Genomic DNA, 72089 nt, shown 5'->3' with positions numbered 1-72089 from the left:
ATGTATAACAGCTTCTTAGGTCAGGAAGAGAGCTTCAACAGCTCTTTATATTTTTAGCAGGAAAGTCTTGACGTGAGGATGCTTCAGCATATAAATCTTTGTGCAGTAAAGCCTTAATGTCCTGAATCAGGCATAAAGACTTAGGAAAGTAACTCTGCATGCATGTAGGCAGTGAAGCCTGACCAGTGCCTGAAGATATATGGGATGGAGTGAAACCTCTGGGGATATGTTAGATCTCTGAACAACCAAGTATTTCCATTACTCAAATTGTGGTTAATCAAGGTATGATTTCCTTGAAATATGCAAATTTTTCAGCCAAAAGGTCAAAATTTGATAGAGTCCCAAAGAGAAGTTAGCATCGGGTATGTAGATTTAAACTCTTGCCTGAATCCCAAAGTCAACAGCAAATTTGAAGGAGCCAAATTTCACGCTCTGTCTTCTCAAACACAATCAAGTGTCACACTGAGCATTGCATCAGCTTGATATTGATTTTTCTCTTTTAATCTGCTTAGCTGATGAAATTAGGGCTGTGTCACTTATGTAGAACAAATGACAAACAGTAGCCTGCTGGAAGCTGGTTGTACCTTTTCCACAGATAGATGAAGAGAGAGGTTTTTGTAATACTGGAATAGCATCAAAATAAACCCAGTATTTTATTTACTAATAGAATAAGTAGTGCTGCAGGCATCACTGAATGTTTTATGAGGAAACTAAATCTGAAGGTTATGTGCATTTTAATATTCTGCATAGACTGAAGATCATAAACTGCTAAATGTTGTGGGTTTTTTGTGTTTGTTTTTTTTCTGTTCTCTAGTTGTATTATGCAGATTCTAACAAAAATATGAATACCCTTACAGGCAAACATTATATGTGCTGCCAGATCCTAGATATTTTCTTTTAAATTTTTTGTTTTCTTTTGATTGGTGTAAGGGTGAGTTGGAGAATTGCTTCTGTTCCGTAACATTGTCTTCCAAACATAATCTCGGGATACTAAATGGCTGTTTTCACTCATTCTAATATTCTCGGTATACTAAACAGTTACTGATGCTTTCTAGAAACACTCTGTGCATCTCAGAGATATTCTGGATCATAAAGTAAATTGCTCTGTAAAGGTATAGTGTTATTTGCAACTACTCTAATTCAGTTTTAAATTTATTCTGAAATTTCTCTAAAGGCTCACATCAGTGCCACCCATATCAATAAAAACTTTCTGACTGAGACAAGTGGATATAGACTATTAAGTATACATTGACTATACCAAATTAAAATAACTGTAGTGCCCCATTATTGTTATTTAATGATGAGCCTATCAAATACGTTTTTCCTTTGTCTCCTGCTTCTCTTAACCTGCACATGTTTTAAAACAAAGAATCTCAGGTACAGTAAATATCAAGCATACATACATATTTCTGTTATTGCATTGTATATTCTTCTTTCTATGCTAAAAAAATATGACTATTGCATTTGCCCTACATAGAATTATTTATTGCTAATGAAAATAGACGGTTGTAAATACTGTGTCCTTTGAATCACTAGTAAGCTTGGTATTAGTGCTTGTCAGGCAATCTTGTTAAAAGACTAAAGCCAAATTGTCCTTTTTGTGCTAGGCTTGTTTTCCATAAATTGCCAGAAAACAATTTATTCAGTCTGTCTTTTTTTTTTTTTTTTTTTTTTTTTTTCCCAGTAATTGATTATGCAGATATTATTTATCATACTGCTGCAAGCACATCTTTGCATAAATTGGATGTGCTTTATCATTCTATGCTACACTGTATTTACAAATGCTCTGTTTTCTGCTCATCATTGACGACTTTATTCCATGGTAAACTTGTCTTCATTAGAAGGGCTTAAGCATTAGTGTTCATTTATCAGCAAGGGAATTTGGAGAAAAGCCCCACCATGTTGTCTATCTTCAGCACATTCTTTTCCCCAACAAAACTGCTTTCAAATCCAATAGCTGTTTTCCTCAATATCAGAAATTCAATAAGAAGGAAGAGTGATTTCTCTCTTAGCACCACCACCTTGTCGGTATTTCTTTTAACTGGTATTAAAGTATACAAGTCATTTTAGTTTTACAGTTTAAATAAAAGAGCCAATACAACAGCAAACCCACAGCATACCTGGGAATTAATCTTGAATCTTAACGATTGTGTTCATCAGGTTCACTCTGGTAAAGGAGAAATAAGTTCTCAGACTAGGAATTTATTCAGTTAAAGGATAGAACTGACTGGATATCTGCACTGTTGATTGTCTTTCTCCTAGTCGTGAATAAGGACTGTAAATGACATTCCACAATTTAACTGAGTTCAGGGAATACATTCATTTTCAGCCATGGAAAAAACATTCCTCTTTAAAGCCTTTATAGCTAAGATAGTAGTATTTTGTCATTGCTTTATTGAGGTGTAATTACTGTAATTAATCTGCAGTCAAAAATTTCCAGGTTTGAAAATCTCACTTCTGTTTGCACACGCATAAATACTATGTTAAAACATAAGACCTGACATTAGTGAAAGGACTGAACTTCCTGTTGAGTGCTAAGTACTTCCTACTTCCACTAAATTTAGCAGCATGTGGAAGTGTTCATAAACTCACAAATTCAAGCTTCAAAATCTTAAATCATAGTCCTCTACTGCTTCTTTCTACATGATAATGGAAAATGCAGATGCAGTCTCTTTTGGTTCAGAGAAAGAAAGTGCAATGCTAGAACAATCCTACTTCTTTACCCAGTACCAAGTCTGAGGAAAAGTAACAGGAGAATCGACGTGTCGTATGTTATGTTGAAATATTACTGCTATTTTTTGCTGTATGACATCTCCTGTTTGAAAGCAGTGAGGATGAAATAGATTGTCCTAGCCTGACCATTGAAGCCTGATGTGCACACATTCGTATGAGATAGCGATGCCTTGATTTTAGAAGTGTAGCATCAGAAGACAATAGCATGCCTATCCAGCATCCCATCCGATTGTAGCAAGCAGCTGTATAGCTATGTCTCTTTGAATAATAAGACTTGGACAGTTGTCTTCTCTGACATGTTGTACATTCAAATGAGACATTACTTGTTCAGCTGGTTTGTGAAGTTGTCTTTGGGGGTATTATTTCACCATGTGCATTGTATGTGGAACTATTTTAAAATTCTTTATTACAGACTTCTCCAATCATCTTGTCAGTCTTGTTCATATATGTGTAAATTTGACTGTCAATTGGCATTTATTTGCAGAGGGCCTAGGGTAATTCACAATCATCTTGAACTTCTCTTTATGAGGAGAACAGACTTCAAGACATAAACAATGAGACATTTATAAGTTACCTTTAAAATAACTATCACAGTTGCAGAATGAATATAGTTTATACAGATTTGGATAAGTATAGATATTTGTGATATCCATAGGAAATATCTGTATCTATAGCTATATATATATTGTGTTCTTTGGTTTCTTCTGTGCTCAGTAGGATGTCTACACATGCTTCTCTTTATATGAATGACATTTTCTTTATTTTTGTTGTTGTGTGCACAGTTGCTCTTGTTGCAGGGCTCTGATGATGTTTCTATTAATTTTCCATTCCAAGATATACTTTGTCTCCTATGAATATGGAATGTGGGCTGCTAAACTCTAGTTTCTACAGGCACTGATTTCTTGTTTGAATGTTCATAGAAACTAAAAGGGACCCAAGCAGCTCTGAAACTAATTAAGAATGGAATTTCAGCAGGCATTCACTGATTTTTTTAAATTTTAAATTTTTTAATTTTTTCTTTCAAGGTTTTCAGTTCTTCCAACTGTAAACCTAACTCACAATTTGTGAAGTACTATCTGGACATTATTGCTAATTTTAAGTCACCGTACAGACTCATCAGAAGCCTCCAGCCGGACATCATCTATTTACATTCCCTTCCTCAGTGCTTGCTTTGTTACCAAAACCAGAACAAACAAACAGAGACTGCTCAGTAATAATCACCTGAGGCACTTTCAGCCTCAGCCAGCTGGCAGAAGACATTCCACACTCTTATCTTATGAGATTTTCTTTTGCACCAATATGCTCATTCTTTTTACATCATCACAGACACCATTATCAGTCCAATCACTCTTTGCATGTCAAGTTAGCTTTAGCTTATGACACACAGTTATACTTAGCAAGCCATTTGTGCCATTTTACCGTTTGTTCATAATTGTAACCTAGACATCTGAAAAAAAAATGAGATCACTAAAAGAATCAATACTTGAGAATAGGGCCTTTCAGAACATGAAACTCCAAGAACTACTGTTGAGTAAGAATGTGGGAATGCAGGAATCTGCTGGGAAATAGTGACAATTGGAGTTAAGTTTGCTTAGATTCATTGACATATCACTAATTGCAATGATTCTGAATTGCAAGAGTCTTTGCTTGCATTTTTGAAGATAACAAGTATGTAATTATAATATCATTTGTGTTCATCATAGCACAATAGAAGTAAGTGAAGTTTGAATAATTTCTGGATAATATCCAACTGGAGAAAAAAATATTATGAATGTTTACATGTTTCCTTATAATTATGAAAGGCTTGAGGTATGCAGAATACTAAATATGGAATGTAATTTTTTTTCCTGCGTGCGTGTGAATTTTTTTGAATACTTATAAACTAAAACAAAAGGAATGTTTAAACTCTGGTTTGCATACTTCTACCAGCCTCTCCTTCTCATCACAAAGTAGTGTTTGGAAGAGCCAGATCCAGTGTGTAGGAGAGAGAAGAGTTTCTTTGGTATATGTATACTTGGTGTGAGATTAAGAAACAATGGCTCAAATGTTGGTCTGACCAGTTTATTACAAATCTTAATCAGGGAAATGGGGAATGGACGGATGATTTAGGGTGATGGGGAAGGGAAGGCAGGTGATAGAAAAGATAGAAAAAGGCAAGAATTGCTTAAAGCAGGGATAGTCACCACCAGGATCCAGCAGCGGTTCCATTGCAAGACATTCTGATGGTCTGAGACAAAAGCACAGTGGGGGAGAGCAGCAGCACTGTGGACAGCCTTGGGCAGCATGTGGGTAGAAGGAAGGAGCCGCAGGGTAAGTCCAGGAGCAGGCAGCAGGATTCGGGTAGTGGGTCCAGGAGAGTCCATCAGTGAGCAGGACTTCCCTAGTGAGGAATCTGATGGCAGGCACCTTCTTCAACATGCAGGCATCATGTTGTGAGGAATCTGATATCAGAAAACTTAGATTCATGGTTGCTGATTCCTCTTTCATCCTCTTTTTTTCCCGCCTATGTGACATCCTTGGGTGCAGCCCTAGAGATGGCCATCTTCCTTGATATAAGCCCACACAAAAGGCTGCTTCCCGGCCATTAAGCTGCAGCATATATCTCTCTCCTTGCCCCAGGCCTAGCCTATCTGGGTCCATCAGACAAAGGATTTCTCAAGCCTTGACCAGAACTTGCTTGGACTTGTTCATCTGTGTCCTTCAGCAAGCTTTGAGTCAATGGTATAAAAGAATAATCTCTTACAAGCGTCCAGAAATGTATTTTCTCTGAATAGAAGACTTAAGATGTTCAAAGTATATAAAATGGTTGGAAAAGATTTTACAATTAACAACCAAATCTCCTACCACAGGCAGCTGAAACTGAACATTATTTCTCCAACCTAAGAGGGGGAGGTGGAGTTTCAGGAGAGGGCATTCATGTCTATATGAAGTGTTTACTGTTCTTCCATTCCTAGATGATCACAAGCCTCTCCAAGAGGCTTATGGACTGAAACCAACTTACAAACCTATATTTCCCTAAATGCTTAATTTCTTCTTGAGAAGAAGTAACTCGTTGCAGTATTTTGGAAGTAGTTGATGGACCATGCAAGTGGCTCTAAACCAGAGCAACACTGTTGGTCAGTTAGACAGCAATATACATCCTACACGAATCAAATTATCTTGCAGTTTTATGTGCCTCTGTACCAGCTGAGCAAACATTAGAGAGATTGAACTTGTGGTTTAATTTTTTTCCATCAAACTATTTTCACTGGGCTGGAAGGTCAGTGCTGAACAGGCTTATGACAGTGTGCTATGAGTGTGCTGTAAATAAAAGCCAATAGCTTTCGAGAGAGGCAAACTGCAGTGGATGGTTTTGTGATAATCTACTGCCAGTACAACATGTAAAATCTGACACCATTGTACATATCATCAACAGTTTACTTGTTTCTGTAAGAGCGAAAAATCCACGAACAAAAATCCCCTAATTTTAAATAAAGCCTCTGAATCTGAAAATCTCAGAAAATATTAATGTTAGGTAGAAAATTTATGCCTGAATAAAAGATTAAGACAATGAAAAAATTAACCTGAAAAAATCTTGCTAACTAGCAAAAAAAAATAATAGAATCATTGAATGGCCTGGGTTGAAAAGGACCTCAAAGATCATCTACTTTCAACCCCCCTGCTGTGGCCAACTACTAGACCATGCTGCCCAGAGCCACATCCAGCCTTGCTGTGAAGGGTATTACATAGCTCTTACTGCCATAAACCATTTAAGTCATACCTTCAGGGCCCAACTCTGTTGAAGACATTAAGAAAACTCTCACAGACTAAATCAGCTTTTTCATATCAATCTGCAAGCTGGAAGTCCTCCTGCCCTTTTTGTCTTTACCTGTTCAGCTTCCCACCCCCCCCCCCCAACACACACACACACACACATCCTTTTAAGAAATGCTTTCAGCAATTTTATCACTAGATAAAATGGAAACTATGCTACTCACATGTGCCTCCTGAAGTGAAGGTGGAAGGGGGAAGACCCTGGGACTGACGCAGCTTAATACAACTTTTGAGTTTCTTGGTTGAACCATTCTGTCAGTAAGATGGTTCTGTGACCTGAGAACTGCCAAAGAGTAATGGTTGTCTGGCTTTGCCATTCCCACCATCCCTGCTCAGGGAAAGGGAAAGTTTGGAGGAGGATTCAAAAGATCAGTTGGTATGTAATTACGCTGTAGTGCTAATTCTAACATTTTCTATAACAAGGCCTCCTAGGCATTGAGTTCATCTGATAGTTATAATTCTTTTGTTTATGGTATTATCTACAGTACAGCATATGCCTGAGATGGTGGCTTAGCAGGATCTGAGTTGCCAATATGTTCACTGCCACTGAATCTAACCTCTGTTAGAAATCTTGTCAAAACATAGCACCTGGATTAAATGTTTTGAAAATGAGACTGAGATCACATAAGAGTAGTTGGCCTATTGATTTAAACAGGAGACCAGTCGAGTGCTGTGATGGCAGATTAAGGACATTTTGACAAGGCAAGGAGAAAAGCAGATGAAGACAATAATAAAATATAGAAAATACGCTGTAAAGCATATGTCCTCTTGATGTACTATGTCAATAATAGCATGGAGTCTACATGTAAATTTTTACACAGTGTTCCTAGCAAACATGGAGCCCTTAATGGATAGACGCTCAAAGCATAGGTTTCAAAATATTGCAGGAGACCATTACATCATATTGGAGAGCCTGGCCCCCTTTGCACCACTCTAGAGTTTCTGACAGGTTTTGGAACTCAACAGAGTCAGGTACAAGACAAAAGGCTACAGTTTTCTGTAGACTTCTGAGACCAACATCAAGCAACAAGGAGTCCTCACAAGGGACTGTGTGGCACAGACTGAATCTCTGGTGAACACCATCCTGCAGTTACAGTTTTAATGAAAACTGAAAGCTTAAGTGCCACCATTTTCAGTATCACTTTTCCCTAAAATGATTTATTGACCACTTATACATGATACATTCTCCTGTCATGAATAACACACTATATATTTATTTTCCTGAATAATGGCTCCCATTTTAATTGATAGCTTCAGACAGAGTAGATTTATTTCTACAATGAGTAAAACTGCTCTCAAAATACAGCTTGTATAAATTATTTCAGTTTTTCTTTTGTAATCCAATATGATCCTAATCTTAACAGAAATCAATCAAATAAGATCTAATACATTACTAAACAACAGCCTCTATAAAGTACACTGAGAAACTTTTCTATGTTTTTAAAATTCGTGTTAAATGGTGTTGCCAGGAGCTTTCACTGAACCAAGAAGCTTTTGACTTGGCTGATATATCTGTCTGTAAGATGTCTGTTTTGTTCCCTGTTAGCTTATTTGTCTTTTATTGACACCATACCTGTATAAATCCACACCTCACTATTACTCTTATTACTCTACTCCTTTTTTTTTTTTTTCCTAAGATAAGAATTTAAAATTTAACTATGTTAATAATTCAGACTCCTGCAATGCTTGAGTTTGCATGGGCAGATTACATACTTTGTATGCATTCCTGAGTGTGACACCAAACAGTGTCAAGCCTATGAAGGATTCTCTTAGTGAAGAAGGTGATCACAGTTCAGAACTGAAAACTCCGTTACTTGCAAATGATCTCATTCTGATATTAATGCTCAAGCCAATACGTGATATGCAGTCGCAATTAATCCATACCTGTATGCTGCTGAATTACAGACTTGTTAAAGGAATAAAACAGTATACATTCCTGTGTATGATCAAATGACCTAAAGCTTGCTGTGAATTATTTCCAAATGGAATTAAAATGTTACAGAGTATGCACTAGCTCGCTTCATTAAAAGGAAAAACAAATAAACAAACAAACAACAACAACAACAAAAAACACACAGAAACCCAAACAAAAGGAAATTCCTGAACAAACTGCATTGGAAAGCACTGACCTACTTACATTTGTAATATATTCACCTAACAGTAATTTTAGAGAACTTCTATTTATTCTTCAAAGTTGGAAATGATGCAGTTTTCTTTTCCTCCTTAACAAGGATTTTCTTGTTCTATCCTGACTTGAATTTTACAGGGCATTACTCCAACTCCTATGTAAATATTCTTATATAAGGGATTTTATATCCATTCAGAAAATCCAGAATAATGCACTAATAACAGATTGTAATATCTGAATATTTTTTAGTATGCTAAGAGACTTGTGATATGGACGTGGTCAGATATAATTGGTAAGGGACAGAGGAAAGTTTGTGAATGCACTCTAAGTGAAATGAGCCAAATGTGAGTTCCTAAGAATGAACTTCAAAGGTAAGTTTTGACAAAGATTGGCAGAATATACATAAGAGGGAAATATTCCTCTATCTTGAGTAAGACACTTCGCCATCTACAATGTCAGTTATTTAAATTCTGAATAGCAACACTATTTGGTGCTTATTATATTTTACTTTTATATTCATAAACACTCCTGAGTCTTTTAGTTGAAAGACGCTGCTGTGGAATAGGATATTAGCTATGGAATGTATCAAGATGTTTTAATCACAAGAGATTCTGCTTACAAATCTGGCATTCATGCCAGATGTGTTGTATGACAATTTAGCATTTACTCTACATTACTTACAGTGCTGTCTTTGTTTTCATATATTTTTTTCATATCTATTTTCTTTGCTAAAGCTACATTATTTGAAAGAAAATGGAAATACTAAATGCTGTATGAGTTTGAATAAATATTAACTATGTTTGCCTTAACATGCAATTTCTTTTCCTATTATAAAACAAATAAGCCATTTTCTTAAGAAAACAGAGACTTGATTGCTACAAACTGTAGCTTGCTATTTTGCTATTTAAGCTATGAAGTCAAGATCTGTTTTAATAAAATACTGCAGTTAATTAAATTCAGATGTTTAGCAAAAGCAAAGACTGAGGAAAGTTGATCAAAAGACACCACTCGCTGCATAAAGGTAAGTAAAGCCATAAAAAAAGAGCCGTAAAGCTACATAGCTCTTTTTGTTAGGTAGCAGGAAAGTCATTTGCATTATTCATCTCACCCTCAGAAAAACAAACAAACAAACAACAACATCAACAAAAAACCAAAACCACCAAACTCCCCCGAACCAACATATGAATAGATTGAAAGGACTACACTGAATCTAGCAAGCAAACAAAGCAAGTGTAAATTAAGGGAAGCAAAGAAAGTAAAATCAAATATAACAACACTGCCTAGGCAAATAAAAGAAATATAAAAGTGTTCTACAAGTTAATATAGAGAGAATAGAAAGAAACCATCAAGTAGTAACAAAGGGATTGCAGAAGAGAAGTCTTCAGGATGGATGAAAAGTGTTGAAAAGACACTTTTTTCTTAGATTAAAATATAAAGGAAGATGAAGATGATAAAGAAGTGAAGAATATTATGTATGAAGACAGAAAACTATTAAAAGCATGGGACAGAATTTTGTTTAACTTATACACAAGGGCCCTATTTTCTGCCTTATTTTTCATGTAAAATGATCCTTATATTGCAAGTAGGCCCATGGTTACTTAACAAAATGGAAAAGAGGAAGTGCCAGATAGTGTAAGGATGACATGTGGAGTTATACAGTGTAATGCAAGTACATTACTCTGAGAGCATTTTACTGAATCTCACTAAAATATTCTTCAGTGGAAATCTGGATAATGTTAACTGAAACAAGTATCTGTGCAAACTGAATTAAGCTTTTCCTTAATTCAAGTCCATTCTATTTGAAATAGAACATATCTCTTTTAGTGCATGATGGTTTTTTGTAATGCATTTTGTGACTCTTGCACCATGATAAAAAAACAAAGACTATTCTGAGTTCCTTTCAGTATGTCAGTACTCCTTCTAAGCAGATGATAAAGACTTGAAATTTAAGCAATATGATTGGCTTCCAAAGGAAACAGACTAAGAAGTTAGCACAAGTGAATAAATGAGGGAATGTGTATTTTAGGAATGTCAATCACATGGCTTCCAGAGAGGAGGTTGCAATTAGATACTGTCAAAATAAAAAGAAATTTAGTATGATCTGTATGCTGAAGGCATCAGAGAGTTTGGTGGGTAAACTATGGCAGCAAATGGAACTCCTTCAGCTGACTTGAGGAGTTTTGGATTAGACCTTAAGTGGATCAGGATTTTGTATATAGTTTGGTAAACAAGTGAGGACTCTGCTAGACTCTGGTAGAACCAGAAATTTACATGTTGTTTTTTCACTTCTTACGAAAGCTCTGAAGATAGGCAACAACAACAACAGCAACAAAGCTAAAAAGATTAAAATATTTATATACGTGGAAAATCTGAAATATCTAGTTGCATGTGGTTTAAAAAGGATGAGGCTTAAGAGAGATGTGACTACTCAGTAAATTCCTTCCAGGAACTAATATACCTTCCTATAGTTCCTCTGGAAATAAATTCCCCTCAAGTTATTAAAACAAACTACAGATACAAGGGAAATAATGTGACGTGCTGTAATGCACACCACTGCTCTGTTGTAGTTTTTTTTAAGAAAATTCCTCCCCTTCCTTATTGTAATCTATTTCTCAGTTGAGTTACTTTCCTGTTTCATTTTTGTTTGTTTGCTTGTTTGTTTGTTTTTTCAACTCAGCTCACAATCTAGTTTGACCTGAGAGATGTATTTGCAAGTTATAAGGATTAATTTCTTTAAGCTCTGGGAGCCAGTATTCATGTGGTACAGAAGGAAAAGAAGAAATTGGAGACAGAAAAACCAAACTGGAGAATAACAGTGAATCTTTTCTTGTTCCTGTATCTGACCTCGGTAAAGAGTAAAGCAGGAGTTTTGGTCCCAGTGAAGAGTATGACAGAAGTCCCACTGAATTTAGTAGTGTCTATTTAGATTATTGAATTTTTCATTAACATTTATCATTTTCCCTCTCAGCAGTTCAACAATGGTACAATAGTCTGGGTAATTCATTGCACATACAAAATATGCATATAGAGCTCTTGGGAGAACAAGCTCTTGCATAACATAAAAGCCACATAATTCATTTATATAATGCAATAAGGGATGGGCAGCATATGTGCATAAATACACACTCACATACATCCCTCATGGGTATCTAAACCTAAAGGATGTTCATGGGGAAGAAAGAGCCTAGAGCCACAAATTTAACATCTCATATGTTGATTCATTATTATTTATTTACATGGCATATGTATATATCTACAAAAGTTCAGTATATTTATTCATGATAAAATATGCCTTTTTTGCCCTTCTATTTATTTTCCTTGATATTCTGGTTAAGACAGTGGGTTCTCTACGTAACTGAAAGTTACACTGAACACAAATAAAATTTACACTCATCTGTTCATCTCATGTACCATGTCTATTTATGTTTGCCTACAAGTACATACAGATATACATATGGAATACATGCACAGATTGAAGAATTTAGCAATCTATACATTTTGTGATTGTCTTGTATTGTCTGCATAAATTCACATGAAAGAGCCACTTTTTACATTATACATTAGTTAAGTTTCAGTCTATCAGCAAAAATATTGCCGATTTACATTTTTGGGGGGCTTGGGGAGTAACAAGATAAACTAGCTAGAGTTCTCTTGAAACCCAGTAGATCCCACTTTCAAAGTGGAGTTCCACTGCATTTTTCCCTACTTTGTTTTCTCTCAAGTGAGTATGAAGTGGTGAATACACTCAAATGTTCTACTATCGCTGCAAAGCCTTTTGTCTTTTCTGTCTACATAAGTATAAAAATATCCACTTAATTGCAAAATCTAATATTTTTTTTTTTTTTGGCTTTGATTTTAATGATGACAGTTAATGAATTCATTATGCTGACAGTCAAATCTCTGTTGATGACATAGTTAAGTTTCAGAACAAAATTATAGCAAATCCAAGAGGAATAAGAAAATAAAAATAGTTCTTTTATTACATTCATAATACCTAGCAGAAACAAGTGTTTTAACATTTATTAATTATAAGTCAATCATACATAGGAAAGACCTTATACATTCTTCAGAATAACCACTGAAAATTGGTGTCAGATTTCTGTAACCAATTTAACCTTGATGCAGGTTGCACAAATGGCAGGTTGTTGTGGCTTTGTGATTTCTGTTGTCGGTATTCTACATCAGTACATCATGCAGAACAGTGGCAGTTAAAGAGTTAATCTTCTGGTTCCATGTTGCCACCAGCTTTGGGCATTTTGGGTTCCCGGAAGGGAAGGGCGGCATCCCCAGACTTGGTGTGAGGAGGAAGCGATGTGGGACACCGGAACGGACCGCAGCGGCTCTCTGCCTCGGGCCCTCTCAGCTCGTCACGGAGTAAAGCACGTGCTTCCCTCAGCTGTCGTGGTTTGACATCTTTTTCAGTCCTCTCGTCTCTCTCTCGTTTTGTTTGATTTGGTTACATTTAGTAAATTCCCGTTCCTCTTCAGATCGTTGCCACTGTGTTTTCTCTTTATTAGAACCATCTGCTGGCTCTCCGCCCTTCCCCCCTCTCCGGGGGAGGGCTGGGTAAGCACCTTCTTTTTTTTGTTGTTTTTCTTTTCCAAGGTCCTGTGCCTCCCTGTCGTGGACTTAAAGGTGTTTAAATTTCTGTAGCCATGAGCAGTTGCTAGGGAGTTGTGCAGAAAATATGAGTCATTCTGAGAAAGTCTCAGATTTTCAAAGCTGCAATTTGTTAATTTCTGTCTGGCACAATTTTCCTTAGGAAAAGTCATGTTGGCCCATTGGGAGCAAGCTATTCCATTTGTACTCGCCTTGATTCTTCAGAAGCTTTTGAAAAAGATGCTGAATTCTTCATGAATTTTCTCTCTTGCAAAGATAAAGCAACCCACAAATAGTTTGCTGAGAAATAAGCAGTGGAAAGTTGCCTTACGACCCAGCTGTGAACATGTTTCTGAGCTTCCATGCTTCAGGAAAAGTCTGACTTGGTCAAGGGGGGTACTAGTGAGTAGCGTACCAGAATGTCATGGTTTTATGATGTTTGGTTATCAGTATTCCACATCATTACATCATGTATTGCACTGGCAGTTAAAGAGTTAATGCTCCAGTTCCAGGTACCTGTTGCAGAAGAGAACTACATAACCCAGAGGACTTTGCATTCAGAGAGGAGATAAAATACCTGGCAGAGTCACAAGACCTCACTCTCTGCCCTTCTGCTCACCCCAACAGCAAATCTTGCCTCAGCATTAGAGTAAGGCCTTTGTTTTTTGGACACACTCTCTTGTTATATTTGATTAATTAGCTTTGTTTCTAATTATATTGTAGTATATTGTATTATAGTGTGTTGTCTTACATTCCAATATCTTATTTAGTAAAATTGTTTCTCCTAGATCATTGCTGTTTTGGTTTTGGGCCCATCTCTCTACTCTTTTCCATGTTTCCATTTTTCAGGTTGTGGATCCCACTACCCCTCTAGTCACAGAAGTGGGCCAAACCAGCCCATAAACCACTAACACAGAGACATCAGCATGAGTCACTGTGAACTACAAGGCTTCAACAGGAGTTTGAGAGTGAGTACTTCTGATGCTCACATTAACTCTTTCAGTATTGACTCAAATATCTTCACATCATGATATACAGTGATATCTCTTGATCTACTCCACCTGAATATGTGTTTTAGGAACTATCCCCAGCATCCAGGTACTACTGCCTTTGGCCAGGGCTTGGGCAGTGAATGGTTGAATAAGGAGGTTTAGTCATTTCCCATATACTTTTTTTTTCCAAGTGATATTAGCTGAGGATATACTCCAGACCTATTCACAAACTGGACTGTAGTGCTTGGTCCTTCAGAGAAGTATGGAAACATGTCCTCAGTAGAGTGTTAAGAAAAGGTAGACATATTCATAATTAAAACTTGAATAAAACTGCCTACAGAAGCTGAAACAAATTTTAGGTCAAATTTCTTAGCTCTACTTTAATTCCTTCTTCCAATGAAACATCTCCCAGCAGCCCTAGATGAAGTAAAATGACATGGACAAACACACCCTTATTTTTCCTTATTGTCAATAACACAAGTTATTCCCAGATCCTTCTGGTTTCCTGTTTCATCATCTTTCCTTCTTTCCTGCAAGAAATTAAAACCTGTTTTCTTAATCCTCCACAGTGCTGAGCAGTTACAGTAGAAGAGTTTTACAGAAGAGAACAATGGAGTTATTTTTAATGTACAATGCTGCTTCCACATAAGTAGCATAAAATTTATATAGTCCTACCAGTAGTAAATTCCTTAGCACATATTTAATTTTAGTTTTCTTCATATATTTTCTCATTCGTAGATTTTAGCACTTCCCTAGATCTCAAGAGTCATTTCCAGCATTGAGATCATGACTTATTTTTTCTTTAATTTATGCTATTGAGTACAAAACATTTTGCTGTTTCTGAACAGGTGAGCTGGAAAAACAGTAGTCATACCCTAAGCTCATATGTTACTTTCTGTTTTGTAGAACAAAGGACAACTGAGAAGGATATTGACTGAGTGACTTTACATAGAGGTTCAATAAAGTTAAGCACAAATATTTTAGACAGAGGAAGAAGAATTTGGTATATATATTTAAAGGAAGTGAAGAACTTTGGTATTTCCATGAAGAAAAGAGAATAGAGATGGATATACAGATGTCAATTGGTACACAGTAATTATTTGGTTTAATAGCCTGAAGGTGAGAAATAGCCCTCTCAGTGAGAATTATTTTGAAGGACATTCCATTATAAATACACCATACTATTACTGAGGAAAGCTTCAGTCTTGTAAATAATGTTTTTCTTTATCCAGAAAATAGATTAGTGGTTTCATTCATGAGGCTTTAGAATATGTTGAATGTTGAATATTTTAGGCACATTCATCTTATACCTTTCTGAACAGAAATAGGTCTTTATAGAAGTCGTACTGTGGAAGGTCTGTTCGGATATTCTTTTGCTGGATTTTTTTTTTTTTTTTTTTTCTCCACAATAGTGGCTCAAATGAAATGGCCCAAGTGTGCTGTAAAAAACTTACAGCTAGAAAACAAGTACCAGAGAGTGCGGAATGGTGATCAAAGAGGCAGAGAGGCAGCAGAGATGAAGGTCAAATAACACCATCTCAGAATCAGTGTGATGCTGTGAGCATAGGAAGCAGTGGGCATTTGCCTATGGCCTCATGAACTTCTCTATGGTTTTTCTTTCAGAAGAAAAATGATTGCAGAAGTCAATCATGCTCTTTTGTCTCTGTATCTGTGTCCTCATCACTGTCCTCCATTACCTGATCGCTGCCTTCCAGACAGTGTGTGACATGGAGAAGTAGCTGTGTTTCTCATTCTCACCTGGGGCCTGTGCTGTTTATTCAATACAAAGCTGGTGGCGGCACCATATTGGCTGCCCTGGCAGGACTGAGCATGACAACTTCTCACAGCAAGCCTTCCCTCATCCAGCTGCAGCTTCTCATAGCCCTTAAGCAGAGTACTGGTGTTGGAGGGATCCTTGTGCTGCCCCTTAATATCACCTTAAAATACAGTTGTTGTTAGATTGTTTATCTTCAACAGAATTTATACAGATGCATGGTGTTAGTCTTTTCCCATCTACCTAGAAGCATGGATGCCAAGAACACTTCAGAGCATAGAATTTATTGATCCTAGTTTGGCTGCCATATTCAATCAGGTTAGTCTGAAGGAAGGAAACTGGCATATGCAGATTGATTGCTCTTTCTTTAAGTTTAATTTCCAGTAGCATACACCGGTAACCATTACTTAATAATTACTTTCCAAATTACTGCTGATTAAGACTGACATTCTTTACTGGTAATTCTTTCTTTAGTAACACTCACTACTAAGCCCTGCAAGTGACATGACTAAAGCCAGTGCAGACTTATACATATTTAACTGTTCTGTTGAAAGGTCAACATTTATTTTGGAAAATGAATGGCCTGAATAAGCATTACACTCTTGAATTCCACTACCAGAAGTGAAACACACCAGAATACTGTTAATATTTCTTTCTTCTAAAAGGAAATTCTTGTTAAAAAGCATTATATTCCATCCTGAAGTATGTCTTCATAGCTATTTAGAACTGTGAGGCTATATGAAAAGTAATCCTACAGTGAGCTCCAATAAGGCTTTCTATAATATCTCCTCTCCCTGAAAAAGAAAGGAGCACACATAGGTTATACAACACTTGAGAAATAAAAAGCTTGTAAGGAACCATCTGTAGAATTCATTTATTTTGGAAGTTTGAAAAGGTATGAATGATACCACATATTATTATTTATTGATTGCTAGCATTACTTTTGAGCAAATAACACAGGATGCATTGTAATTATATGTTTATATTTCTCTTCACAGAAAAGATCTGTAGAAGTTTTAAGTTTTAGGATTAGCAAATCTGAATTGAGGTATGCTAGGAATGACCCTTCTCCTGCCAACTCACTGGCTGTGTTTCCTGTCTTACTCTTTCACAGTTTGAACAGCAGTGACTGTTAACAGCTCTACCAGTCTAAGCATAGATGTGTGCTTTGGTAAGAAATGATATTCCTAAGAACAGATGCCTTGTTGCACTTCTTTTATAGTTTAATGAAAAGGTCTTCCACTGTAAATGACGATGTCATTTTTGCATAGATTCTGTAAAGATTTTACATAGGTCTGCATTGGATAAATGGTAAACACTCTCTGCACTCATTAAAGGACTGAATATCTTTTTCTCTGGTGGAAAAGAACAAAAAGGTGACATTATGAAAAAGGAGGTATCACAAAGAAAAAGATATATAGGATATTTGATTGAATGTGTTACATTAAATATTGATTACTAGTAATGTGCCATGGTGGCTTTAGGAGATGGGAAAATCAGTTGTATATATGAAAATCCATGTCAGCACAAAACTTTCTCTAAGATGGCAGGGATCTCCATCTCATTGTGGTACCCTGCTGAAGTGAGAGTATACAGAGCCAAAGAAACTTTTGCTATTGCTTCAGAGGAAATTTAATCTGCAGATTTTTTGTTTTTATATGGTTCTCTGTTGCCTCTGAAATGGTGTTTTTATGTTTTACTTAAAACAAAAATTCATGTCAAAGCATTATTTTCATTGCAGAAATTTGAGAAGTGCCATCTGTGTAATAACAAATCATAACATTTCATCTCTGGGGAATACTTATTTGATTAAATGAGCCCAGTGTTGCTATGAGACAGGTTTTGAATGGAGAGAGTAGAACTTGAGAAAGAAGTGATGAAACAGGTGGAGTTACTGCATCAAATGAACCTCAGAGCCTTTCACAAAACAGTCAATAATGGGCCTAAAACATGGCATGTGACCCTAACCCAGCTGCAAGCCCCTGCTGTTGGGCAAGTAGTTATAGGTGAGTAGCACATGTGCCTCTGGAGAGCTTCATTGTAATGGGCATGTGCAGAAAGAGCCTAAAAGGGCAGTAGCTCCCTACTCTGCAAGAGCTCATTAGTGCTGGCAGTGAATTGAGCCAAAGCTGCTGAGTCCTGAAAGCAATGCTCAAGCCCTACTGCATCTTCTTGTAAAGGCAGTGTGCTGTGCAAGGTGAGAATGCTTCACAGTAGTTGGTATGTTGCCCAGGGTCTCTCAGTTTGTGTTCTGCTTCTTTCTGTTAAATCTACTCATTTTGTTCTGTTAAAAATTAATGCTCAGGTGAAATGCATAATTTTATTGCTGGTAATAGAAATGCGGGCAGAAGTACTAAAACCACTGTTTTCATGTGACACTTAATTGTTACTTTGTTGCTTCTTTCCTTCCTTCCAGCTCTCATCTGTGAAACTATTGTAACAGTTATAATAGTACATAAAATCAAGAAGGAAAAAAAGAAATAGGAAAAATACATAAACCAAACCTTTTCCTGTGATAGAAATAGTCTTAGGTATTATAGAATATGCAAAAATAGTGTTTCATAGAAGGGGATGTTACTAGATGAGTGCTTCAATAGCTGACCAAAGTGCATCTTGACTAAAAAGCTGTTTGAAGGTATCAGGCTAGATGGAAGCAGTTGTCCTTAAGATGGTCTAAATACCTCATACTGTGTTCATTAAGGACATCAGTTGCAGAGCTGTGTGAGGATTCATGGGGTTCTCTGCTCAATTTGATCATCTTTAGATACTCAGAAGATCACAGACCAGATTCATCAAAGCCAAGGATAAAAGAGATTTTCCTTTGTACAGAGCAGTTGCGGAGCCTTTTCAAATTAAACTGCATTTTCTTCAATTTGGTTTCATTTCATTAATATTTTTGCATTTTGTAGTGGCTAGATGGATGACTGCTAAAGCAAGTGCAAATCTGAATACTGTGGACTTGTTTATAGTGCATAATTTTTAAATTTATACTGGAACTTTTTTGCAATTATATGGTTGAAAATGCTGTTCATTTGTGATAGTTTAAATTTAATAATAATAGGGTCTGATAATATAGAGGGTTGGTTTTTTTTTTCAGTATTTGATGCAATTTGCATAAGATGATAGACTGCTGTTTGGGCTTTTAAATTAGAAGGACAAGATTACTCTAATTAGAGCTGGTTTTAGGATCCTGTCATTTCAGTTTATGAGGATCTATGATTGTTTAGATGGAGGGTACTAAAAATGTGAAGGAAAACTGTGACTGTCAACATTTTAATAGGGGCACGATACAAATAATGAGATTTGGAGTTAGAGCATACTTGAAAATGTCAGGACCCAATAAATCTGGGAGTGTCTGCATGGAAAAATAATCACTTCTTTGGAACCTATTATCTGAGTGATATCCAGAGTTCATTGTAAAAATTGGTTTACTTTAGGAGAAACAGCTTTGCAGTGAAAGTAAATTATAACTGTTTATTTATTTATTCATTTATTTATTATTTTTAATTTGACATTGATAGTCTATTTTTATGTATGGAAGAACTACAGCAGTTTCCTTTGGGATTCAGGTGTGTCCTGCCATTCTCTCCAGAGACTGCTTTGCCAGCTAAGCTATTTTTCTCTGTAATACTTTTTCTTTGATGACAGTATGTGTTATGGTACCTTAACAACAGTTCATTATTAGAAGTATTAACTTGTACAATGTGGTCTATAGCAGAGATTGAGGCATAACATCTGAAATCTGCCATACATTTAGGAAATATGCTAGTCTTACCCACATGATTGGAAATACCCAAAGCTGAAAATTATACACAGAAAGTCTTCTTATACTCCTCTCCAAAAATAATTTTTTCTTGAAGAAATGTCAGAGATAAGATAATTTTGATCACTGGAGGTGACTAGGATTGAATCTTGAAAACCAGAGCTGGAGAACCAAGTCATACAATTTCTGCTGTAGGCACAGAAGATTAAAAAATAAACATGAGAATAACAAGGAAACAATTCAAAACTTCGTACTGCTTCTTGCCACTGTATAATTAGGCATGTATTTATTAATTGCTGACTATTCCCAAGTTTACTGGTGCTTAAATTACTGTCCAACATGTCAGTAATTTTGATGCCACATTAAAACTTGCCCTGAATGCTCAATTAGCAGACATCTAATCTAGAAACTTTTCAGACAAGTGCGATGAGTATCAGGAGGAAGCAATTAATAGTAAAATGCTTTCAGACAATTTGTTTCTCTTGAAGATATTTGTTTATTACTTGATGTGATCTTTGAGACAAATGCTCACCCACATGCATCACTGCTTCTGAACACCCACAAGTTATTCTATTACAATTGCTGTTTAAGGACACTTGTGCACAAAGGTGTCTCTTAGAATAAATGTCTTTTAACATCTTAAAGAGGCAGCGACAGGTTTCCTGTCCATCAGAGGAAAACATTCCTAATTGTTTATCTAAATGAGACAGAACATTGTTGTGGAAGAAAGATGAGAGAACAAGAAACAACTTTGCTTAAGATATCTCAGCAACTATCACTTTCTGCTTCTTCCATAAAGAAAGGCTCAATGCACAACAGGATCTAGAAATGTATATATGTGGTGTTAGTGCCTTCATTCAGTGTTCACATGCTCATAAGAATATATGAAAGACCAAATTAGTAAAAAGCAAAGAGCAATCTACTCTGTTAGCCTTTCTTTGATGGAGATCACAGGCAAGTGCATAGGGAAGAGTATATGAAACATTATATTGAATTATTTCTTCACATTCTGTAGGCATGGGAACAGTAACTTCTAGACTGCTTTGTTCACATGGTGCTGAAACTCTCGTTGGTGAGGTACTCTGCCCTAGTAAATCAGTGAGTTTGTGGTGATAACTGAAATTATGAATAAGAGTGCTGGTTGAGAAGGTTGGACACAGAAAAGAAAGGGAGAAAGAGAGCTTCAGTAAATGAAGTAAGAGAGAATGAGGTCATCTAGTGCAATATTGGACCCTAATGAAATGCTTTAATGAACATTGTACTTTGCAAGGAGAAGCTGCTTTGAGCAAAAAGATTCACAAACTATTCTTAAGCATGGGGGGGGGGGGGGGGAGGGGGAAGGGGGAGGGAGGGTAGTAAATGTGCAATAATTGTAATCTGTCTTGTCTTATAGTGAACTAAAAACAGGTAAACATGACAATTGCTACAAACATCCTATTTTTAAACTACTTAGACAGATAATGGTCTGAAGTCAGAATTTTCATGTGAGCATGCTATTTTGAAGCTTAGAAAAGCTTAAGCAATTCAAAATACAAATTTATAGAAAGTGACTTTATAATATAATGTTTTTAATAGGAAGTCTGTTTCTTCAGTCATGCTATTTTCCTCAGAGAGTCCTTTGCTGACAATCTTGAAACAGAATTGGTTTAGAAACAATAGGCTGCATCATAAAACCTGTGTTTTAGTATCCTCAGATCGTTAATTCTAGTCTATCTAGGGCATTTTCTTGCTTTTCTGTCTGAATCATACCTTGAACATTAGTTTAACTGAAAGGTGTTTGGCTTAATATGTGTATACAAGGCACACGGTTCACTGCACTCTTAAAGTTCATCATTTTACTACCAAATAAACTTTATTTTAATATTCTGCTTATTGCACTTAGTATCTAGCTTCTTGAATTAAGCACTGGTTTTATGACTGCAACCTTTTAAAGGAGTAAGTGTGCACTCCTATTCCCTTCCTCACAATTTCTGTCATTTTTCTTTTTTGCATTAAGCAGAATTGCCTTCTATAAAGAGTTTTGCTAGCATAACTTCCTTAGTATCTGTAGTACTGCATAGCACAATAAGTATTCATTTACATAGAGAAAATAAATTTCCCTTCTTTATTTGCTTTTGAAGCCAGTGGGAGTTATGTCCATATACCTGATGACATTATTTAGTTATAAAACATTAAAGCAAAGAGTTGTGGGAAAAGCAATAAACACACTATGAAATACATAGTAAGACTTAGAGAATTCTCAGCAGCCATTTTCAGCAATTGAGAGATACTGGGAAGATTATACTTCAGTGCCACTGGTGATTAACAGAAGGAGAAGAAACAAAAAAAAAAAAAAAAAAAAAAAAAGGAATAGGTAAAAACAACTTCATTCATCTTGACCTCTGTCTCATTAGGAATTCCCATATTTTCTTTCAATATCTATGAATCATAGAATTACCCAGGTTGGAAAAGACCTTGAAGATCATCAAGTCCAACCGCAGCCTAACCAGTACCCTAACTCTAAAAACCCTCCACTAAATCATATCCCTGAGTACCACATCCAAACGACTCTTAAACACATCCAGGGATGGTGACTCAACCACCTCTCTGGGGACCCTATTCCAGTACTTAACTACCCTTTCTGTAAAGAAGTTCTTTCTAATATTCAACCTAAACTTGCCCTGGTGCAACTTGAGGCCATTTCCCCTCATCCTGTCACTTGTCACTAGTGAGAAGAGACCTGCCCCACTCTCACTGTCAGAAACTTTCAGGTACTGGAAGAGGGCGATAAGGTCTCCCCTCATCCTCCTTTTCCCCAGACTAAACAGCCCCAGCTTCCTTAGCCTCTCCTTGTAGGGCTGATTCTCCAAGCCCTTCACAAGCCTCATTGCCCTTCTCTGGACCTTCTCTAGTACCTCCGTGTCTTTCTTGTGCTGAGGTGCCCAAAACTGAACACAGTACTCAAGGTGAGGCCTCACCAATGCCGAGTACAGGGGCAGGATGACTTCTTTAGTCCTGCTCACCACACCATTCTTGATACAAGCCAGGATGCCGTTGGCCCTCTTGACTTGAAGAAAACACTTGAGGAAAAAAAAACCAACATGGTAAATAGGTCTACTGAAACAAAACTTTACCGACATTTGCTGCATACACCTACAACACTATGTCAATAAAATTATAACTTAGAAGGAGCTGTCTCCCATTTACAAGAAATACACAGACAATGTTCCAAAGAGACTTGTGTTTATAATAAAATAGAATGTGTGATGGTACACAATACAGCAAACAGAAAGGCTGAAAATAAATCCTGGTGCTTTTATTTAACTTTTCAGCATATATTTACAGATTTCTGAGTATTATCAAAATTATATGTCAAATTGTACATCTTTCTCTAAAAGCCAAATGGACTAGTGAAAAAGTCATGTCTGCTTTTTTTTTTTTCCCAAGTGGTACTACAAACAGCATGAGATGATGTGTTTACATTCTTTGCACTGAGGTGTATTGGGCTTCACCAATATTCACCATAGAAATAGGAAAGCCCAGCAGATGCTCAGGAGCAGAGTTATTTCTGTTTTGCTTTTTGTCAGCTCTGATAATGTGGCCTACCAGTTGAGGCACTGCTGATATGGCTGCAACTCTTCTTCACATTTCTGTTCACAAGGCAGGATTTTTGAATGAGGTTCTGCATGTAGCTCTTGGTTTTACTATCTTGAGGTTAAAATTCACATCTGTCATTTCTATATCAGGTAGGAACTATTGAAATTTCCATGCCTGTTTCATAGATCAAGAGGGACGGGTTGCTATTCTAGGGAAATCTGCACAGCAGAATCGTTTGTTGCGTTGTGGGGGTCCATTCTAAGTTCTCAGTGAGACTGGTATTTTTACATTACATGAACAGTCAGGATCTCTGAGAGATAATTTATTTTCAAAAGTGTGAGGTCTCTTTCTTATCTAAATATTTGCTTGGGCATAGCAGTTGTGTGATATATAAGAACACTGTCTTTATTGAAGTAAGCTTATTAATAAGCATGGATTCCCTCTCCTATCTTCCTTGTTAAATTGCTTCCATACATCTATCCTGTACTTTTACAAGAGGGGTATGTAACAGCTGATCTAAAATAAAAATGAAAATTAAAAAAATGAGAGCCCAAATTACAAAGAGGTAGTGTGATTATTATTTTTTCTTTTAAATGCATCCTGCAGATCAGGGACAGCAAGTACCCTCTGTCCTATCCAGCAAGTTTGCCCTTCTTTAAGTCTGCACAGTTTAGTATTTCTGACATTGTGTATTTGCTCCCTCACCTGCAATAATCATCTTCTGGTGCTGATTTCCCTTGTGCTGGACAATAAGATACTAAATTCTCAAGATCAAAACTTAGAAAGGAAAGCTTCTCACAGCATTAATGTGCTGTCAAGAACTTTGTGTGATAGAACCAAAACCAGAAAAAAATAGAACCACAGTTAAAAATAAAATCAGCTTATGGTATTTTTGTGGCTTTACTGCAGTTTCTTCCATCCTGGGGAGCTGATCAGTCTGTTTTTTCTAATCCCAGGAGATCAGCATGTGTGAACCTTGCTCCGGTGCAGGAAACCACTGTACTTCCAGCAAAGCATAGCACTGCTCTTGCTCAATTGTACAGGGAGTCACTGGGAAGGGAAAGCCACCCAGCCCTCCAAGGTGTTCCCATTATCTGTTATAAGAGATTGGTCAGTCAACAAATTAAAAACAGTATGATACAACCTTAAAAAAACTCATTCTGTTTCTGGAGGCACGAATCAAATATCTGGATATGGATATATCACAATGACTCTCATTTTGAAGCCTGGGCTATTCTGTGTCATTGTCCCACTGAATTTAAGGGGAACAGCATGAGAGAAGGAAATTCTTCAAGTGACACATACAGCTTTCTGTATGAAGGGGGCAATGGTTAGTGTTTTGGGCACTCTTCTCTAAAAGCTGGAAGTATCCCATAACAGTGAGATGATGGTTGGTTGAATATCTCTTGGTCAGGCTTCAAAAATGTACTAGTATGCTATGCCAACATGTGTGCATTTGTCATGGTTTTTTGCTATTGGTATTCCACATCATAACATCATGTGGAGCACAGAGTAGAGCTACACATCCCAGAGGACCTCATGATCAAAGAGGGGAATACATCACGGAAGCGACACTCGCTCTCTCTCTTACTGCCTGGCAGCAGGGATGGGTGTGCTTCCAAGCAATGAGCCTTCAATTTCAAAGTAGGCTTCTTGGTCTTTGGTAAACTCTCTCTCTCTCTTATTTTACTTGATTTATTAGCCTCAATTTCAATTAGATTCTGTTATATTGTGTTATCTTGCATTTCGATATCATAGTTAGTAAAATAAGTTTTCCTCCTTAGATCGTTGCTGCTGCTCTGTTTGTTTCCTTGAGCCCAGCTCCCATTTCCCTACCTCCTCCCCTTTTCCATTCCCATTTTTGGGGCTGGGGGGGTTGCCCACGGGCCTACTGCCCCCTGTCATGGGCATAGATCAATCTAGATTACTCTGTGACAGCATTTGAAATCATTATGGTGATCTAGGTGACCTATTTTCCATCCCTAAATTTTGTTGTTGTTTTTTATTATTGTTTTCATTTTGTTTTGTTTTTCAAATGCCACAATAGTAATTAATAACAAAGTTCTTGAGGCAGAAAACACGCGTGGAAAATCTTTATGAGATATATTTAGGAAATTATTAGCATGGTGAGATGAGATTATCACTGAAATATTTTCAGTCTTAACTGTAATTAGTGCTATTGAATATATCCTGCTACTGTATCTATCTTTTTATGTTTTCATACCCACAGGCTTATAAGACAACAGTTTTTTAGATATACAAATATGTAAATATACATTCTGTAGATACTGCACTTTAAATATTACCTGCTCTTCTGTGGATTAATATACTTCACTACGTGCCAAAATAACACTCTTTTTATCATACTTTTTTCACGAGTGAGCATTTATTAAAGGAAAAGTAGGTGGAAATATAAATGTTAAGCAACCACTCAAGAAATGTTTATCTGTTTTTGCCATTAAGCTTCACCCTAAACTGACATATAAACACTGTTATTTACAATAACATTAAAGAGAAATAGCAGAGAACCCTCTGTAATGCCTTTTGATGATACAGTATATATTTTAACAACAACCATCTGGAACTGAAAAGTTTATTACTGGACATAAAGCTTTTGATTCCTCATTCTTCCAAGGCTGCTGTTAATGTATGTAAAGCATAACAAAAAGAAAAAAAAAAAAAAAAAAGAAAAAAGAAAAAAAAAAAAAGAAAGCCCTTCTGAAAAAATAGAACATTGTTCAGGAAGCACCAAAAATATTTATATTAAGTATATAATTAAATATTTCCATTTCCCATGTCAGTAAATGTTTCCATTTCAAAACAAACTGTTCTTCTACCTACAGTCAAAAATGTTGCATTCTGATTCTGCTGTCACTTTTGATCTCATCTCACATATATAAAAATATATTTATAGTATATAGATTATTATAATACATAATATTTTTTGTATATAAATATATATACAAAAAACTTTCTATTACTGAAGATGTCACTTCACAACATTTATAATAATCCTAAAAAACTGTTGAAATTTCACTCTAAAAGATATGGATGTTTTTCTCTAGCATCCTCATCAGGAATCAATACTGTATGTAGGCTAAACAGCCAGGTTTCAGTCTTTCTAACTTGTAAAGAAGTTATTCCTAGCTACTTAGGGAGGTGCAACTCATTGGTCATTACTGAGAATGGTACATACAATATCTTTATTGTAAGCTTAGAAAATACTTTGGAAAGTTAGAAGTAGTTAGTCTGTGTTTTAGCACAACCAGTGCATTGAGACAAACAGCTGACGTTAGACCCAGCAGTTTGAAAGTACAGTGTTGGCAGTTATGAAGATCTTGTTTTGACTTTTAAAGTGAAAAACTTGCTCTGGATGTTGCTGGGAGAAGATATATATATTACACCAAGATGTCATTTATATACTGTGACATTTCTGACCGTAGCCACAAATTAAAAATGAGACTTCAGGAAAGAACATCTAAAATATTACATGAAGTAAAATATCTACAAAAGATTACAAGGAAAAAATGACTTTATTAGAAAGATATGTGCTTTGATCAGTGTTAATGAACTGTACATGAAAGGTACGGATTTCAAAGAAATGATGAAAACCACAATGCCAGGGGAATGTAATAGTATGTCAGACTTTTACCACACATGCTCCTTACTTACTTAGTTCTATGGCTGGAAACTGTTACTGTAAAATTATTATTTCTGAAGTGTTTTTAATTATTCCTAATAACATTATTTTATTGTGGGCATAAGCAAACAAACTCCTTCACTTCCCTGTTTAGTTAATCTATTGCTCCTTGAGCTCTGAAACCTGCAGTAAAGGATCCCCAGAGTGTCAAGTGTAATGAGTCTTTCCATAAACATGTACCAATTGATTAATCAGTTTTCTTAATAATCACTTGCTTTCCCTATGTGCACAGTGTTAAAAAACAAGCTGCCTCAGAACACTGGATTAAATTTGCCTCTCTGAGTGCACAGAAATTATGGTTCAGTTTGCTGACAAAGCATTCATACTGGAAGAGGTGGTTACTGGTTTTGCTTTGATTTTCCTTATGTGTTTTCCAGTAAGTGACATGATTTAAATATGTCTACACACCTTGTGAAAGGAGACTGCATGTGATAAACATTACTGTGCCTCAGAAGTCTATCTCCATTTTCAGTTTATGTATCAGATGCACCAGTGAACAATTAAATCCATTTTATTCAAAGCCCTTGACTCACTACCTTCAAATTTGTTGACCTTTTCTCCTCTTGCACAAACTTTCTCCAACACAGCTCTCCTTAGATATCCACGGATAGCCTTGCTGCCATCATAGATGCAATTCTGAAGGGTTAATGTGAGTCTCAGTTCTTCCATCTTTTCTGTGATGGACACTAACAAACACCCTTGTGCTGACACTAACTCCTTTGGCCAGCACATCATGTTACCGACCTCTAGCCTTGCCTCTACAGCTTCATCAAGATCATTTGGGAACATTCTTAGGGGCTTAAGGCTTAATTCTGCCAATTGTAGAATTCAGTATCATCAGTTTGAGCAACATAAAAGCCTTCCTTTAAGTCACTGCTAAGGTGTCTCTTAGCTCCAACTCTTATAGCAAAGGCAAAAAATGTCTTCAACAGTGAATTGCAAAGCTTAAGGAAAATAGCTTTTGTCTCTGAAGATAGAGACTGACGAATGAATGAAACATACTGTAGTTATCTTTCATTTGGCTTCAAGGTGAATTCTTCAGGTAATAAATTTTCTTGATTTTAATCTGATGAGAGAACTGATCTGATCTCTCAGAACAATTCCAGTAAAAGGGAAAATGCTATTGTCTCCTTCCACTTCTCCTGCTTTTGCAGCTATCATTCTCTCTGCTTCTTTAAACTGTCTGGATTGCACAGCTGAGACTCCAAGTCAGCACACCAAAAAATCAGAAAACTAATCCAGCATCGAACTGAATCATTTCCAAAAGAAGCTGGTAAAAGAAAGTAAGACCTCACTGTATCAGCTTGTGAGATCTGTTGTTATTCTTGATAAGCACATCCAAGCATACATGGTTTATTCTTTTAAATATGAATACAATTTATATAATATTAAAATGGTTCCTCTGTCCAATTAATTGTTGTTATCTCAGGTTATAACTTCTCTGTTTCTTCCAGTAGTAGTCTTGTGCACAACTGTTTAACATTTTACAGTCATGCTCCTCTATGGAAAGCTAACAGCTGCAGGATTTAGTCAAACCAGAGGACCAGAGAAAGTTTGAAAGAGGATAGCAAAAGCAATTAAGAAAGGCCTGTTACAGCAAAAAAAGTTCTCTTCCTTTCGTTCTTATCATCTGCTTTGTGAAGATCTCTGCAGTTATCAGGTAACCTAGCTGAATTACAGTGTTTCTGCTGTTAAGCATATCATATTTAAAACCTTGAATTCATGTCACCATTTTCAGTGGAGAAGTAACCAAAGCAAGGCTGTTGTAATATCCCACTAGTCTAGTGTTGAAGTAAGAAGGCACTTCATCATGCAGTTTTGAATACTGGGTTGTGGTGACGAAATCAAATACCAGCATGCAATTGAAATAAACGAGCAGGTCTTTATACGCAGAAGGATGAGTTCCTGTTAATTGTGTTTACTGCTTGTATACTATTTATTTGTATAAATGAATTTTTTGGAAGGCATCAGGTGTATAGGAAATTCGGACACAGATTTCCAACCTGTTTTTTTCCCCCATCACTTCCAGTATTATTAATATGGCTGTTGCATTTAATTGCTTGGGGGTGGCCACTCAGTTGCACTGTGGGTAATAAGAAAAAATCCTACCCGTACAAATCATAAGAAATGTTAGGTAGAGCAATCCATATTGCTGATGTTTCCTCCTATTTACTCATATAATGATTTGCTTGTTTGCTTAATTATTGCTTTTATGATGGAAATTGTATGGGAGATTGGTAATCACAGCCTGAACCTCTGATTAATCAGCTGAGGCAAGTATGGGGTCAGCTGTGGGAGCACAGGTGAGAGTGATGTAGCTGTGCTCCCGGAAGGGGTGGAGCTTGACTCCATCCCCTCTGAGACCTCATTTAAGGGCTGACTCCCACTGGAGCAGTATCTCTTGGAGATCGCTCACCAGGGAGGACTGCCTCAGCTGCTTCAGTCAAGGCACCACCGTTGGTGAGTTTTCCCTTTACTCATTCACTTGTATACCTTCTGTACATTTTGTTTCCATCTGTACATTTAAAACCAATACAGAAATTTTGTTGTTTATAAAGAAGTCAGAAAACCCAAGGTGTAATTTGGCATCTAGGTACTGTACAGCAAACTCTTAAAACAAGAGTATAACTGAAGGGTGTTTTTACTTCTGGTATGGGATATGACTGCTGTTGGGTGGACTATGTTCTGGAGATGCCACAGTGGAAAAGATTTTAGTACATAAAATGGGTGCAGTTCTGAATGCAGTCATATGCACTCCCTTTAAATTTGAAGAAAATAACTAAAGACTGATTTTCTGCTAGGAATTAGACATAAACCATTAGGATGTGAATAGTCCTTTGATGGAATTGTCATTTGATTTCTGAGGTTTCAGTGGTTTTTTGTCATTTCCTCCCAGTGGTTCAAAACCAGTATATATATATATATATATTTATTAAATAAAACCAGTTTGTTAAGTATAGCTGCAATTAGAAAAAAAAAACAAAACAAAAAAAAAAAACAACAAATCTTTGAAAATGCCAGAATTAAGATTTCCTTTGCCTACCTTTACTGACCTACAAGCAGATTTTCATAGGCTTTTGCTTCATTTTTTTTCATAGCCCAACTTGTATTAGTTTCAGTTGAAGAAGGGAATATTCTGTCTTTTTGCAAATCAAAACTTTGCTGTCAGAAGACACACAGCCAACAAGGAGGAATATCTTTCCTCTCAAAAGTCTAGTTTAAGTGATTTGCTTTGAATCATAAAGTAATTGTGTGAGGCATGATTATAAAAAATGTATTTTCCAGGGTAATTTTACCTTACCTTAACTGTAAGAAAAAAGCCCATTGGAAAACATTGCTTTTCCAGACTCGATATAAAATTGAAATCATAAACTTGCATGATGAATTGCTAGGCAGCCCAGAATGAAAGATTTCAGCTACATGAGAAGGAAGAATTACTCTCTGAATTTATTACCCAAGTCTTCTGTAAAGTTAATGACCTTCTAAGAAACATTTTGATTTTGTCAAATAAACAGTTTTTTGTGCAAAGCAATTCTACCCAACAATTTTAACTTGTTCTGTAAATTAATGTCCTTTTAGCTCTCTCCAATTCTGTACTGATTAATGCTATAGCTTCCAGTATCTGAAAAATTAAGGTGAAGTTATAAAGATTAAATAACTAAGTTGATATCCACAAATATTTTCTAGGCACCAGCCATCTTGTTCATAGTCTGAAATAAAAATTCATTGACAGAAAAATTCAGGTTAAAATCAGACAAATACTTTATCATAAAGCCTGCAGAAATGAACTCTAAATTAAGATATTATAGACAGGTTTGTTGATTATATTTCCTGAATATGAGCTGCATTTTTTCAAATTTATCTTAGTGAAGTTTTTCATTACTATGAAAAAGTAAAATAAATAACCATCGGTTTAATGCTTCCTTCTCTATTTAAATTTCATCCTTAAAATAGGGGGTTATTTCTCCCTTTTCTTTGATTATAAATTACATATTAGTGAGGAATCATCATTAATATGGCAGTGTGTATAATTTTGTAACAGAAAGAAATGATAGGATCTTATAATGATGCTTTTAGTTTTGTACCATTGATCACAGGAAACAACTAACATTTATGGAACAAGATAAACTTGATTAAGATATTGACAGGTCATAATGGCTTAAAAATATTTAGAATAAATGTATGGCAATTTGCTCATTTTTTCTCACTGATATATTAATATAGCATCACAAATGTTCTCCCTGATACTCATTTGGATTTGATAATAAGCAGAGTGGTAGATAGTAAGGAATTCTGATTAGTCACTGAGTCTGAGTCAGTCAAATGTGTAGAGAATATTTGACTGACTCAGACTCAGTGGCTAACGCTTATCTTCAGCCACTACTATACTACTCCAGACTAGAAAGTGTGGAGGACTGGAAATAACTCTAATTCCAGCAATATATGTAAAAGCAGCTTCAAGGACAAATTTAAGTTTAAATTTGAAACAAAATTCATTATTTAGGAAACAGTCATACCGATTTGAACAGAAGATCTGCCTGAGTCATTTGTTTCTTTTATTTTTATTTTTTATTTATTTATAAAATAAATAGGTCAGCTCCAGTTCTATCCCCAGAACTCCATAGATCTATTAAAGGATAATGTATACAATCTAAACCAGCTATGTCATCGGTCTTGTTTATGGCATCAAAAACATAGAGATACAGAAATAATTAATCAGGCTAAAAGTAGATGAGACTAAAGCTATCTTATTAAAATAATAATAATTAACTACCAGTAAAGAGAGAATAATTCATAGGAAAGTACAGGGTTGCTATTCTGGCTTATTTCTCCAGACTATGAGTTGCATTACCCTAAAAAGTTTATTAGTGTTAGCTATATGCAAAGACTATGGTTAAATCAACTTACTTTGATGGGCTTTAAGCATGTTCAGAAGATCTGAATCAGGATTTCCTGAGTAAGCTCAGGGACTTAGGGGTTTTGCTACTTGAAAGCTCAGCAGGACTTAATTCTCCTAGCCTTTCATTGACACCTTATTTCTGTTAGGAATCCCAGCACTTCAGTGTAATTAATTGTGGAAATGAATGCTATCAGTATAGAGATAGCAGTATTGGACCAAAAGCAATGATGGTATTCCAGGCACACCCCAGAAGTGGCTATTCACCAGTGGAAGAACAAAGAGAATGAGGTCAGCAAAATCCCTCATTTTCAATTCAATTGAAAGCTAGCTATAAAGAACAATTTCAGATTTCTGTTTAATTCCTGCTTTTAAAATTGATCAAGAAGAGTTCTGTTAAAATACCATACAGTTACAAAAGCAATATCAATAAGAAAAAAATTATAAAGAGAAATAATTTCTTAAATAGGTCTGGGTATGAAGTACCAATACTACTAATGAAAAAGATTAGTCCTCTTGATATTCAGTGTTATATTAAAATAATTTTTATTAATTAATGCAAGAAAGAAATATGTCAAATATGTCACCTTCCAAGTTCTATCCCTAGATTTCATTACAGAAGTATTTAGTAATAGAAATTGCTTCTGGCCAAACTTATCTGCATATAATGCATGAAATGTTTAAGATACGAAAAGGTCTGTATGGAGGACAGCTACTTGATCCATACCAAGAACATCATAACATTTTCTGCTTCAGTTTAAACTAAATGTAACAGTACTTGTTTATTTATTTATTTATTTATCTTATAATCAGGAACTCATAATATATGGAAAAAATTCTCAGCAAAAGAAATATTTATAGCTTTATTGACTTCAACAATTTATATAATCTGCAAGTCTGACCCTGTATCTTTAACCCATCATTACAGTCTCAGAAATTTGCCTCACAGACTTCTTTTTGTCATCTTTGAATTCTTCTTAAAATTAGATGCAAAATAAACAATTTAACTTATTTGAAATTCTTTATGTACCTGAAAACCCCAAATCTGTTGACCTTCCAAATGATCTTCCAATTTCTTGAACATTTTAGCAACACACATTACAATAGTTTGCTAGTAATATAAATGTGTTTTTTCCTATTACTAACTACTTTTCAGGCTGTAAGTTTTCTCCAGCCCTAGTCAGTGTCAGTACTCTCTTGACCTAGGTAACAGTCACACACTCTTGATGCAAAGAGCATACTGTTTAAAAAAATGCAGTGGGGAAAATATTTTTTATATGAATTACTAATTGCAGCATTAGCCATCTGCAGCTTGGTAACAAATAACTAGGAAATACATTGTGGCATAGACTTAATTATTTCCAATGTTAAACAGAAAATTTGGGAGCTAGGCAGGGTTGAGGCAGCATCAAAGAACAGATGTGCTCTGGTAGCTGTCTATGGATCTGATTCAGGAATATATTTAAACATAGAGCTATGCTTAAAGTTTTTGCTGCATAGGGATAGATGTAAGGCTGTTCTTAGAACTAAATGTTGGCTGAGACATCCTGCTAAATAGCATTTCTAAGAGCAGGATCTCTTCTATGGTCACGTTTCTTACTCTAGTGACTTGTACTGGTATATCTCCCATCAGGATGTGAAGCACCATTGGATAGGAAGGATTATTTAATTTTCTTTTGTTTTTCAATCCAGTGATTTTATTATTATATTTGTTTAAGGTAGACCAATTCTGATTCTGTCAGTAAATCAGAGGAGAATTCAGCTTAGACTTGCAAGGGATCTGTTTCTCCTTTCAAACCACCTGAGGGTATGTGAAGGTGAGCCACTGCTATTGCAGTAGTTTTCGCTGAAATTAAGTTTCATGAATTTAAACTATAAATATCGGTCAGTTTCTTCTGTTTTTCTCATCAGTTCTTGTTACTGACATAAAGAGAAATCATATTTTAGAAGATAAATAACTGAGTTACTGCTATATATTCCAGTAAAATTATATGTCATTCTCAACTACATTTATTGAGATACTTTTCTCACATATGTTTGCAGTAATAATTGGATATCATCCAGAGACAACAGAATAGCAGAATACATACAAAGCCATAGGAATGTTAAAAAGCACAAAATGTTGAAAAACATATGTTCTTTTGAGAGATATTTTTGTATCTGCTTAAGGGAAATCATTATGAATCCCACCATTCAAAGTGGATTTCTACATGAAAGTGTGAAATGTTCTTACAAAAGCATTTTAAAGCATATATTTGATGAGATAGTGCACATATACACAACTTCAGCCTCTCCCCACTAATCATGACTTGGCTAATAAGGATGGTTACATGTAGACTGTCTAACGAGCTCACCTTTTTCCATGAACATTTCTATTATTGTCAGTTATAGCAACTGCTCAAAAACTCTTAGTTCTCCAGTTCTCCTCTCCTCTCCAAACCTGAAGCCTTTGAACATTTTAAGATGTCTGGTAGAAAAGAGTTAATTGTTAGAGCCAGACAGATAACTGGAATTCATCAAGGAGATCCAGATGCTTCCTATACAAGGAGGAAAAAGGAGCTAGTGAGTAGTAAAGGGAAAAAGATGCCTTTATCTCGGAGATGCAGCTGTCATTTAAACATCAAGTGTGTAATGCCATATGCTTAATGCCTGAAGTTGCATTTGTATCATAGATTGCAAGAACTTTAATTTGAGGTCTGTGTTTGCTCTCTGAATAAAAAATAAAGAAGGGAGAGCAGTCTTCATTCTTCTAATCTGTGCTGCATATTGAACCATCTAATTTTTAAATTAGAAGGAAAAACAAACAAACAAACACCAACATTCAGAAAGAGATACGGTTTCTTTGAGAGATAAGGAAACTCAGGAGAGCAGTACAGTAAAAATGAAAAACAACCCTGGAGAAAAAATATTAGTGGCAACTCTCTGTGTTCAACTGCCTTTTCCAAATCTGTCTGGAAAGCCCTGGTGGGTAAAGTTGGAAAGCAAAAGGCAGTGTTGTGGACTCTACTTGATGCAACAGCCCTTTTCTGACCCTAGTGTGTTTGTTGTGTTTTATTATTATTTATTTATTTTCACTTATTCAAAGGATTTGTGAATCATTTCTTTGGTAAGTTAATTGTGCATTCAAGTATGGTGGAAATTTAAAATTCATCAGCTATTCTAAACAAGTTGTATTTGTTTGCTTTGGTGTTTTTGCTTTGTTTTGATTTCTTTCCTTTAAATTAACAATATTCTCACAAGCAGTTATAAAGAGCAGTTAGAGGTCTGTTGTAAAGCCCTACTAACATGGACTGTGTGCCAGCCTTCCTGAGTAGAAAAGCCTGGAGAGGTGATCGCTCTTGTCAAATGCCAAAGAACAAAATATCTTTAAGGGCCACACCAGAGAGAATAATAAATCACCTCTGAAAAAAATATTAGAAGCAAATATGTATACTGCTGCGCATTAAAGCACAGTAAAACTTTAATATTGAGTTGGAACCCAATGCAGAAAAATGCACTCTCCTCATTTTGTATCTAGTATGTGAGAAAACCCTGCTATATTTATTATCTGTAAGGTTATACTTGAAAGCAAATTTAAGAAAGTTTCCAAATACCATGCTAAATCTTTATTGATACAAATTGTATGGCATTGTCTCTGAACCTCACTGGAAACTGCTCCTAATCCTCACGTTCAAGATACAGCATATGACAGCCCTGAAATTTAAAGCCGGACAGTAATTTTCAGAAGGATAATTCTCTGTCTTGCACCGGAGCAGAGAACTGAGAAAAGGTGAAGGGGATGGGTATAACAGAATTATACAGATATAGCAACCAAAAGCTGTGGTGGAACAGAGACTTTCAGTAGCTAAGGCATAACATTAATATGTTTCTTTATTAGAAAGGATGGTTTAGTGATTTAGATTATTTTTGTGGTTTAGAGCCTTCATGCAGAACCATCAGGCATTCCTGCAGCAAAAAAGTGCTTATTTTTCCTGGAAAAGTGGCAGGAGAGAGGTGGGCATGTACTGAAAATGTGTTTGTACTGTAAACAACCTACAAACTTTCACAACATAAAGGGAAAAGCTATTAAAAAAATGTCTGTTTAGAAAATTCTAGCATTTGAGCAAACAGGTGCTAATCAGTGGATCTTGACTTTAAAAAGAAATTTAAAATGAAATGGTGGCACAGCTCTAGACTACGTTCTATCATGCTCATCTTATTGGTCTATTTAATGACCACTTTCTCTAATATGTATAATTTTCTCAGTATATGATACTAAGTATTTCAGACTTTCTCAGTCTCCACTCATAATTTAGGGCCCTCATTCATACTAGTAGTATTCTTCAACACTATAGTAGTACTTCTTAGGCACTGCACTTTGCATTTTTTAATCTGGCCTGGCACTCCTCAGGCACCATTATCCTCTTTTATTTTATTATCCACCAGGTTTCTTCTCTATTGACAGTTTTGAATCATCAAGTCATGTTGTTGCCATTTTCCTGTTGTTTGTGGTTGAGTTTCAAAAACCAACAAAAATTTCACATCGGATTGGTTCTCCACTGTTAACCTCCTTTCAGCAAAACACTTTGCCTTTCAATACAACACAATCATCTATTTACTTCTTATGGAGCCTTCCTCTGTTATATGTTCTTTCTTGTCTTCTATCTCCGATTAGACTAAGACTTAAGAATCCTCACCTCCCATTGCATTTATATCACAAGACTTAGTGAAGGACAAATATATTTAATACACTGGCATTATTCTGAAGCCAAACAAAGTTTTTGTTTTCAGTATAAAAATTTCTGTTGAGACCAGTGAGATAAACCTACAGAATATGTGTGAAAATGACTATAATAATCAGAGTTGAGGTAATCCAGTGCTCTCTCAGTTCTGCTTTGTTTTCTTTGATAGCATATTAAAATTATCTACTGTTACAATTAGAGACACCTGGAAAGAAACCTTACTCTGCCCTATACTCATGCATTAGTTTTTATGGGTGGGGCTTAATTAATAAGTACTCCTGCCTGACAGTTTGCAGTTAGCCTCCTGGTAAACACAACTGCCTCTTCAGAGTGAAGCCAACTCCAGGTAGGATTGAACAACAAAAGAAAAGATGGTTGTTGAGAGAAGAAAGTGTTTAAGATTGAAAGTTATTAGTATGCAGCCTACTGTGTCTTCCCGTTTTGTGGTTTCTTACTTCTTGTCTGCACACACGCATTTAAATCTACTTCTAAGAACCCTTTGCTTTTTTTTTCTTTTTTGTTTGTTTGTTTGTTTCTCTTTAGTATAACTTTGGAGTAATTTGCATTTTTTGCTGTAGTTTATGTTCCTGTTAAAACTATGCAGTTCCATAACATGTGTTTGATAGCAAATGTTGTTGAAAAGAATATCCTCATTTTTTGTTCTCAGTTATGGTCAGAATTTTGGTTTCTCTCACCTTAAGCACTTGATTTTTCATAAGGCAGTCTAATGATTTTCCTTTGAAGAGTTGTGATCTATTATTTTAATGTAGTCAGATTTATATTTTATTACTGAACTGGGTTTGTTGACAGATTTACTCAGATGTTCTCAGCATACCTTTGATGAGTTGAATGGGATAAAAGAGTTTGCAGTCTTCTTTGTAGAGGGTAAAGGGCAGAGACTGAGCTTCATTTTTATTCATAAAATTTCAGTTACAAGAACAAGGTTCTAATCCCAGAACTGGAGTGAGTGGAGGGAACCAATTTGCTTGTAGAGTTTCTCACTGAAATAAGTGACTGGTTCACAGCAAGAGTTTCTTTCCCTCTCCCCTTTCCCTTCTTTTTCCCTTTCCCACTTCCATTCTTTTTGCTGTAGGCAAACACCTGATGTTTCTCTTAATATAGTAACAGCTGACTTTGAGATTAAAAAAAAAAAAAAAAAGAGAGAGAGAGAGAGAAAACAGAAATTTTTGAGTAATCTGGAAAATTTGAGAAGTGCGCTGTAATGTAACCGCAAGACTTATTTGATTCAAGCTTGTACATATAGAATTGGTATCTTGAAGTTTTTCTCTAAGGAAGACTAAATGGAATCTCAAAAGAAGTAACTGCACAGGTCTTACAGTGTGTAGCTGAATTCTGTCTGGAGTAAAAACTGGATACTGAAGTCCAAAAATGTAAAATTTAGTATACAAATTGTATCTTAATATCAGGATTTCCTGTGGATACCTGTAGACTTCAACTGCAATCAGAATACAAATGTTGTGTATTGATTCTGAGTGAAAAAAAATATATATATATATAATGTCATTCATGAATTAATAATAGCATTGATTTACAGTCTGTGGCCCAGAGAAAATGTTCTCACAGACAGTGATCATTTTTGAAGCTTTTTGAGATCTAAACTTATGATCTACCCTGTTATTCATTTTTAAATGCATATTAGGCTGCAATTTTTTGAGTACTGCATCAAAGTTTCTCTATTTTATTTATTTATTTATTTATTTATTTTAGAAAGCTCTGCTAAGAATGCTTTGGGTTTTATTTATTTATTTATTTCCTTGTATCTGTATGTTTGTATTGTGTTTCAATGACAAGATTTTGGAAGAGATTTTGGGGAGCAGCATGGGTGATTTCTATGAGATATTAGGCAATGCCTGTGGTGATTACAATTGGTTTCAGCCTGCTCTATGTGGGACCTATTCCAGGACCTAGATGATTTCATTAGTAGAGCTGTTGGTGAAGAGGAATTTACGAAAGAAAGAACTGGACAGGGGAACAAAGAGAGGGGGAAGGAGTAAAGGGGAAGTGAAGGTCAACGTAGGAAGCATTCCATGGTGGAGCAGGCAACACATGCATGGCTAACTTATCCAAGATGAGTTACTTCACCAAAGGGAGTGTTGCTGGAGGACGAGCCCCCAGTGAATCAAGTACACCCTGAAGGGACAGCAGCACAGCAGCCTACTGCTAGGGACCCATGTTGGAGCAGAGGAAAACAGTGAGAGGGAAGGAAGGGTGGAGAGAAACCACAGTGTAATCATTCACTGTCTACTCCATCACAGAAAACTCTGAGAGTAATTTGCAATTATAACTGTGAGGTCCTTAGACAGATGTTAAGCCAGAGAAACTGGGAGAAGAAAAGCATTTCCCCAAGGAATATTCTTATTATTTTTTATTATTATTTCCTACTGCCCAAATAAGTAATTATTTATTTTTATTGACAGTCAATTAATTTTTCTGAGCCAAGTCTATTTTTCTCATGACAGAATTCGCAGGTGATCTTGTTCTTTTGTTGCCTGGAGATTTCTAGCTTTAGTTTCCAATGAGGATGGGCACTGAGAGAATGGCTGGGTGGGAGTATCTGTAAGCTGTGACCAACTCAATGCAGTATCAGAAACCATTTTCAGATGCTGTCACTTAACTTGAAAGAAATAGAGCAATCAAATATAGCTTTGAGGTTTGTTCTACTTGTGACTGAAGCCAGTACATTTGCAGGTATTGCTGGAAAAAAACAGAAATACACTTCTCGTCATCCATCTCTGCTAGAGTAAGAAATAGGTAGCAGTCTCTTAATTCTTTTTAGTTTAGAATAATATTTTGAGTTTGACTGAAGTTGTACAGAAAATACAGCCTGCAAATAAGAAACTGTTTCCCATCACTGAGAGAATCAATTTGCATAAGGGAATACATCAAGAAGACAGTAAATTTTCAGTAGCTGTGAATAATTATTCGCTTCCAATTAACACTGAAATTATTTCAAGATGAAGCCAGAGAATATGACTTCCATAATAACTGATAAGTTTCTGTTGTGAATTGGCGGGTGGGAGTGTTAGCGTTAATGTTGAAACATACGTGACATTATATATACTATCTAGACTTACCTTGACAATACAGAAGATGATTTATTTTTTATGTTTGTTCATGCGTTTTTGTTTTTTGGGTTTTTTGTTTGTTTGTTTGCTTGTTTTTTTGAGTACCTACATAGTCTTTCTATCAATTGTGTTATTGTATTTCAAGAAAAGTTTGTGGTCTGTATTTTTTATTGTTAGAAGATTAGATAGAAAGTTAGTAATTGGTACATGAATTCTGCAATGCGCTCACTGACTAACTTGAACACTTAGCCTTGCTGGGGACTTGAAAATTGCTGGAGATACTGATGCATGACATGTACAAAGAATACTTTTCCAAAACTGAATAAAATTTTGTCAAAAGCAAACCTGATAAAAAAAAAAAAAAAAAATTAGTGCTCTGCTCTTAACTTAGGAATGGCTTATGATGTTGTATGCAATCATATATTGTGAACATAAAAGAAAAAAAAACAAAGGCTCAGACTTGGTCAATCCATGTCTATCACATGTCAGTCATAGACTTGGCTTGACAATGACGTTTTTTCTTCTTCCAAATGATCATTTCTACTTAAATTCTTCTCATCTTACAAGCTAAAATTTCACTTTGTTCCTGTAAGGCAATAAATGCTGCCTGAAGGATGTGGTAATTACTTCATAGTGTAAATAACTCTTATAGGGTGACGATAGCATGATGATGTTGCTAAAAGCTTATCTGAGCACACAGTTATTCACAGTTTCATGGGAGAAGTTTAACTATAAGCAAATTGATCTGAAAGGAAAAATCTTGAAGATGAAAACTCCTGAAATTCTCATCTGCTTCTGCAGGTGGGCCTTCTTAATGGTATGAATCTTTTATGGGGTAAATAAAACTAAGACTTCTCCAAGCAGAGAGTGTATGGTGGTGATAATGATTTGGGCAGCCAAAAAGGATTTTTTCCTACATATTCTTTTAGAAAAATGAGTGGAAAATAAGGAATAATTTCTCTCTGAGTTGGAGGCAGAAAAGAAAACTGCTACTGCAGACTTAGATCTGGAAATCAGATTTGTTGGAAACCATTTAGTTCCTAAGGATATGGCAATTAAATTTCTCTGAAGAGGCAGATAATTGCCCTGTCTTGGAATCAAGCAAATTCTTCCTGCAGCTTTTCTAAGTAAAACCTCAGATTTGACCTCCTATGTCACCATAAATAATTGAGAAAAGGGTTCAGTGAGTCAGACAATGACTTTATGAATGTGCTTTTCTGTTTGATTGTCTTATTTTATCAGACTATGGTTAAAAAGAAAACAATAAAAAAGGCTGTCAGCCTGACTGTCTCCACAGCCTTATGATTTATCATAAAAACTTAAAGAGAAAGTAAATACTTTCTTCTATTCACTGATGGAGGAATACTCTTATATAGCCTGGGTCTCCAGCTAAAGGGACAGTCAAGAAAGTGTGGCAAGAGGGCTCTGAGCTCACTTGCGCTTTTGGCGAGAGAAGCAGACTCCCTTGCTGGTGCAGAATGAAGGATGAAGGACCTTTATTGCAGCTGCTTACAGCCTTTTATACCTGCACAACAACAACTGGTTATATGTAGGAGCCAGGCGCCTTGGCTTTGATTATGTCTGGCTGAGCTTTTTTACTCATTAGTAAGATAATGACTTCTTTATCCCACAAGAGAGTTTATACTTCTGTTTATAAAGATACATTATACGGACTGATGTGTCAGAAGCTCTCTTCTGCATGTGCATACCCAGGAAATATGTTACTATTCAATGGAAGGGTTTTTTTTGTTTTGTTTTGTTTTTTGTGATTTTAGGCTCTATAGCTGCAAACTGTACTTCCTGCTCAGCCATTCTGGTTTTAATAGCAGAATACCTAGTAATGATGTTACTATGCAGAAATGTAAAATGACTTGGACTGTGGCAGTTAAAAATATCCAGCTTTGGGCAGGAGAAAATTTTACTTGTTAGCTATAAATTTATTACTGATTAAAGACTGGTCTTGTTATGTTTCAGTATTAGGGGGATGTGTTCGTTAACTTCAACTAATACATTCTAATTCAACAACTGCTATATCTTCTGTTTTTTAACTGTGAGATTATTGCTGCTCAGCGATATCCAGGCATCTATGAGAATGCCTGAATTACAAAATCTAGATGTTTTCACCTGTGGTCTGGTTCAAAGCATGTATTATCCATATGTAAGGAAAATCCTCGTCAGGCAAGCGGATCCAAAAACTAAATCCTGTGTCAGAACATGATCCTCCCTAATTGTATATTTTAAAACAAAACACTAAACAGTTATTCAGTCCCATAAAAAGAGGCTCAAAACATTGGAATAAATGAGTTTGCAAGAGGCTGGCGGACAGTCACTAGTCAAATTCCACGGGGCTTCATTTCAGGGCTATTCTCTTCAGTATTTCTATAGATCTGGGTATGGGACTTGAATGTGTATTAAGTATGTATACTGATGATGCTAAATTAAGAGAAGCTGTTGACTCCTCAGGGGTAGAAGGGCTTTACAGAGATATCTTAATGCATTATTAGGCTATGCAGTCACCAACTATATGAAGTCTGACAAGAGAGTGCATCTGGATTCTGTGCCTGGGATAGGTCAGCCCTGGCTTTACGTACAGACTGGGGGTTGAGGCTGTAGTGCAGCCCTGTGGAAAGGAATCTGGGGGCTGCAGGTGATGGTAAGTTAAACTCAAGTCAGATGCATGCCCTGGCAGCCAAGAGAGCCAACTAACTGTACCCTGGGATGCATCGGGCCCAGCCCTACCAGCTGAGTGAGGGAAGGGATCATCCCACTCTGCTCTGCAGTGATACAGTCTCACTTTGAGCGCTGTGTGCAGGTTTGGACATTGCACTATGAAAAAGAGAAATAAAACTCTTAGAAAGTGTCCAGTGGTAAGGGGTCCGGAGGTCCAAGATTTATGAGAAGCCATTGAGATCCTATGGTTTGTTCAGCCCGCAGCAGAGGTGGCTTACAGCTCCTCACAAAGGAAGTGGAGGGGTAGTGCTGATCTCTTGGCAGCAGAGAGTACCTGACGGAATGGCATGGAGCTGCACCAGGGGTGGGTACACTGGATATTATGGAAAATTTCTTCAGCAGTGAGTGGTCAGGTACTGGAATAGGCTCCCCAGGGCAGCAGTCACATTCCCAGGCTGATGAAGTTCAAGAAGTATGTGGCCAAAGCTCTCAGACACACCATTTAATTTATTTAATTTTGGGTGGTTTCATGTGGAGCTAGGAGCTGTGGTTCCTGGGATATGGACCAGGATGCTTTATGATTCTATAAACAAAAATAAATGGACATTTCCTTGGGTATGTATTTTTTTTTGAATGAACTTTTTCTCAAATCCCAGTAATATACAATTTAGGCATCCATCTGGAGAAAAAGAAAAAAAAAAAAAAAAAAAAAGAGTATGTTTTGCTTATTATGAGAAGTAACATATTAATTGCCTGCAGACATCTTCTTGAACTGATGGGTAAAATAACCTAATAACTAATTGAAACTCTGTTGAAGTAAAGTAATTAGGAAAGTAGTATCATATCTAAGTAAATTAACTCCATTTTCTATCCTGAATTATCTAGCTGTTGTGCTTTGATCACAGCTGAACTGGATCATTAACTAATTAAAAGTGAAGCCCATTAATAATTGCTAACTCTTGTATAAAGATACTTCTCCTTCAGAAGGCATTTCAAGAGAGAGTTTGGCTCTTTGAAAATTTTCTTCTGCAAATGTTTAAGAATATAGGAATGACAAGAAATGACACTCTGGCAAGAAACATATTATTTAGACTAGAGCTAGTTAGAGAATTGCCCAGCAAACCAAATTTTTACTGAAGTAACTTTTTTTTTGTGTAAATGCTTGCAAAACCTTAACTCTTTCAATAAATTTCTTTAGGATTATTGTAATTTTTCATGGTTTTCTAACCAGTCATCATGTTTGTTCTCAGGGGGAATGTAACATTTTCAAGCTACTGCTTTTTAAAACCTTCACAAAAGAAGGCTAGTGAGAGACAGTTTTAGCTTGCCTGCTATGGGTAACACCATTCAGCTGACCCAATGGCTAGGCTCACTGAGCCTCTCAAATCTTGGATTTCAGTAATTAGTCATATTTCACAGCCATTCTATAGGGATCTTGAAGTCTTTGCATTTCCATATCACTTGGTATAGAATTGAGAACTCGTATCTCAAAGCTTTCATTTCTATGTGTAAGCCTCACAGACTGAAAAGGAGCTACAAACCTATAGCTCTTGTGAAGGAGAGAGAGAAACTTTATAAGTGAATGAGAAATTCATTGAATTTCAAGCCTGTTATGATGAAAAATATTTCTATGATCATTTTTTCAAGATTTCATGTGAAAAAGATACTGTCTTTGTTTTCTACAAGATGAAGGGATGAGCTAGAATTTTTTTATTATTATTATTTTTATTTATTTGTTTATTTATTTTTTCTGAGAGAGCTGAGACCAGGTCAGATTTCACCTACACTGCTGTTGCTCTCCTGTAGCTGGAGCTTGTCCTGATGCTGTGTGGTTAAAGGTGGAAGCATGAACTATATTTCTGAGCAACATCGGGAGATAGCATTCATTCTGCTTCTCAGGCATCTATCTGAATAAAAACAAGTAGCTGAATCAAAACAAAAGAAACAAAACCAACCCACCACAGCCATCTTTTTAAGTGGTATTTATATGAAAAAAGGGGGGGGGGAAAAAAAAAAGTTTTTCTGTCTTTATGGTATGTAGACCTTAGGCTACTGTTACTAAGATACAAACACATCTTAGATGATCTGTAAGATTGCAAAGCATTAAACAAATTCTTCTTTTGCTTAAGTTTTATGAATTTGCAGCATTTCACTTTCTCCTCTTTCTTGATAGTATGGTTTCTGTGTTAAATGAAGGAATAATTACTCTTCTAGTTTTGTCTCTGGGAAGAATGCTCACTATCTACTCTTGCTCTAACTCTGAAGTAAGCACCTTCCTGATCAAAAGTGAGATTGTGTCATATATGGTGGTCCGTCTCTTTCCAAATTCAGTGATGGAGATATCTCAGATTTGGAAAAAAATGTTCTGATCCTGTAGCATTAAAGCCAATGTTGAAATTCTGAGCTACGTGAAACAAGATATTACTAAATCTAAGTTGTTGAACAATAAAACATGAATCTCTAAGTAAAATGAAAGCACCTGTTATGGGTTAATCAATGCAGTGTGGGACAGATATACCTGTTAGTTTTCAGTTAAGTAATAGATGAAGAGATATGTGAGATTTTTGCTGGCCCTGTACCCAGAAGTAGGTTTACATTTCATTGTCAGCTGTGTAGTCGGTGGGTCAACAGATATGGATCTGATTCCATTATGTTTGTTGTCAAAATGCCAGAAACAGGTAATTTCACAGTGAAGTGTGGGAAAAATTAAAGAAAGCTCTCCAAGTAATCTCTTGTTCTGTGAAGTTTCTTCTTTACAAAGAATTTTCTCCTTATGTTTTATTTCTTTTGATTTTCTCTGAACAGTTTCATACTGCTGAAGCTATTACTTAAATTATATATATATATATTAACACATATATTTATATATATATCTGACATTCTCACCTCTGTGAAGAGTACTCATTTTAAATAGAGATGTTATGAAATAGGTAGACAGTTATGTTTTAACATATGGGAGAAGTAACCCAATCTTAGCAGGGAAAAAAATGTAACTTAATGAGATAATGCTTGTGTACGGGCAGTAAAACTTGTTTAGTATAAAATGCTTTACAAAACAAACTACAACTTAAGCTGACACATATTCCTTCCATAACTCCAAAATAATTTCTCAAAGCAGCAATTTATGTTGCTTGTTTAAAATGCAGCATGAATGATTATGAGGTGACAAAGACTAACGAGACTTCATTGTTACTCAGTTGGGACTTATAAGATTGTGCATTATGTGAAAGACTACTTAAAGGAAATGCTATACAAGAAAATTGGAAAAAATCAACATGGTAAAGCTCATTAATTTTAAATCTGAATTAGGTATTAATTCACAGCGTTCTGCTTTCAAAGTTGTAAGAACACAATGCTATTATCTTGTTAATAAAACTGTTGGAATGATAAAATGTAAAGTTGAATTTATTTTGGCACGAAGTAATTATTTTTTACTTCCAGTTACTGCTGGAAGCAGTAGCATTACTGCACTGTAGTGTTGTTTCCACAGTGGAAAAACTTATTACAGTTGTATACAATTATTTTGTACCCATCATTTTTTTTGTCTTTTAAATACTCCATGGTTCCAAAAGCCCAGAATATATTTTTTTTCCATATACACATATTTCATATGATTGATTTTGTTATTTTTCATCAATTTCTGAATTGCATTTTTACTAATGCTATATAGCAACTCAAAATGTTACCATTTTAGAAGTTTTTTAAGAATGTTTCCCACAGATTTATTGCTTTATATCAATCTTCATTCTTTATAACAAATTTCTTTCCAACCTCACACTGCAATCTTCCTTCCTGCCTTCCTTCCTCCCTCCCTCCCTCCCAAATATCACATCTGGTGTTTTGCTCACCCTTGTGGTCAACTTTCCAAAGGCCTACAGTGACTCTTTCAGGTCAGCCCTGAGGATGTCCCAGCAATATCAATTTGGTAGTTTGGTGTTGTGGAACGGGAGGTGTTTCTTCCATCTTGTGTTTTTGGTTTTTTTGGGTTTTATTGTTTTGTTTTGTTTTGTTTTTGTTTTTTGTCTCAGCAGACGTTTTTCTCCCTGGTTCCCAGGGGCGGCCTGCCAGCTGCACTGGCTTCTCCCTGGGCATCCACAGGGATGTTTGTGATTTCCCATGGGCAAAGTGGAGGGGCTGAGGAGGACAACCCTGTGCCCTGACGGCTGGAGCCAGTGCCCATAGAGTAGGCAATGTTCACTGCTCATTTAGCAGCTATCACACATAAAGCCAAGGCAAAAATATGCCAGCTCTGAGATGTGTTCCTGCTGGGTCTGTACAAAGTCTATGCCCTTTTACTACCAATGTCAAAACTGTACTTACTGGGCTACATTTGAATGAGGTTCTTGGGACAATTTCTTGAGGTGTGAGATCTCAATGCAGATTCTAGTTCTGAATCTTCTTCCACGTTTTGTTTTTTCTCAGTATTCCTTATTAATGCATGCTGCTGATTCTATTTTAATGGGGTATGAGTAATGCTGTTTGTTTGTTTTTTGTTTTTAATTGTATATTAAGAATGGCACATTTTTTTGCTGGTGTTAATAGTTTGTCACATGAACTGTCCTAGTTAAAGATTGAGATTGGTTGAGATTAAAACCCCGTCAAAATCACAGCTGCAAAAATGGCATTGGCATTGACTACAGGAATTGGAAAGAAAAATATGTATATAATGGAGCAGTTTTCCAAAGTATCAGTTTGAACAAAAATACTAGTGGAGAAGAAAAAGGAAACTTCAGAATATTCGATTTTTTACGTTCAGGCCAAATTGTGTAGCCCTGAGTACTTATCCTAAGGACTATTCATTTAAATAATTCACTTATTGCCTGCTTTTATTATGAAATGACTGTGCTGAAAAGATGTGTTTCAGTTGTCCCTAGTGAATTTTTTTGAATAATGAAAACCCTTTTTAAGTATGAAAGGCCACTTTACCACAGTGCTTTGCAAAACTATTTTTGTCATTATGCAGTGCTAATTATGTATTTAACTGGAAAATATATACTGGAAATTTCTCAGAGAACAAACAATTCTAGAATATAACTCGGAAAAAAAAAAGTATAAATACAGATATAAGAAATAGTTTTCAAAGCTTTGGAATGTCTGAGCAGCTCTTAAGTTATACTTGGAATTTTCTGCTCGAACAATTTGCAGTCCCTTTCAGTGGACTTACATATGACATACATTTGTCATATTGGACAATTTTAGATTCAGAGAGTACTGTCAGTGGTTTAGGGGCTGGTTCAGCCTGGTTCTGTGACTAGCAGGGTGGAGGGTTCCGCAGATCTGTTCCTCCAGAAAGGGAAAAAAGGGGAACTCAAATAATTAAAAACAGCGGCAACGATCTAGGGACAAACTAATTTTCTAGGTATGGTATCAGAACGCAAGATAACACACTACAGTATGATATCATTAGAATTGAAGCTAATAAATCAAATATAGTGAAAGAGAAAGTGTCCGAGAACTGGAGGCCTCCCCGTAACACTGGAGTGAGATACGCAGTCAGGTTGATCAGCAGGGAGGAGAGATGAAACAGGGAAGGTCGTGACTTTGCCAAAGATTATCTCTCCTCTCCAAACACAAAACCCCTGGGGTATGTAGTTCTTCTTTTTCTCTTCTGGGAGAGGTTCCCAGAACTGGAGCATTAACTCTTTAATTCCCAGTGCAATACATGATATTATGACGTGGAATACTGATACCAAAAGTCATTACACCATGACAACTGAGGGGAAAAAAACAAACAAAAACAACAACAACAACAGAAAAAAAAACAAACATGTTCTGTATTTAGAAATACACTGAACTAGTTTGTTATAAATATTGTCTGCAAGCAGAGTTTTTTAACTCCAGCATGCATAGGCACTGCTAACAGTGCTCAGGCATACTGAGTTCTGGTTAGCTAAATTTCAGAAATGTTACATATTCTGTAACTACAAAAACCGGTATATAAAAGCTAGTGACAGGACAAAATCCAGCGATGTAAACAAGCATGTAGGTAAATAAACTCATACACTTCCTTAATAGCACTTGTTACAGAACTTATAAACAGTTAAAGCAATTAAGATTGAAAAAAAAACCAAACCAGGGTACAGGAATCAGCCCTGCCAAAGAGCGTGTTATGCTCTGTTATGGATCTCTTGTTCCATAAATCCTTTAACAAAACGACCCAGAAGTTGGTTTGCTTCCATTGGATGTCAAGATTTTTTAAATTATTATTCCTTTCTATTTAATTTTTAAGTCTACAGTACTCACAATTCTCTTTTGTTTCTTACATTCTGAATGAACCATGGCCAGGGGCCAGGAAATGTCCTTGACAAAGATACCCTTAGAGCTCTATAGGTAGCTGTGGAGCAGCACTCAATGACTGCTCTGCTCTTCTAGTATAATAAAGCTTTTGAGGAAAGGCCCCAGTTTCCTGACTTGACTTCGGGTTCACAGTACATTAATTAAATTCACAATCCTCCTGTCTCAGAAACTGAGTCATAGCAGTCTTTAAAAGTGGAAGATAAGTGGTGGTGACGTAGCTGAATTTTGTAGATACTGAAGGAGGTAATAGCAGAGATTCATATCACCTGTTTTCCAGTAGAGTATATTAGCAGCTATGCCAGTAGGAGCAACATCTGCCAGTGCATAGCAAATAATTCACTTCTGATTTAAAAGAAAGCAGATGAGTTTGTATGGCTTGGTTAGTAACAGACTTGAGATCTATCTTTCGCAACCAGTGCCAGCACCTACAGGAAGATCCATATCTCTGTTTATCAACATGGTGGAACAGCCACCAATCAGGTTACTGATTTGTTCATCAGTACTGTGGATACGGAGGTCCTAGTCATGCCTCTGTTACAAGTTCTCTTGCTTCATCCCTTAGTTATTTCCAGACTCTCTTAATGGTCTTTGGCTGTGGAATGAAGATAGACATGACTTTTCTGGCACGCAGGAATTGTGGAAATATTCATCCATCTTTTATCCTTATCTAATTCTTCTGTGGGATGCTACAAGGGCTTAACTGAGTGCTTGACCCCTTTATTGAGTAGGAAGTGAATTTCAATGAAAGAAGAGAGTTTGCCTGATGTCACTTCTGTTTTTATGACCTTAGCTTGCACATACAAGACATCTGTCCTTTCAGATCACCTGCCTAAAAGTGGTACAGGTCTCATGTTAGTCACTTTTTTGTCTAAGTATTACAGGCTTCAGAGGTATCCTCCATTCAGCAGAGGAGAAAAGGGTTCATGATAACTTATGTGGTAACTTTTTAAAGGCTGATTTTGAAGCCATGGCAGAATAAAAAAAAACAAATAGCTCAAGACAGAAAACAAGCAGTAACTGTACTTGTTAAAATAATTGTGGAAATAAAAGCAGAAAACAACAACAACAAAAACAACAAAAAACTGATATTGTAAACAACAGCTCAAATATTAGAGGATAGAACTAAAAACGATTTACCCAGATGTTGCAATAAATGGTAACACAGCTGTCAGGCATATGGTGAAAAGTGGAAATTCATGCATTTATTTTCAGAACTGCTTGGAGTATTTATACAGAGTAAAGCTGAAATAAAGGAACAAGAAAGATGCTAAATGTAATAGTTAGCTATCAGTACTAGCTATTCAGCTCCTGCACTGTCATTGATACTAGAAAAAGGATTATTTAGGTATCCATGTAGGTCTTAAATGTTCACTTTTAACCCTGAATGCTAAAAAGAGTGGCATTCAAATGGTCAGAATTAGGTTGGAAACTAAATGTTTAGAAGTCCAAGTTCTGTGACAAAGGCAGATCTTGGTGAAAAAAAGCAGATTAAGTGGGATGTTCTGTGCATCCTCATGATTGTGCTGATCCTCATGATTGTCAGTTCTGCACAGTGTCTGCATAGACAGACTGTGTTTAAAATCTTTCGTTATGTTTTCTGTGTGTATATTTTTAAAATCAAACTTTATTCATTTGGAAAATTTCAGCAGAGATAGTGGCATCAGTACAACTGCTTAGTTGTTTTTGCTATTAAAATGAAAAATAATGCTCTAAACAAAATATGGTGATCTCTTTATTAAGGTTGAATGTACATATCAAGTACACCTCAATACCCCAGTACCTCAATCAGGTGAACTATCATTTATTACTAATACATATTTGCATAAGTATATCATTTTATTTAAGCTGTCATGTAGGTTTCTGAGACAATCCACTGATTGAATTCAGTATTTTGAGTACCATACGAAGCAAAATGAATATAATTAGAAACACTTTGTATTTTGCAGAAAAAACAAAACATAAGAGACTGATTTTATGATGATTGTTTGATCAACTTGTCTGTTGATCGAAAGGAAATAGTAACAGAAGGTTTGTGTTATCTGAGTAACCTTTAGTTATTCTAATATATTTTACACATTGCAGCAAGTTAATTCCTATTGAGGCTAAAGAACACTATCTTACATGTCATAATTTCAAATGCTTTAGAAGCATCGTAATGTTTAGTAATTGTAGAAAAAGAGTATTTTATATCTGATGGAGATTAAACACTAGTTTTATGAAACCGCAGTCACAGTTGTTTAGCATGTTAGTAACACTTTGTTTTAATCATTTTAATGGCACCAATTGTAATAAACTCATCTGGGATTCATGTAGAACTAACATTTATTTCCATAAAGCATTTCACAGTAATTGAGCATTACCTCTGTTACAAATGTTGAATTGCTGCCAGAATATATATATATATATATATATATATATATATATATATATATATATATATATATATATTTTCCTCTTCTGTTTCCTCACTATTGATTTTGTATACCTGTCATCACACTTAATTACCAATAAGAATATTACATCTAAGGATGGCATCTTAGCTAGTATAAGAACTTAGATACAGATTTTGTTGTCGTTGTTGCATTTTAGTAAATTAGGTTTTTAATCCTGGGGTCTTTTATGACTAGGCCAATTTACTTTGTCCACTTTTGTAGACATGCAAATGGCCTATTTTTCCAAGTATGAGTCAGAAAGAAAAACACCACAACAACTTAGCTTCAAGTGGATTTGCTCCAGGTTACTCTTCATCTTACTGAAAATAACTAATGTAACTAATTCTGATTCATTAGTATTATGAAAATTGGAACAGTCAATTTTCAAAATCTAGGGAATAAGTGTTTATGTTTTTGCATATTCTAAGGATTCACAAATTAAACAAAAGATGTCTATGAGTCTGAATAATCTCTTGCAAATAGTTTTCATGGGACCCAAAATATATTTGAGAATCTTTTCAGCAGTTGTGATCAATGCAGACTTCAGAGAACATCAAGATCAAAAAATAGGTGTCATTTAAAGCAGTACTAGTTTATATGTGTAAATAATCAACTCACATCTTTAGGGAAAGTATTGATTACACTTACAGAGGCCGCTTAAATTAATGTTTTTCTTCTGTTAAAGCAGTTATTTACATGTACATTTTAAAAATATTTATCTTATGCCTGAGACATGAAATGAAATACAATTGTGTGAACAGATTTCACACAATGATCATTTCTATAATTTGTATTGCATATTCCTGAAAGTTAAAAATGGAAAATGAAGGCATCTATTATCAGCCATGTGATAAACTGCACACATTTTGAGATTTGCTAAGAAAATACCAGTGAAATTAAAAGATTAAGTGCATGACCACAACAAGTCAAACAACAGCTTAATTATTGTATTCATCAACATCAGAATTTAGCTGGTCTGAACTGAGAAATAATTGTATTGTACTCATTATTTTTGTGCAATACTATTTTACTTTAATAGCATTAATGCCATGATCAGGTTATGACACCATACAGATCTCTGGTGAGCTGCTGTGTTAAGTTGCAAAGTTTTTTATTTGTTCAGAGATGCTTTGTCTAGCAAACATCGTCACTAGAACTAATGAAATATATTTAATTGTGGTTTCACAGTAACTGCCTGAAACAATCCACTTTCATGGTTTATCTGCCTCTATCTACAAAAATGTTGGACATTCTTCTATATATTCTTTAGGTAAGCTCATCCAAAATATTTCACAGTGTACTTGAACTAACACGTCGGGATAGATTTTCTAGATGAACCTGAAGCAACCTCATTTTACAGCTTGAAGTTCAGGAGCTTACTCCAAACTAAAGAGGAGAAAGTTTAGCTTACTCATTGGGTATCAGCTAACTACCTCTCATAACTAGTTTCAGCTGCAGTGTTTAAGTAAATAACAACACTCAGCAGTATATACTGTTTTGTTGATTTTTTTGTTTGGTTGTTTGTTTCACCTTTAAGCTGAAAATCTGATTCACCCAGGTGGATGAATCCAAACTTTGAGGAAGGAAAAAGAAAATGCAATTCTGTTTTTCTGTAGCTACAAATAAATAAATAAATAATCTGTTTTTTCCTTAGATAGCTTTACTCTTTTCTTCAAAAAATGAAGCCAGAAAAGATAATACTGTCCTTATTACTTATGTAATACAGTTGTTACCAAAATTATAACATGGCCAGCAAGAAATGGGGTTTTCTACTGCTGAGGATAGATTTGATTAAATAGAAAAGAATCATACATGAAGATCAAAAATAATAAGGGTTCATTGCCTCGAGTTAAACTTAGAAAATGGAAAATCAACTTTGAAAACAGACGGCGTTTGATAGTAATATCATATCCATCTCTTTGCTACAGTAGTGACATTTATACTGTGGGAGCTCTTTTTCTGTTCCCTTTTTCTGCAATTACGTGAGTATTTGTCTGCACATTTGTTAGTGCTTCAGCTTAGAAAAAGCATTTTGAAGTATTATACTTGGCCTGTCCCAGTTTAGCTTTCATTGTTTGGTCTGAAAAGTAGGTTTTGATTCATACAGAGCATGTGAACTAGATCTCTCTTAAAGGATGCTCTTGAAGGGTGATGGAGTTCGCCAAATGCTCTCCAGTTCACCGTGGGAGCATGAAGGTCCAAACCCTTTGGCCTTTTAGACAGCCTTGAACCAAGCATTCTTTTGGGCTGCTCAGTGCACAACGCTTGCATTTGTGATCTAAGGTGAAACTCTGAAACTTTCAAAGCAAGAATGGCAGTGTAGCATGCTCAGCACCAACCACTTTGATCTACTTTGATCTACCAATCTCCTGTTCCACTGAATTGCTAATGTCAGCACAGCCTTTGTTAATAAAAAGGTTGAAAGTAAAATGATAGAAGTGATTAGTGCTGCTGGAGTGAAAGGCTTGTGAGGTCTTTTATTAAGACTGAATAACATGACCCCACTGAGTACTAATGGAGGGCAGAGTGTACTCATAACCAAGGCAAGCAATACAAAGGGGGGAAGAAAACATCTTGGTGGGTAAAAAGCACAGGCAACTGCTAAAAGGAAAGTTTATTTTGTATAGCTATAAAGGTAACAAATTTGCTTGGCATTGGATTTTATTAATATGTATTATAAATTCTGAGACGAATACCAACTGGTAAGCATTACAATCAGTTTGGTTTAGACTATAATAAATATTAAGCAAGCTTTTGATTGCCATATTTCTGCATAGTCTGACCGCTACAGAGTTGGTTTAGTTGAGAATGTTTGGCCTTGGCTTAACTGATGCATAGGTAAGACGATGTAACTTCACAGTTAGTTAGACTTCTTAAATCTGACTGCAGTTCTTAGCCCTTTAATAAGAAGTTCTGGGAAAAATGAAAATGTTTCAGAGGTTTAAGATTATAAAGCTCCTTCACCATAAAGATGACAACGTAAAAAGCAATTAGAAAGCTGTCAAATGAATATATGTCTTCTAAAGCTTTGATGCACTTACTTAGAAGAACTAATTACAAAGAAAACCCCTGTGCCAAGTGTAATGATTAGCAATATGCAAATCACTGAGAAATTCAGGCAGACAAAGGTCTACAGAGACCAGAAGTCGGTCACATGACTTGTAAATGTAAGTAAGTCCGTCGAAGATGGTTTAATAAGGTATGTGACTATGTTTTCCTGGATTTAATCTAGATAGCAGTCATTACAAAAAGGGCAAGGGGAAAATGCTAATGTTTGCTATGTGATTATGAAGGCTACTTATTTGCTTCGGACAGTCTGCTCTCCATAGTGCAAAAGAGCCACTTACTTACTGGAAGGATGCCATTTCTACCTGGGGATTACGGAAGAATTTCAGCCTGTTAAAAATGTATGATCTGGCTATACTTGCAATAAATTGAAAACTGCAAAGAAATTCTGTATGTCAAATAATGTAACAACTTTTTAAAATTATTACTGCAAATGGATACCATTAATTGTACCACTGCACAGTGTTATAATATATGCAGACATTTAATGCAAAGGCAGAACACAAATGCAATACCATTTCTTCTGTTAAAATAAGTAAATACAGAATACAATGTATTTCTGTTGTTTGCATTTCAGTTAGGTCTCTGTTTGGGATGAAGGTTTGTGGGAACAAATTAATGAGATTTGATGCAAAAGGTTTCACTGAGAAGCACTATTTTGAGTTAACTAGCTAGGAACCAGAGGTACTTCTCAGGGAATTAACCTTAAAAAAGGAAAACAGGGTTTTTTTTTTGTTGTTGTTGTTTTTTGTTTGTTTGTTTGTTTGTTTGTTTGTTTTGTTTTTGTTTTTGTGAGACAGTTGATGCCACTCTGCTCTCAGGAAAGCGTGCCTGCATTCAAGCTTGGGAAGCTCTACTGAAATCAAGAAATGCTACCCTTGGGAAATTCAGCTGCAATGATACAAACACCAGAAACATACTCTGCCATTTCATTCAGTGAGTAAGGCAAGTCTGATGCTTTGTAGTTTTGAAGTAGATAATTCATGAAAATATTTGTTATTAAGTCTTGCTTTTGAATTTTTTACAGCATGTGCAACACTGAATTACTAATTGCGAAAGGGGTACTTTTTCTCCCTTTTCCTGTCCCCTGAGGTAAATAAGTTATGGTCAGCATAAGTCCCAAGCACTGAAACAGCCGGCACACCTTTTGTTGTTGTTATTGTTATTGCTGCTGAAAACATGGATTTATTATTTTTTTTAAGTTCAGTTGAAGACAGACAGCTCCACCCCATAAACTTCAGCTACATCTAGCTGTTGCATTTCAGTACAGATATTTGTAGGCATACTAGTTCCTACCTGAAGCACAGAGGATTTCTGTTTTTGGTAGAAACACTCTTTACAAAAAACCATAACAGGCCAATAATTCTTCTATAAAAGGATGTACTGTCACCCATTTCCCACCATGTGGAAGTAAACTTTTTTACCAGTATTTGGGGGATAGACACTGAAGTGAGAACAGATTTATACCTACTTTTCCTATACAGTTTCACTTCAGCAAGAAGATGAAGAAAGTGAAGGACATCTCCCTTAAAAGTGAGACCTAACTTTTTACCATTCAAATTTAGAAATAGTTAAGTCTTTTTCTGCCCACTGATTCAATTCAGGTTATTTTATGAGAGATATGGTCTTAAATAGTGTATGGGAGATTGGTAATCACAGCCTGAACCTCTGATTAATCAGCTGAGGCAAGTATGGGGTCAGCTGTGGGAGCACAGGTGAGAGTGATGTAGCTGTGCTCCCGGGAGGGGTGGAGCTTGACTCCATCCCCTCTGAGACCTCATTTAAGGGCTGACTCCCACTGGAGCAGTATCTCTTGGAGATCGCTCACCAGGGAGGACTGCCTCAGCTGCTTCAGTCAAGGCACCACCATTGGTGAGTTTTTCCTTTACTTATTCACTTATATACCTTCTGTACATTTTGTTTCCATCTGTACATTAAAAACCAATACATTTAGTATGACTAAAACCTTATCCATGCAAAAAGATAGTTTTCTAAAATTCTAATTTTCCCATTAGACTGATTTTTCTCCAAGATTTGTTAGCAAAAAAGTCATGGAGAGCAGCAGAGCAGCAAACTTCTCCTTGTAAAAACATTTGCCTACTGCTTTTCTCTTAAAGCTACTTAATATATCTGTAAACTCCACTGATTGGTTACTTGCATGTAGTAGTTGCAGATGAGTTCCTCTCAAACCACTTTGTGCCTAGAAATGACGTGGTGATATAAAGTCACTGAAAGCTGTAGTAAGTAAAACAGAATGAGCTCTTCTGACCTTCTGTAACCAGCTCAAATATTTCTGAGCAATTTGTTGCTACTTAGTCACTATTTCTTTTAAGAAAAAGGAGAGAAGTTCTTATCCATTTCTGTTTGAACTGCAGTGAAAGGCCAAATCCACCTAGTAAGTCAGCAGATGCATTTATATAGTATGACTTTGTATCCCTAATGTCCTTTTTGTAATCCATATGCATTCACATTTATTTAAAAATAAACAAATAAGACAATTTATGAGGCTTTTTTGTTAATGTACATGTAAAATAATTGATCGTTTATAGCAAGAAAATAGGTTGGTTTTTTTTTTTGTTTGTTTGTTTTTTGTTTTTTTTTTTTTTTTTTTTAAATGCTATTTTGCCTGGCATAATTGATTAAAGAGCAATTGAGCTCTTTTTGAAATTTGAAACTTCAACAACTTTTACAGTTGTTCTTAGAAGATGGGAGATGAGTCAAGCTGTTCTGGGGAATTTCAGTGGAGTTCGGCAGCAGTTTCTGATGAACTTTAAAAACTTGTTAAACTTGACCTGAGTGTTACTTAACCAGAGACCACTTTCATTAGAAGTGCTGCGTATTGTCCTGGAACATGGCTGACTGGAATAGGGCAGTTCCAAGAATCTGACTAATGCTGTTCTAAACTATTTACTGTATCTTGGATATTTGCTGAAGCACAATATTTACTACACTATTGCAGCTGGAAAATTTCTGCTTTAATGAAATGAGCAATACTTTTGGTACTAGAATTTTTGGTATTGATATTTTTGGTACTGGCTTCTTCACAAAGAGTTCTGCCAGAAATTCTGAACACGACAGGTGTGAAAGACATAACTGCATTTCTTTTTTTGTCTCACAGCTTGCATCATGAGGCCTTTTTGGTAATAAGACTTAACTGACAATTGCTAGGGGAGTGAGCGGTAGGTGTCACTGTTTGAAGGAGCCAACCACTGAAAAAGGCAATAATACTTGTGCATGGCAACAAGGACACCACTATCTGCTGGTTTATTTGTTGGATCAGGTATGTCACATTCTGGCTTTCCCCCATTCCTCAGTGATTGGAGTTCCTGAGATCCAGGGACCTACTATGAACCTTGCTGGACCCACAGTGGTGACTATCTCTTTTGCTTTCTGCAAAGACTCCTTGCTTTTTATCTCCTATGTCTTTTTTCTATAACCTCTCCTCCCTTCCTCATGTCCCTAAGCAACTAGAACTTGTACTGATGTTTGACCCGCTGTGTCTTAGTCTTGCTGATGGGTATACATGTACCATAAGAACCTCCTGTCCCTCCTATAAATTGGAGTGAGATAGCTGGTTTGACAATGCTTGTTTGTATATGAACTTACCTACAAACAAATATAAAGGTTTTGATATGTTATTAATGATAACAGAAAATGTTGATATTGATGCATGTATTATTTTAGCTCAAATGCATGAATACATTTAAATGTAGTAATATGTCATTTATGTACATACATTACATATGTAACATGTATTATGGAATATCTGGTATAAACTTGGTCTTGTATTCAGTCAGCAGTGGCTGCATTTGGTTGTGGATTGTTTTACAGAAAGATCCATCATGTAACTTGCAATGTGTAACGTAACTCTTGTAGGACATATTAAATATTCAGTTTTCTTTTTTTATTATCTGGAAATACTAGTGCGAATTATGAGTAGAAGATGACTTTGTTTCCACATCTGGAAACGTTTGTGTTTCCTGCTGTGTTTCCTTTGTTGTGGAATATTAAGCATGCATGGCCATTGTCTCCTGGAATAACAAAAACACTTAATATTTTAAGAAATGTGTTTGCTTAGATGAACATAAAAATCAATCAGTAGTACAAAAGTAGCTTTTCTTTTTTTAAAATAATAATGTCATGAAAGAGTAGAAATTGACTAAAATGTAACTATGAATCATTTTGTGCTACAATAAATAAAACACTAATCTTGAAAATTTAATTTTGTTGAGCCAGTAGTCAAGGAGCAGCCTAATGTGATTACCCAGTGAAATGCTTCTTGAAAAATGGATGTTTGGAGTATTGAATTGCAAGAAAATGTAAAAATATTCTGTAGTTAAAATTAGGATATTAAAACACAAGGGAAAGTATATTGAGTGAACAAAGTATATTTCTGTCATGGTAAATACTGTTAAAATTAAACTGCAAGGGAAAGGCAAACTGTTTTTATCAAATATGAAGTTAAACAATATAATATTTAATGCATTAATGTTTAAAAGGGAAAATACTGCAAAGTTAAACTACTATAAATATTTCTCTGGACTTAGACTTGTTTGCATCCTTGCATCGATGCTATTCAATGAACAAGGAAAAGGCAAAGGAATAGATATTTAGCAGATACAAAAGAAAGCAAAACAAATTCCAGCTTTAATTGGAGTGGATTTGATACTGGTCTCCTTTCACCTAAACCAAGTAAATGAAGTCCTCACTTGAATTAAACAGTGCCCGACTAGGAGACAAGCAATGCAACAGCTGACTTTGCCTTTTGACTGGCTTACTTGAAGGTCAGATATTTTCTTTCAAAAGGTTATCTATGCAGTAGGACACAAGCAGGAGTTTTACTGTGGTGAGTGTACTCAGTGTGACTGATTCTTGCTGGACATGTCTGGTGTTGTTTGGCATCCGGAGAAGCTGGTCTTGTCTTGAATAGGAGTGATCAGATATTGAAAGAATCATGTTGGTGATGAAGATACACAGTACAAACCTATAAGATTATCTTATACAAAGTTGGGATTTAGCAGAAATACCTTGCTTTCTTGAAATTTCTTTACTTTGCTGTTTGAGCAGCTAATAAACTTCAGTAGGGACTACCATAATCAGTGATAGCACCTTCTAAGATGTGTTTATTTTATTGGAATGGATGGAACACTGAATTGGCAAGACAGAAATACCATTGCTCTTACTCTAGCAGTCACTTCTAAGGGAGTAAAAGGTTGCAATTCATTTGATTTTAGTTGTGCTGTATTTAGCATTATTACAAAAGATAGAGAAGAGAGCTGTGTTATATCATTTGTAGAGATTCACTTTTTTGAGTAAACAGATTAATTCATTTTCTCCTTAGGAACAGGCTTTAGGTTTTGATATATTTACCCTTTTTTTGTGGTCTTTATAGATGCAATGTCCTATGTAATTCACAGTGTGATTGGAACTCAAAAAGATTTAGGTTGAGGAGGTAGGGGTTGTTGTTTGTTTTTTTCCCATCTTTCTGTACACAATGACTATAGTCAGCATCATTAGCAATTAACTGGTGCAAGAGTCAAAACACAGATCATAAGCACATCCAAAGGTGTCAGGTTGGTTCTTAACCACTGCATTTTTCAATGTTTGGATTTATTGTTTGTTTGTTTTGTTTTGTTAGTTTTTTTGGTTGATGTTGGTTTTTTGTTTGTTTGTTTGTTTTCTGAAATCTACCTCTTTTTTGCCAGTTTCTATGCCTGAATGTGAAAGAAATGCAATGATTTTTTTCTGTAGGTATACGTTTTAAAAGTTGAAAAGAATATGTAGAAATTCAGATAAAATTAGTCTTAAATATTTTATAAATTTGCTATTTGTTAAATCATTAGGTTTTTTTCTCATAAAATATGCTTAGTGTTGCATTTTCATTGTATATATTGCCACCAGATATGTGGACCAGAATTCTGTGACTGCCATAGTTAGAAATAAACCCCATATGTTCACCTTAGACTAATGTCCTTATCACAAGCATGTTGTAAAGTTCAGTGTAGAGCAAACAGTGAAATACTGGCATAGGATGGCAGGTATTTAAAGAAGGGAAAAATATCTTTTGCTGTAGTTTTGGGACAGTTTTTACTCACATTCAAAAATCTCACAAAATGTATGGATGCAAATATGGAATAATTATTTTAAAATGCATTTAGCTGTTTCTTCACCATTTCTGAACATAAGCTAGTTCAATTTTACAACAGAAGAACTCTAATTGAGATTTTTTGTTTATGTATGCTAACATTGTGAATGCATTAGGATGCAATTTATAAGTGAGTGAATAAATCAGTTTTCAGACTGGATTAATCTACTACAGTCTGAACAAATACGCAGAAATAATAAAAATGATCAACATGTTGGTATTGCATGCAACCTCCTGCAATCTTATTTTGCATAAAAAGGGCAAGGAAGGGGAAAATGTCCATACCTCATGTATTTAATTGGCAGATTCTGGTTATTAGAGTAGAAGGTTATTTTCATTCTTAATGTACCTAATATGAATTTATTATCTGAGAAAGGTTGGTAGGTGAAAGATTAGATTTAAGGTTGACTTGTGAAAGGTTTAGTACTTCTGGATTGACAGCTTTGGGAATCTGACAAAAGTTAGACAAAGAACCAAAAGGCAGAGACAGTTCTGCTGCCATCTCCATATGATTCCAAAGCTTGCCCACGATGTACAGAATCACATAATGACCTGGGTTGGAAGGGACCTCAAGGATCATGAAGTTCCAACCCTCCTTCCAGGTCAGGGCTGAAAGCATGAAATCTTTGGTAAACTGGTTATTCTTCTCTGAAGTGGCAAAACCTGTTAGAGATGTGATGGGAAGCAACCCAATTCAAGCTTCAGTAAGGTTCATTTCTCAAAAATAGTAGGAACAAACACGTTGCAATTGAAATGTTTGGTATCCAGTCCTTCACCTCTGTTCTGATTCTTGTATGTGTGTGTGGGAAAAAATAAACAAACAAAAAAAAACCCAAAACAGAAAGGCAATTGATATATAATTAATAATGTGACCTTTCAGTATTATTTCCTGTGGCTTATGTTCATGCTATCTGCAAGTATAATATAGCCACTAAAGCCTGTGCTATTTATTTCTCAAGAGAATCAGACCTCCAGAAATAAAACATCTTAAACTTCAATACCATTAAAATATTACCATGAGGTGAGGAAGTCCTGGGTCTTGGACTTAAAGTAAAAAATCTCAGTATTGTAAGCATAGTTCCATTGGAACTTATGTAGCTTGAGAAGCATTTAACAAGGGTATAGTATAAAGTTCTTGTGCATAAACATTTTGGAAGTGAATTGTATCACATAAAGAATTGGCTGCAGTACCAGCATGCTGAAGACTAATGAAGGATTGTTCAGGAGTGTTCCATGCAGTGTTCTGGTAGTTCTGCTAGTAATGAAAGTTTTTTAAATGACCTATAGGGTCTCTTGGTCCCACTACCTTTGATTCACTGAATTTGACTCATTTGTTTAGGAATTCCCAAATGTTATTCAAGTAATGTACATTAACAGGATATTGACTTAACTTGAGGCAAACATCAATGTTTATTGAAAGGAGAAATAAATATTGACTGAAGTAAAGTCAAAATCAATATTTACCTCAGAGAACTATAAACCTTAATGTTCACTGTAATGCAAAGTAAATATAGTGTTCACCATTTACATCTTGATTGTTCTGAGGGTATACGTACAGTGCTGCCATTGCTGTTTACAAGTAAAATGTTACTGTACTCATAGTGATGTAAAAAGAGTTTTCAAAGATGTAGATTGTTCACTGATGGCAACATAGCTATGAAAATGTGACTTGATAAGTTTACAATTACATTCCATTGTTTAATAGTATCATGGCCTTTGGTTAAAAATATTTAATTAGCATTCTAAAGAAGTGAGAATTTTGCTGTGATGGATTCTTATTCCCAAGAGAGTAATGTTTGTAAAGTACTTACTGCAAATATGAACTTATACTAATTAAAAAATTGTCATTGATTTGTAAGCCAGCTAAAATCTAAACATGGACTTGGTAAACATGATTTATGTGCTCTTAAACTATTATGCCTGAAAGAAAGTTATCAGAATGTATGTATTCATAAGAGTGTGATCTATGAGCTTGATCTAAGTAATTATTTGTTAGGAAAAAGGGTTTCAGGCAAGTTTATTGCTGTTTTGTAGTTAGTTACTAAATGAAGTGGTGCTAAGAGTTCACTCAGACCCAGGACAGGGATCTCTATCTGGCAGTAAAACCAGCAAATGGAGATTATGTTCCTCCAACCCATCTTTCTCAAGACACTAACAGATTTGACCTATTAATGAAGACTGGCTTGAAACTCCTGTCATTTACATATTGATGATATACGATTGTTATGTCAGTTTTTTTGGGAGTCAATTATCAATGACTCTGTCATAAATAAATGGGCAGTGGAGAGTAAGGGTAGAGGTACAAGTAGTCGATGAAGTAGACTGGTCATGACATACGCTCCATTAAACTCTCGTGAGTATATTTATTGATTCTAAGAACCACTGCATCTGAGGATAACAATTACTAATATCTGTAGTATTTAAAAAAAAATAAAAATCCATTACACTGATAAAGGCTTAACTGAAGCGTAAGTTTTGTTTTAACATTAAATGGTTTTCTTTATATGGCTGCTGTCCAAGCTAAACAGAATAAAATATCCAGGGTTTTCATCCTCATGGTGTGTGAATCTAAAACTTAATCTTTTACCATTTGGTTTATTTTACTAATTGACTTCATCTTCACACAATACTTGCTGTGGAAAGCAAGCATAATTTTAAATCCTTAGCTGTGGTTAAGAGTCTTCATGCTCACTATGGTGACTAAAGCACAGAAAGGTCACTCTGAGTTAAATCTTGTTTTGATTAAAGTGGCAGAAATGTACTGCCTTTTTGACACTATCCATTTTGTCCAGAAAGAGAATGTTTTCTGCACCACTTGTGTTCTGTCTTATTTTGATTCAGGCTGGTAATCCACAGCACTGAGTGCAACATACAGAGTCTGTATGCAGAATTTGTAGACATCTTTTAGTGTAATAGAAAACTTCTGGCCTGATTTGTAAGCTGAGAAGTCATGTTCTGACTCAAATGGTGAAATTCATATTTTGACATGTGCCCAATTTTTTCACGTGCATAACCCTCTGGTAGCACTACCCTTTTCAGAAAACTGGTACTTGAAAATGAAGAGGTGAGATGTTTCACACAGAATTAGATGCAGGAAGAGACAAACTCAATGGGACTTCAAATATAAAGGAGGCACTGGAAGGAGTTTACTGAATTCTCTCCACATATATCATTGAACCAATGTTTCTGTTGAAAGAGAAGGTTCTTTTCAGACATGTTGCAGAATGCATATCCAAAATGATGTAATAGTTCAATTTTTTCAGTTCTAGTTTTAAAACTGCTGGAACAAAAAATGTAATACTCTCTATTATAAAACTCAGATTGGTGATGTGACTTCTTTGTAGAGAATGCTGTCATTGAATCTGCTGCCAGGAAAATGCTGAAGCAAGCTCTCTTAGTTTCAAAGGAGGCACTGATGCCTTTGAAATAATCTTGTAGGTACTATATGATAGAATACTAAATAGAAGACAGTTTCAGATCTTTTGACAATGTTCTATTATAATGACTTTATGCCTATTATATCAAATGATTGATGTGGATGTAATCATTGTGGTTGACGGATGTTAGTGTAGCAGGGTGACATTTGATTTGCGTTCTGTTTGAATTCTGATTAGCTTAAAGAATAAATCTGTGCAGTGTGGTTAGAAAGAGTTTACTTGTACCTTTGTGAATAAGCTGGTGTCTGACTGGCATTTATTTATTTTTTATCAGTGCAGTAGGGTCAGCAATTCTTATTATTCAGACTTTAAAGTGAATTTTAATATTTTTGAAAGGAACTAGATTGACAGCCAGTGGAAGTGAAGTTCTTCCATCTGCAAAATAAGGTAAGAAGAGTGATCCCGTCCTTTCTGGAGTCTCTTTATTCTTATTCATGATAGAATAATGTTAATGATATCAGATCTTATAAAGACTTCATTTTGACCATTTGTTTTTGTCATAACCTGCTGTGTGGAGCTATGCAGGATTTTGAAGTAAAGTAGAATTGTGCTGTCTGTTTTATATGGGCAAAAACAAGGAGTGGCTGATAGAGTGGCTGTGTGTAGAGATGACAGAGATGAAAAACGTGGAATTTCAGTTACTTTCATCTTCTTTCCTGTACCTTCTTTCATTTCAAAGCTATTACAGAGCAAGAGTAGTGAATGATTTGTTAGTGGGGAGGTCAAGAAAAATACTTTTTCATGGATATATAAATAATTCCTGTTGTTATTCTATTTCTTAGTTCTTCTTATTATTATGGCCTATTTCTTGTTTTCACTTAAGTTCAACTGAGTCTCTTGGTGAGACTTGAAGAGCTGATGTAGTCATTCCAGCTCCTAACTTCTTTAGTCTATATGTACCGGTGTACTGAGTCCAGCTGAGATGGAGTTAATTTGTTTCATAGCAGTCCCCATGGTGCTAAATTTCACCTTAGTTACCAAACTTGTTGATAACATACCAGTGTTTTGTCTGCTGCTGAGAAGTACTCCTCAGAATCAAGGCTTCAGTATTTTATTTATTTATTTATTTATTTATTTTTGTTCTGCCCATCTCCTTTAGCACATAAACTGTGGATGGATGAGAAGCTAAGAGGGGCCATAAGTTGGGCAGCTGACTCAGTGTGACGTAGTGGATGCTCTATGCCATATAACACCATGCTCGACAATAAAAATGGAGGCAGGGTTTTTTAGGAAGCCGACCATTGTTCAGAAACTGGCCATTGGTATATGTTAGAAAGCTGTGAATGATTGCCTTTGCATCACTTATTTCTTCTTCTTTCACTTATTAAACTATGTTTATCTCAACCCATGACTTTTCTTGGTTTTGCTCTTCCTATTTATTTTTTCTCTGTCCTGCTGGGGGGTGGGGGAGAGTGAGTGAGTGAGCATATGTGCAGTGCTTAGATGCTGCCTGCAGTCAATCCATAAAACATGATTATTTTATAAAACTAAAACTGGAATGCTAGTCTTAGATATATTTTGGACAAGTGAGTCAGACTCCAGCTGCTGCCTGATTGCAGTATTAGCACAAGACCTGTGCTTAGCCCCTCATGAAATAAAACAACCTTAGGTACGTGGGTCAGAAGGGAGTTGAAGTATTCTACAGGAAGATATCTAATCTGGACAATAATTGATCCATGACTGAGAAGCAAAGAAGCACGAACCTACTGCTTGGTGTGAAGATAGCTGTGAGGTTCCAAATAGCTCGCACAGATGACAATAAATGACAGGTGTGAGATTTACAAGCCTTCCTGTCATTTCTTGTTGCAAGGCACTAGCAGATAATGTATGTAAGCAAATTTGTCATAAATGGTGAACTATCATAATCAAAATAAGCAGGTACAACAGGAGAGATTTCAGGCACACCTCCAATGCTAGTTTTCCTAATGATGTTGGGCCAAGCCCTAAGTGTGGCTTTGTTTTGGAGGATACCAGGAAATACAAATACAGGTTTTTTTCTGTCCTGCTTTCTCAACTTCTTGTCCAACAAAGAAAGTAAATGATTAGGAATGAGAAAATGAGAAGTTCTTATGTTATAATCTTTTCATCTAAAAAAGCCTGGCAATTCAGATTTTACAGATTTATCTAAGTGTCATCAGGCATTGGGATCTGGGACACTCATTTTGTTTCTACGTGTTCATCTTTACACTGTTAAAAGGAAATCTTTTTTTTTTTTTTTTTTTTCTTTTGAGAATTGAGCATGTTCCACTGGAGGAAATCATCTTCATTTATGTGTCCACAAAAGCAACTAATGAGTACACTAAGGTAACACCTATGGGGAGCACATTTGATAGGATCAAGACTAGTCTGTTTTATAGAACACAAAGCAGAGATATCTAGTTTGTCCCCCGTTATTCCGTAGCCTGTAAAATTTCACTCCATGTAGCCTCCCTTAGAGACTGGTGACTTGTCTCTTTAAAGAGTATTTTCAAAAAGGTCCTCAGGCTTAACTTTAAATTACTGAGAGAAGAACAATGGTTTCAGTAGTGCCAGTGGTTAATCACCATCACTGTTAAATATTTATGATTTATACTTAATTTGAATTTGTCTGGATTTAATGTCAAGCCCTTTCTTAATGTTCTATTTTTCAGATTTGAAGAGCACTTGAGCACCTGGTACTTTCTATCTGTGAATGTGCTTGCACACTGGAATAGAGTTACTACTCAGTTTTCTTTTTGAGCAGATTGAGGTATTTCAGTCTCTTACTGCAAGAAGTTTTGTCCAGTCACTGAGCAATTTTTGAGGCTTCTTTTTTCTTGGTGGTTTTTATACTTTATTTTCGTTGTGTATGTGGGTGTATGCTTTTTATTTGTTTTAAACACAGCCTTCTATTTATCAACTTTCACTTGAAAAAGTGAACATCAGAAGGGGATCTAGTATTACAGCATATATTACAGTGATATTGTATTTAGAGATATAACTACCTTTCTACTTCTTTGCTAATATATGAGCTTTTTTTTTTTTTTTTTGTTATGTATGGGCTGTAGACTTTTTTTTTCTATAAATCTATGAATTTAACTGTATTAAAATGTGCTCAATTCAGAACATCTGCTTTACCACGTGTACTATAAAATACAGTACTTAAAGCAAGTTACTTACAGTTTATTATTATATGCTTTCAAGGTGAGAAGATACAGTGAGTGTACTTTGGGAAATATTCATGTGAATTAAATGAGCTTCTGAACCTTTTTTTAAGCATTGCTATCATAAGTAATGTAATATTTTGAATATGGTTGTATCAGTAGATAATAGTAATTTGTATGGTATCCAAACATTACTTACTCTTTCCAAAGACATTTTAAATGAAATGTTCATATTTGATTTTCAGTCAAATATATCTATAATTTCCCTTAATTGTTACTATGAATTAAATCCATAAAGCAGTTGAAAAACATAACTGTTGTTGCAGAAATATCTTCTGACCTAAGCAGCAGACAGATTTTGGAATTCTTTTTCCCATGCTCTCTCAGCTCTTCTGCTTAAGCTTATGAATTTGTAGCCTGCTGATGAATTTTTACATTTTCACAACTTAGTTTTGTGAATAATTCAACAAAATAAAACTTTTGACTTAAATAGGTGTTTGATTTTGAGTTTCATATGCACCAAAATTCTATGTGTTTTCCTCTTTTTAAATTTAAAATACTCTGAAGTATTTGAGGTGGTAGACGACATTGCAAAAATATTTAAGACAACCTAATGAATGTTAAAATTACTTTTCCGTTGTTCAGTTCCCCGAGAAGATCAAATGAAGCTTTTGAGTTGATTGAGCACCAATTTTAGGAATGAATTATCTACACAACATAATACAGTGTTGCCTTACCTGTTTGCTTGATTCTTTGTATCTGTCTGATGTCTGATGACTGAAAAAATACACACAATTCAATGTACATTAAAATTAAAATAGGATTTGAAGAATGCATTCATCCTATGACAAAACCTGAATTCAACTTGCAACAAAATTTGGCGTTACTATTTTATGGAACCTGATTCCTTACCAACCTGTTACTAAAATAATTCAAATTACTGGAGGTTCTCAGCTAGGCATTATTGCATGTCATTATTTTGATGATACAACATATGCAGAGGTATGCAGGAAAGGCAGAGCAAAGTTTTAAAAAAAATAATAATAACAAAAATAAAAATCAATTGCTTCTAAAAATGACAGAAGGTCTGGAGTCAGCTAAACAAAGGAATTGTTGTTGTATGTCCTACCTACAGATGGAATAAAATGCATCAGTTTGATTCTTTGCCAGTATTCTAAGCTGAACCATTGATAAATCTTAACTGAAAGAGATCACACTGCTGGTATTCCCAGGAGTTTTTCTGTCTTGGGCAAGATCCATGCCAATTGTAACACATTTCAAAAGTGTTTCTGTATCGAACTACTATATAAATCTTTATCTGTTCCTAGTACATTGAGAGGAATAGTGAAGAGAAAAAGGAGAGCTCCAGTGGGATGTATTTCCTCTGCTTTTGCAGAACTAGTGAAGATTCATCTTTACTGTGAAAGGTAGTAAGCAATAACAAGTTTAACTACTAATGGAGAAATCTAGAGAATCTGCAAATGTCAGTGGACGTGCTCAGACTGAAACAAAAATTGTACATTTGTTTACTGACAGCCTCTCAGGAGAAAGCTAAAAGATTGAGCAGCCTAGAGACTGTTCTTTCCAGTTCAAATATGATACCGACAGAGCAGTGCTATGGCATGTTCTCCATAGTCTAAAAAGAAAGCATCACTATGTTAAATTGAAAGACTCATGGAGAAATCATGGGAACTTGATAACAGTATGGTAGGGCATGGCAGGCAAACCTCCACTCCCACTTACTAACACTTGAAAGAAATTCCTGTGGCCAGTATGATTAGGGCAAATGAAGTCTCCATGAAAGGAAATAACCCATCCACTCTTTTTGGGTGCAAGAAAAAAATTAATTGGATTAAAACCCTTGCTTTTGAGGTAAGATGTTATTAAAATAATTCAATTCTGTGGTTAATTTATCATAGTATATTTTTCCCTGATGCAGGAAGTAGGAAAAATGCATTTAGTAACTTTCCTGGATAGTCTTACCAATAGTAGAATATGTGGTATTAATCATTTGGATTAAAACTCCCATGAAAACTTCAAGGCATAAATGTCTTTATGTATTTACATATGGATAGGCAGCTTACTGCAGTATTTGGGTGGTATGTTCACAAAGGTTTATGCAAAGTGCCAGATTTCCACTGAAACTACTTTGAACTAAAAGGCTTGTGAAATTTGGATTGGTGCTTGATTTAAATCCTGTCTCACCCTGCTCATTCACTCTTTCACTTTGTTTCTACTGGAAAGAGATCTGAATTTTTGAAGTTCAGAGAGAGTTACTATCTCTCTCAAAAACCAAAGGAATAGAGAATGGAAGGTCGTGGATGCCCCATCTCTGGATGCATTCAAGGCTGGATGTGGCTCTGGACAGCCAGGTCTATTGATTGGTGACCCAGACAGCAGGTGGGTTGAAACCAGATGATCATTGTGGTCCTTTTTCAACCCAGGCCATTCTATAAGTGTTAGAATCTACCTGTAAAAGTTAAGAAAGTTAAGAAAACAGCTTCCTGAACTGAGTGATCACGTATTCTGGCCTCATGTCCTGTCATGCAGTTTAGATGCAACCTTTAGGCCTAATTTAGGCCTAATGTATGTATATTTATTAAGCACTATTGAGATTCTACTTCTGATGATTTCATCACCATCGGCAAATAAAAGTGATAATTAACACTATACAGAAGCTTGAAAAAAAAAACAAACCAAAAACTTGAATCAACGTTTCAGGTAGGATACATGGATAAAAAAGAAATTTAAACTGGAAGCCTAGATCAAATGAGAAAGATTACCAATGGTAGAAACTAATTGATTTAAAGAGTTGCCAAAATAGCATTGAGATGCAGTCTTTTCACCACAGTGGGGAAAAATTATTCTGTGTTCCAGTGTTGTGATGATGTTCAGAATATGCACCATTACTTCTTGCAATCTAACGGTCAGATGGAGCCACTGCAGAGTATATGGAAGTCGCGAGAAATATGCTAGAAATTTGACCTTCTCAGGGGAATTTTCCTTTTACCTCCAACTGCTGGGCCCTCCTGTTTGAAAACTTAGTCTTTTAAACGCTAAGTAATACAGTTAATTTTATAAGTACAGCATGGATGCCAATAGGTAGATTAAAGATTGGAAAATGAGGCAACAGGGACATGAGTAAGTGGATGGCAGGGAGAACAGATAAAGGAAGAGGATCCGAATAAAGAAGGGGTTGGTACAATAAGGAGAAGAAAGACTCAGATGGGAGAAAGAAAAAAATAAAATACAGCGTATCAGAAATAGAACCTGTGAGATTCTGCGAGTAAGGAACATTTTCAAAGCTCTGTGGCCTCCCTTAATCCTCCACATATATTGCTTTGAAAATATATCCATTTGATCTATTCTCTTAAAAGGTTTTTTGGAAATAAAGCATCATTTGACCTCCCTAAAAAAGGACCATGCTGATATTGCTAACAGTGACCAGCATTTCATCTTCCATGGGCTGAAACTCATGTCTTGGCCTTCTCATCTCTTTATTTTGGTGTTTTCTATTTGTTTTGTACTTCGCTGTAGCTTTTGTTGCCAGTATTTGCCTCATTTTCTCTCTTTTTTTTTTTTTTTTTTTTTTCCTTTTTCTTTAATTGCAGGCTGACCTTAAATAAATTATTAATACCTCTTTCTAGAATAAGATGTAATATAGAAAGTAATAGTTTATTTTTACCATGTGCTACAGTATTGCTATTCCTCAGCTCTGATCCACAGGAAAGCTGACCAGCTCTTTCATTCTAAGATGAATTTCCTTGAAGAAATTATTCTGTCTTTTGCCAGATACTTTCATGGTTTCCATTAATGTTTTAAAAAAGAAAAGGCTAAGAATAGAAAGCTCATTGAAGAAAATGTGTAAATGGAATTAAAAAGTCGGTACAAAAGCAAAGAGATCAGGCTGATTCAAGCAAATATTTCCATAATGTTGATAACATAAGAATTTAATATCTGCAATGTGTTTTAAAATAGTAAGTTTGTTTTATATGTATATATATAGTATTATATATATTATATATAGTTAAATATGTATATATATTTAAAATAATGAAATGAATTTGGGGTTACCTTTGACAGTAAACTTAGAACACTCTGTTTTGCATATTGTGGGTGCAGTAATTTCTAGACATTGGAGTCGATGGCAGTTTTGCATGAGTAAAAATTGGTAGTTTGGTCCCCCATGATTCATTGATAAGGGTATTACTTCTGACATTAGATTCAGCTAAGGGTAACAGACAATAACGTGGCTGATTACTGAAGTAGAAGATGTAAATTCTTTCACATTTCTATGCATTAAAAAGGCTTAGAATGCTTGAATTTTAATATGAAATACAATGAAGTGTATCAAATAAGCTTCCCCTATCTTTCTTTGTAATAATACATTGCAGTGTGCACTTTCAAAGGGTGAAAAACAGCTTTAAAGAACACTTGCCTCCTAAGGTTGAGAAATATCTTATTTTACCAATATATCATTAAGCAGTCTTACATTTTGTGTTGTCATCATGTGTACATTTTTCTTCAAGTGATTATATCCAGACTTGTATGATCTTATTAGAAACAGCTGGGCAGAAGGTAGCTGATTGGGTCTCCATCAGTCAAATAATTGGCATACCTGTATATGACATTGGCTATCGGTTATAATAAAAGTAGAAACAAATAGATTTAGCATCCTTATTTAGGGTGTACTGGAATGTATGTTCTGCTGTTTGCTACATCAGAGTAGGCTTCACCTGCTTCTCTGCTTCCAGGCTTCCCTGGCATCTCTTATTCAGCTGCACTGACAGTTCAGTCTTTTGGAACACGGAATGCTTTGGGTTAGGGTTTGAGTTTGAGGAACCGAGCCTTTACCTGCAGGCTTGAAATAAGTAACAATCAATACTTTGTGAAAGATGTGTTTTGTTAAAATCTTACTGCACATATTAGAATCTGTGTAGGAAGATGAGAGTAGGTGCTGCTTGAGACTAAGGAAAGAGCAGATGCAGCCACGTTTGTTTCTCATCTCAGGGGCAATGTGGTTAGCTCCCCACACCTCCATAAACACAAGTGGAATCTTCAGAGTTACTGTTTTCCTTTTAGTTTAATGGTGGCCATGACAGCCATATACTGTCATCAGATCATGCTGCACTTCAGCA

This window comes from Excalfactoria chinensis, chromosome 4, assembly GCF_039878825.1.
Source record: "Excalfactoria chinensis isolate bCotChi1 chromosome 4, bCotChi1.hap2, whole genome shotgun sequence".
NCBI lineage: Eukaryota > Metazoa > Chordata > Aves > Galliformes > Phasianidae > Excalfactoria > Excalfactoria chinensis.
This window is presented reverse-complemented; position numbering follows the sequence as displayed.